The sequence below is a fragment of the Parambassis ranga genome, unplaced genomic scaffold, assembly GCF_900634625.1.
Source record: "Parambassis ranga unplaced genomic scaffold, fParRan2.1 scaffold_24_arrow_ctg1, whole genome shotgun sequence".
Taxonomy (NCBI): Eukaryota; Metazoa; Chordata; class Actinopteri; family Ambassidae; genus Parambassis; species Parambassis ranga.
In genome coordinates, this window is record NW_021144797.1 from 2,020,076 (window position 1) to 2,092,164 (window position 72,089).

Sequence of the window (72,089 nt, forward strand, 5' to 3'; positions counted from 1 at the left end):
AGCTAACAAAGTATTTGCATGGTTAAGATCCAGTTAATCCAGAATCAGTCTGAATGTAACCTGAGCCGTCGAAGACTAATTGCTTCGTTCTCAGTGATCTGCTCTACACTGGCTATAAACAACAATAACCTGCATGTCCTGTTGGAGCTCCTGGATCGTTTGTTATCCTTCAGCTTCACTTCAGCAGCTCTCAGCTGCTCCTCCAGCTTCAACTTCTCCTGATAGTCCGGACCTAAAACGAAAACAAATTACATTGTGGCCAATTAAAGCTGCCACCATCATTTAACAATCAATCAATCAACAAGTATACAGTTGAAGAGGGCTGTGGCTGGTTTACATACTGGATTCTTCAGCTTTGTTGAAAGATTTGCGGTATACAGAGTTAGAGTTGCTGAACAGCTGGTTGGTGTTCTCCAGAGCTCTCTTTTCCTGCTCCAGCTTGTGGATTTTAGCATCCAGCTCATCACCCTTCTGCTTAAGTTCCCCTTTCTCTTGTGCAACCTGGTGAAAAGCACACACAGATGATGCAAAAGTCTGGAACCATGGTGTGTGCTTCAGTAGACTATGTGTGAAGAGCTCCGACCTTAGTGATGTAGTAAGCCTGTGACTGCTCCCCCTCCGCCTCAGGACCTGCCTTGGTCAGGGTCACAACCTCAAAATGTTTCTTAATGGTTTCAGTCTTGGACAGTTTCTCATTGAGTTCAGCACTGAGACACAATGATTGACATTGAGTGATGTGACAAACCTTTGAGAACTGAGTGATTTGTTTTTTTTTTACCTGAGTCTCTGCCTCTCCTGTTCACCGAGCTTCAGCTGCTGGCTGAGCATTTCTTTGTACACCTTGATCTCATCCTCCCTCTCTGTCATAGCTTTCTGCAGGTTCAGCTTCCTCTTCTCCAAAGACAGCACGCCGTCTGCCTTGTTGTACAGCAGATCCCTCATACGCTCCACCTCTAGCTTCATAAACTTGTGCTCCACCATGCTGTCCTGATAGGGAACCCATGAGTTTAAAATCACAGTGCATACAGCCTTTCTGTCAGGTCCATTCTTAGCTTTGAGGAAAATCTACTTCAACCTTCAGTTTCTCCTCCAGCGCAGCATTGTGGATCTTGGCTTCCTTCAGTCTAAAATACACAGAAACATAAAACAGACATTGTGTAGTACATTACCACAGCTCCAGTCAATACACACACAGAGCCCTGCTGTGATACACTGACTTGTCATTGTAGTCCTGGATGTCCTTCTTCATCGTGGATATGTGGGACGTCAGCATCTTCACATCAGAGGTTGTTCTCTCTAGGTTGCCTTTGCAGCTTTTCAGCTGCGGGACACACGAGAGTCAGTTCACTTATAATAATATCAATATGAAGGCAGTTTATTATTAGTCCACATTCAGCACCTCATCCTGCAGCCTGCCACAGTCACTCTCCTGCTCCTTCAGCTCCTGCTGCAGTTTTACTGCCTGTTTGTTGGCCACCGCTGACTTCCTCTCGGTTTCTTTCCTGTTGTTCCTCTGGATCTCCATCAGGTGCTTCTTCTCTGCAATGGCGGCCCTGTTTTCCCTCAGCTTCTGGTTGGCTTTTGCAAGTTGCTGCAATAATAATTTAAAAGAAAAGACTCCTGTGTGAATTCACTCTAGAATGAATGACCAGTAGATGTTTAATGTCCCATGCTTTACCAGTGCACACTGCTGCATCTCAGCATCTTGTTACTTCATGTTCTTGATAGTGTTTTCCCACAGGTGGGTAAGCTGCTGTGTCTCCAGGTGAGCCTGCTGCAGATTCTCTGTCACCTTATCCAATGCAAGCTGGTACGACAGCAGAGGGATTTTAATGGGAAACCACAACTGCCTACACATACTGTTAGTAATAACACCATGGATGTGCTGTGTTTTTACACATTACCTGGGCTAATTTTGTCTCAGTCTTCTCTTTATCAAGTGCTTTGAGCTTTTCATTGGCCTCCACAGACTTCTTCTCTATCGCCAGAATGAGCGACTGCACCAGGGGAGGTTAGACAGCTGTTAGCTGATGATAACTCAAAGCTGTAAGTGCTGCAGAAGAGAGATGTTTTCATCTCTTTACCTTGATCCTCTGCTCATCTTGCTGAGCGTATTTGTTGATGGCCATCGTGTCCTCATATTTGCCTGCTGACTCCTCCAAAATGCAATCCATTGTCTGCTGGTCCCAGTTCATCTGCTGCCTGAACTCCTCCAGCTTCTGTTTGGCCTTGAAAATGTTGTTCTGGGGATACAGATACATGTTATTGTGGCATCACAATCTATAGCTACTTCTCTTTTCTATTTTTTATTTATGAAAGGCTCGGACCTCCAGCGTGTTTTTCCTCTCTCCTAAGGAGCTTCTTAGCCGTGTCCTGAGTCAGACGGCTAGTTTCTCTCTCCGCGACAGCTGTCAGGTGTTTCTCTAACTCTATCTCTCTCTCCTTTGCCTCACACAGAGCCTAGACAACACAAATAACACACACTGCATAACCCACCACAAAACAAACATATCACAACTCATAGATACTGACCTCAGTGTTTTCCAGCTCTTCTTTAATATTCTTTAGGTAATTGGCCATGTTCTTCTTTTGTTCCTTGTTTTTCTCCAGTTTGTCTTCCAGTTGTGTCCGCTCTATCTCTTTTCTACAAATCTGTTGACATCATCATGACACAGCACACAGTGAATCAAAATTCAGATACCGAAAACCGATGTGCAATAACATTAAGAAAACACAATCTAAATTGTAAAGTGAGGACCTTTTGTCCATACATACATATCTGACACTTAACAAGAAAAAAAGATTCAAATGTTACATTTTATTTGGAAATTTCAGCTGCTCTTAAATATTTAAAATAATGAATTGAAGAGTGACCCTGGTGTCACTGCAGGAGGACCGTGTGCACAACCTGCACTCAGTCAAAACAAACCTCATCAACGGTTTGTGTTACAACATTATTCTTCAGTGAGTAATTTTAAACGACCCACATGATGACACCCAAAAACAAACAGAGAAAAGGAAGCTAAACACGTCTGTGCCATTAAACATGTTAATAATAAGTTTCCTCACCTCCTCCAGTAAGGCTTTGTTTTCAGCGTTGAGCTCGGGGACAGCATAACGGCTACCCCACCCCACTTCAGCCAAAACTGGGTCGAGAACTTCAGACATAGATTCCATTTTAACACCGCGCCTGACAAATGCTATGGAAAGCAACAACACAGTAATTCTCAGCAATATCTCTTGACTCCGGCTTTATACAGCGTCTCTCTGCCGGTTGCTAGGGCTCAGGTCTGTTGTCAGTCGCCCCTAGCAAACCCCTCGTTCGCCACAAGGAGTAGTAGTAATGCTTCCGGTCAGCTTGTAAAATACATTTAAGAAGTAATTTCATAGTGTGTCATATAACTTTGTTTTCTGCACTTCAGGCTGTGGCAGATGAGATCAGTTGTTTTTATGCTCTCTGGAGCTCCGGTTGGTACGAGATGGTTTGAGGCTTTAAAGGACAGCAACACCTCTGATCTGATAAAAGCCAGATTCTAAAGGAATGTGTTTTTCTCCTGAGTGCCCCATGTTATGGTCATCCCTAGATCAGACTCACAACCTATGAGTATTGAATTATTGAATGAGTACTATCAGTACTTTATCAGTATTTAAAATACTTTTTATGTAACTGTTCATTATACAAGGTCCAAACTCATTTTAAGATGATATGTATGTACAAAATGTACTGATGCGTACAAAAATATATGGAAGTGTGATGCGGTGCACCTAAATTTTGTGCCGGTGCACCTAAGAAAAAAAGTTAGGCGCACCAGTGCAACCAGTGCAAAAAGTTAGTCTAGAGCCCTGTCCTCCCCGCCGTCAAAGTCAGGCACCTCCACCTCTGCCGGCACCGCCACACCCCTATTGGATGACGGCTGAGGCTGTAAAAGAAACATTAGATCAGAGCCTGGCATTTTCCTGCCGGTGACAGTGAAATTCTTGCTGGGGAACAATTTGTCTCAGTGGCTGAAGCAGAGGGTTGGTTCTTCAGGAGGCATGGCTCCACCTCCACCGGTGCCTGCACAGCCTATAGATGTGCTAACTCTGCCTCCTGCTGCACCTGATCCCACCACCCCTCCTCTACCATATAATCTTCACCAGAGCTGGATGATGACTGAGGCTGTAAAAGAAACATTAGATCAGAGCCTGGCATTTTCCTGCTGGTGAAATTCTTGCCTCAGTGGCTGGAGCAGAGGGTTTCTTCTTTTCCAGCCCCCTGCAGCTTTCTCTGTAGAGAGAGAAGATGAAGTGCATTGTATGTGAATACAATTTACGTAGAAGTGAAGCCATACTGTTACCCTTCACTCACCTCCAGCTGTGCCAGCTTCTCCCGAAGAGCCCGGTTTTTGGCCGCCAGCTCCCTGCAATTGGTGCAGGCCGTCCCCACTGGCACTGCACACAGCCAAGGGCTATATGGCCTGTGGCCAGACCATTGACCAGGGTGCACTCCTGTGTGTTCTGTATGTGGTGGGCCTTCATTAGGTGCCTGGAGACGTACCAGAAGGTCCCACCACATACAGGACATGTAAGCATCTGCTTAGGCTTTGTCATCTGAAAGAAAAAGGGGTTCAAGATTGATTCAGCATTAATATATCATATATCTCTGCTTCTACTTGATGCCTGTTGACATCAAAGAAAAACTGGGAGAAAGGTTGCAATCTGAAATTAATGCAGCAATGCAGGTGGCCTAGATTGGATCATTTGACTTTTTCTGCTACAGAAAAGTTTTTCAGCTGTAATTTTACAGCTACAGATCCTGCAGAATCAAATCACTGAAGCTGTATAAAAGTACATGCATCAACACTGGTAATATGAGCTGTTTTGACCTGCACAGGGATCTATGTTAAGCTATTAGCATGAAGAAGAAACTAGCTTAACTTACAGTTGCTGGAGCTCTCAGAATGGTCTGCTCTCTCCCTCTGTCTGCAGCAGAATGAGCTGCTGCACTGTCTTTCCCTCCAAAAGCACCCGGCCGCGCCCGGCCCCTCCCTCTCCCCCGGCCAGATGTCCTGCCTGTCCCCTTTGAGAGGGGGGCCTGTCTGCACTGTGGGACTCTCTGTCCTCTGGGTCCTACAGAGACCCTGTAGGGATCCAAACATGACTTCCAGCACTAACTCAGAAATCATGTGACACACCTCAGGCCTCCTTCCAATGAAGAAACATTCTCTTCTTCTAGGAATGTCAGGCTGATATTTGACTAGGTTGTTCAACTCCCACCACTGAGTGACAAAATGTTTGTTCCAGCTCATTAGCCACTTGCTAAAGCTAAGTAGCTAACTGAGGGGCCTAGAGACATGAAACTTTGCAAACATGTCCAGGGCCCAGAGCTAATGTTCTGAGCCAATTTTAGAGGTTTGGCCATTCTGTGTCTGAATGGCACAGGCTTGAATGTGGAAAAGCCAAACCTGATTTACCGTATTTCCAGCAATTTCTCAGCAATACTTTGACACACAGGCACCAAATTCACAGGACTCAATCGCAGGAATATACATGTACATACAGTACAATATACATACAGCCTTATACATGTGTGCCAAGTTTGAAGGATTTTTTTAGGCCTGAATATCTATATATGTTGTGTGCTGGGGCAGCAGACTGAAAGCAGTGGACACAAACAGACTCAATAAACTGATCAGAAGGGCATGATGGTCTGCTGTGGGTCATGTCTTTGTTCTGCACATGTACAGCTAACATCTCCAGTGTTACACAAACACATCATGTGCTGCTTGACTTGTTCCATTCATGGTAGGAAAGCATGTGGAAGTCACACATGTCAAATCTGTGCTAGTCTCCCTTCATTCAGCCCATATGAAGACAAAGAGTCTGCAGGTCCAGGAAGTTATAATTAACTATCATTAAATAACAAGAACTTATGATGCAGCCAGCACATTTATACCATGAAGACCCCTTTAAAATACACTCAACAAAAATATAAACGCAACACTTTTGTTTTTGCTCCCATGTTTCATGAGATGGACTTGAAGATCTAAACTTCATTCCAGATACACAATATTACCATTCCTCTCAAACATTGTTCACAAATCTGTCTAAATGTGTGATAGTGAGCACTTCTGCTTTGCTGAGATAATCCATCCCACCTCACAGGTGTGCCACATCAAGATGCTGATCTGACATCATGATTAGTGCACAGGTGTACCTCAAACTGCCCACAATAAAAGGCCACCCTGAAATGTGCATTTTGTTTCTGCTTTATTGGCGGTCTGGGGACTCAGAACCAGTCAGTATCTGGTGTGACCACCATTTGCCTCATGCAGTGCAACACATCTTCTTCGCATAGAGTTTATCAGATTGTCTATTGTGGCCTGTGGAATGTTGGTCCACTCCTCTTCAATGGCTGTGCGAAGTTGCTGGATATTAGTGGGAACTGGTGCACGCTGTCGTATACGCCGGTCAAGCACATCCCAAACATGTTCAATGGGGGACATGTCCGGTGAGTATGCTGGCCATGCAAGAACTGGGACATTTTCAGCTTCCAAGAATTGTGTACAGATCCTTGCAACATGGGGCCGTGCATTATCTTGCTGAAACATGAGGTGATGTTCATGGATGTATGGCACAACAATGGGCCTCAGGATCTCATCACGGTATCTCTGTGCATTCAAAATGCCATCAATAAAATGCACCTGTGTTCTTCGTCCATAACAGATGCCTGCCCATACCATGACCCCACCACCACCATGGGCCACTCGATCCACAACATTGACATCAGCAAAGCGCTCACCCACACGACGCCACACACGCTGTCTGCCATCTGCCCTGAACAATGTAAACCGAGATTCATCCGTGAAGAGAACACCTCTCCAACGTGCTAGACGCCATCGAATGTGAGCATTTGCCCACTCAAGTCTGTTACGGCGACGATCTGGAGTCAGGTTAAGACCCCGATGAGGACGACGAGCATGCAGTTGAGCTTCCCTGAGACGGTTTCTGACAGTTTGTGCAGAAATTGTTTGGTTATGCAAACCAATTGTTTCAGCAGCTGTCTGAGTGGCTGGTCTCAGACGATCTCGGAGGTGAACCTGCTGGATGTGGAGGTCCTGGGCTGGTGTGGTTACTCGTGGTCTGCGGTTGTGAGGCCGGTTGGATGTACTGCCATATTCTCTGAAACGCCTTTGGAGACGGCTTATGGTGGAGAAATGAACATTCAATGCACGAGCAACAGATCTGGTTGACATTCCTGCTGTCAGCATGCCAATTGCACGCTCCCTCAATGCTTGTGGCATCTGTGGCATTTTGCTGTGAGACAAAACTGCACATTTCAGGGTGGCCTTTTATTGTGGGCAGTTTGAGGTACACCTGTGCACTAATCATGATGTCAGATCAGCATCTTGATGTGGCACACCTGTGAGGTGGGATGGATTATCTCAGCAAAGCAGAAGTGCTCACTATCACACATTTAGACAGATTTGTGAACAATGTTTGAGAGGAATGGTAATATTGTGTATCTGGAATGAAGTTTAGATCTTCAAGTCCATCTCATGAAACATGGGAGCAAAAACAAAAGTGTTGCGTTTATATTTTTGTTGAGTGTAATAAACCTCAAAAACTGGTGTTTTCATCAAAAAGTGACTGTGGCCCCACAGTGAGTCCAGGGGCTTATTTCTGCCTCAAAAGGACTTGATTTCACTCTGGTCTGTGATATTAAACAGATTATTGTTGAATCCAGGAACACTTCAAACAGACCGGTGCTGTAGGTGGACTGACTTGCAGCCACCCTTTGAAATATCTTAGAAATAAAGGTGAGGTTGAAGATCACAGCAGTTTAAAAGCCTGTGGTACTTAATCTGTTGCCAGAGACAGGTTGATCTGGCCACAGTTGTGTGAAATCAGCCTGTCTAGTGTAGGGTGAAAGAATTGATTCTGCAGTGTGTGTTCAGATATATAGGAGTGTGCCCCTAACATGAAGTATTCATGTTTAAATGTGTTTATCACTTAATAATGTGATTTTCATAAGTGTTTATGTGTTAGGAAGTTTTATAGAAAATCAAAGTAATTCGAGGATACTGAATGTATTAAGAAGTAATTTCATAGTGTGTCATAACTTTGTTTTCTGCAGTTCAGGCTGTGGCAGATGAGATCAGTTGTTTTTCTGCTCTCTGGAGCTCCGGTTGGTACAAGATGGTCATAAATTCAGACTCAGGACTTTTCTCCTGAGTACCCCATGTTATGGTCATCCCTAGATCGGACTCACAACCTATGAGATTTGAGGAATTGGAGCTTTACCTTATTAGGGAATAAACACTAATAGTCTATTCGCTGTATGACCCAGGGTCTGCAGGGGGGATAGTAGATGCCCCTGTGGGCCGGCAGGCAGGAACGCCCATGTGGTATATCAATGTGTGAATTCCATGTCCAGTTGTTGTTGCGTTGCTCGTTGTTGCTGTGTGGTTGTTTGTTTTTGTTGGTTGTCCTGTTCTTGTGTTGTTCTTCTTTGGTTCTTTGTGGTCAACAACCCAGAGCTCTGTGACTCAGAATCTGCCTCATTGTTCAATAAATTGTAATCTTGAGACCAGAATTTATCCGCTCCTTCCTCATAAACCAACTCGGGAGGGGATCAGAAGAAACAAGGGGAATTGACCGTTTTTGACCTCCCCATTTTTTCCAGAGTTTCTCACTAATATTGCTTTATTTTTTACAGACCAGACTGGAGCTCTGCCAAGCAATTACTGGGAGATTTCAATTTCCTTAGGCGTCTGACAGACTATGACAAGGATAATAGCAAACCTCAGATCCTGCTGAAGCTGCAAAAATGCATCAACAACTCTGAGTTCCTACCTGAGAAGGTCTGTTTGAATTTCATGTCCAACATTCGGACATGATCTATCGGATCTATCAACAGAACTTCTCTTATCGTTTCTTTTACTTAAAGTAAAAAAAGATTAGAGTTCAGACACTTGGGCAGTTTTGTAGTAAATGTCATAATGTCAGTATTGGAATGGCAATGTAATTTACATCCTTTATCCACTGTACTGTAGGCTATGTAGATTTAATGATATATATTCTGAAAAAATAGATGGAATTTGACACAGTTTGTTTCAGTGTGCTGGGTGTAATACTTTATCATGTGCTGCTTTTAGGTGGAGAAGGCGTCCAAAGCTTACGGGTCGTTGTGCATGTGGGTCATAGCTATGGATCTTTACTCCAAAGAAAGAGAAAACGTGGTTAAAGCACAGGTCAGTCATAAAGAGTGCAGTTTATTATTACTGATACACATGCACATTTGCAATATTTCTTCACAGTCTTTCTGCTGTCTGTTCCTTTGTCACTTTGGCTATTCATCTGCCATGCACCGCTCTGTGTGACTGGTCTGCATACTCTTCTCCCGCTACCCTTACCTACGCAGGCAGAGCTGGATACAACCAAGAAAACACTAAGGGAAAAGCAACAACAACTTAAGGAGGTGGAGGATCAGATGAAGGACCTACAAAATGGCTCTGACACAGGCTCGACTGGACAGAGCAGGGAAACTGACTTCTGCTCTGGGGGACAGCAGATACGCTGGGAAAAAAATGTTGCAAATCTTGAGCAGGACATCAACAGTGTTGTGGGAAATGTATGCATTGCAGCTGCCTGCATTGCCTACTATGGAGCCTTCACTTCCCACCATAGACAGCTGGTAGGTACAGTGTGATGGGATGGTTTAAAACCTTTAGGGCCTCTGTGATAAAGTGTGCAGCTGGTATGGCCAATGTGAGCCTGGTCTAGAGTTTTTTTTTTTAGAAACATATTGTGAAAAAGCAGTAACAGCTAGTACCATATACCCTGTTTACTCTTGTTCCCCAGTGGATTAAGCAGTGTCAGAAGCTAAACATACCCATCAGTTCCCCCTTCAGCCTGATCGACTTTCTGAGTGATCCATATGACATCCTCCAGTGGAACACTGAAGGGTTGCCCTGTGACACTGTATCTACAGAGAATGGAATCCTGGTAACCAAAGACCGTCGCTGGCCTCTTATGATCGACCCACAGGATCAGGTGGCGTAAATTAATTCAGAGGACATATGTATTCTATGAAAATAGAACCTCCTTTCAGACACAGTCAGAGACAAAGTCACAGACTGGCCTCCGCCCCAGCATACCTAACGCAACAATACCAAGCTTCCCTTCATACAGTAGAAAGGACACCAACCAGCTCGTTCAGCATTGCAAATTTGCACTAAATTAAGATATTTTCACTGCTTCTTTATTGTGTTTCCATGTCTGATCATGTTTCCTTGAATGCTGTAGGTAATACACTTGGCATCAGCAAGTGTGCACCAGAGACAGTTAGGTCACTATGGAGTCTTGGAATTCACAAAATCCCAAACGGCTATCAACTATAATAGGTATTTATGTGCTTTCCAAGAAGCGCACGTTTGGAATAAAAACAGTATCGCACACAAGAACCTTTGTGAATCCTTCTGCCATTGAAGCTACATATTGGGCAGTATAATGAACGCCTGGCATCAAACCATGTTTCTGCAGACATTAAATCACCTGCCAGCTACACCTGTGTGCAATGCCCTTTTGTTCAACACCAGCCAGGAGAGCAGAAGGACCCTGTGAATGCAAGGGTTTACTCCAGTGTTTATTCAAACCAGGGGTTGCATGGTGACTGTAACGGCCGAATAAGTCTGAGGAGCGTTTTTGTTAGACAGAAAAAACAAAGGCACTGATGATGCAGAGTGACATGACAGTTAAATCTTCATAAATTAATGAGTGTTTCATTAGAATTGTAGTGTGTGTGATCCTGGCTTCGATTGATGTAAAATGTGTCTTTTGGCATGTACATTTTTTTCTGTTTTCCAGAAATGTATTTAAGTTACAATCATCAATTTCACTGTGACTGAGTCTGGCCTGGAGGACCAACTGCTCAGGTAGACACAAGACAGATATTGAATTCTGACCAAACTTTAAGACTCTCACAACCTTACCCAAGCAGCTTCATCAGAACTGATGAAGCTGCTTGGATGAGCAGCGAAACGTCTTCTAGAAAACTCTACAAGTCCAGACGCCTTGCTTCAACCTTCTCTATCGTTTTCCTAATTGTAATTGAAACTTTTTGTTGTTCTTGTTCTAGTTGTCATGCTCCTCTTTCACTTCTTTTGTCTGTTTTTTCTCCACTATCTCCAGGTGACATCAGAGGCCATAAAGCATCACCTGAAGGAGGCAGAGGGGGACTCCTTCCTTGTGTATCTTGGGGAGTCCATACAGGCGTGGAGTGGCTTCCCCAGGATACAGTCGGAAGTAGAGCTTGCGGTTGATGATTTGGTCTCAGTTCTACAATGATTGCTGCTGGGAGTTTGAGCAGACAGCTGTTTACAGGGTCTAAGTTGGAATAAAGATTAATCCTGTAAATGCAAACATCCAATCTACTGAAGTTCAAAGATGTGGGCTCGTCCGGGATTTGAAAACAGGACCTGTGAGGAACTGGAACCACTTCTTCATCTGAACCATGGGGATGCCAATTTATAACACCTGAAACCACCTCCACTGTCTGCACACACAGGAAGTTCACCCTGAATCAATGCTCTCTGTTTCAGTTAACCTGTCTGCACAGAATTATTCTCTGTAACAACATGTAGAGCCCGGATAGTTCAGGCTAATTTTCATATCTGTCCAATGAGAGACAATTATCAGAGGAGAGGTTCTGCTTCTCAGGAGGGTCACACCCTAATACAAGACCACTTCCTGTTATGCAACAAATAAACTTTATGATTCAATGTTGAGCTAATGCCACAGCCACAAAAAGACATTTCTCCCAGCTGCTAGACAGCAAGCCTTATCTAGACATGGAGGACAGTGATATGCAAAGTGTTCAGTCTTTGTTGACACAAAGAAATCTTTGCACGTATCTTTACCAATGTCAAACTGCTGACAGTCGGCCGGGTAGAGGAGGAGAAGAAGACCCATGAGAAGCAGGTTCCATGGTGTAATGGTTAGCTCTCTGGACTTTGACTCCAGCGATCTGAGTTCAAATCTCAGTGGAACCTTTAGTTTAGTTTGGACAGTAATACTGGTGTCCTTTCTACTTTCTCTAAAAATTCAGGGCTCATTTTGCAGATTTCCAGTCAGCATGTTGTAACTGAATAACAGAGTGTATCAGAAGGAGAAGTTACATAAATATATAATTTAAATCTCTCTCCTAAATGACACCTTAATCTGGGATTAATAATGAGTATAAAAGTAGCTGAAGACATAATTTAGTATTATAACACATACCTCCTTTATAGGGCTGTCTTGATAACTGCCTCTCATTTCCACCTGTTGTCTGTTCCATTTGCACAACAGCAGCTGAAACTGATCCACAATCAGTGTTGATCCTAACTGGACAGGCTGGTTTCACACAAGTGTGACTGACTTTTTGGGGCAATATTATAACAAATACTTATGAGACAAGATATATAAAAAGAAAGGTCAGTGCATCATGACTTCAGCTCCATTCAAAGCTTTAGGAGGCTTCATGGCCTCCATCACTCCATAAGACTGTTCCATCTGTTCTGCATCTCTGATATGTGCTGGGACGTGGTGGCTTGGATGTTTCACTGCAGCTCATCTAGTAATAATGTGTAACACATATACACTCAACAAAAATATAAACGCAACACTTTTGTTTTTGCTCCCATGTTTCATGAGATGGACTTGAAGATCTAAACTTCATTCCAGATACACAATATTACCATTCCTCTCAAACATTGTTCACAAATCTGTCTAAATGTGTGATAGTGAGCACTTCTGCTTTGCTGAGATAATCCATCCCACCTCACAGGTGTGCCACATCAAGATGCTGATTAGTGCACAGGTGTACCTTAAACTGCCCACAATAAAAGGCCACCCTGAAATGTGCATTTTGTTTCTGCTTTATTGGCGGTCTGGGGACTCAGAACCAGTCAGTGGTGTGGTGTGACCACCATTTGCCTCATGCAGTGCAACACATCTTCTTCGCATAGAGTTTATCAGATTGTCTATTGTGGCCTGTGGAATGTTGGTTCACTCCTCTTCAATGGCTGTGCGAAGTTGCTGGATATTAGTGGGAACTGGTGCACACTGTCGTATACGCCGGTCAAGCACATCCCAAACATGTTCAATGGGTGACATGTCCGGTGAGTATGCTGGCCATGCAAGAACTGGGACATTTTCAGCTTCCAAGAATTGTGTACAGATCCTTGCAACATGGGGCCGTGCATTATCTTGCTGAAACATGAGGTGATGTTCATGGATGTATGGCACAACAATGGGCCTCAGGATCTCATCACGGTATCTCTGTGCATTCAAAATGCCATCAATAAAATGCACCTGTGTTCTTCGTCCATAACAGATGCCTGCCCATACCATGACCCCACCACCACCATGGGCCACTCGATCCACAACATTAGCTGTGTCCCAATTCAGGGTCTGCATCCTTCGGAGGACGCAGCCTACGCGGTCTCAGGAGGCCGCGTCCTCCTGAGGATCCTCCGGAGGATCCTCCACCGTTGGTAAATGGGACGGTCTGGCCTTCAAAGCACTTCCTGATTGTGGCGCGACGTCATAAATTTTGCCCCGGGAAAAACAAAAGCAGCGACAGTGACACAACACGGACTAGACAACAAACGGGACAACAGTGTGGATTTAGACATTTGGAATATTTTAATATATTTATTTGTTGTTGGAGGAAGAGGAGAGGCGGCTCCAGCGGCAGCAAAACCGGTGACGGCTCATTTTCTTCAGGCAGGGAGAGCGCAGTGGGGAGGTGACGGTAAGCTGCTGTTTAACCATATTATTGATCATAATTAATATACCAGTTACTGAGCAAACGCTAGATATATAACCAGTAGATAGACAAATATGATTAAATGTAATTTATATTTTATTCAATTGTAAGACTTGATACAGGGTTTATAATTTTAATACTTTAAATAAATAGCTAAATGTGTAAGAACCCTGCAAATAACCCTGAAACCACTGCTTTAATGTGTCATTAAGCATCAGGTCTGTCACTGCACCAGAGAATTACTGCTGGGTGGAGGAGAGTGGGGCTCCCTGCAGGACCAGCTGTCTGTCCTGGAGGAGGTGTACTGACCATCATCACCTTTGGAGGGTGAGGATACATATTTTATAGCTTTTCATATTTTAAGCTGTTTTGGAAGCCGCTCTGTTGAAGTTATTATTTTTATTTTTGCCCTTTTTAAAAACATCTTTAGTAACATGGCAGCCGCCGATCGTCAGCTCTGCAAACCCTGATGGACGATGTGGTGGACAGAGGAGACAGACACCCCCCTCCCCCAGATGATGTCCCACTCACAGCCAGAGGACTCCAAGGTCTTCACCGTGGCATCATCCAGTCCAGAAGCACCAAGGACTCCTGCTCAGCCAAACATTTATATATATGTTCTTTGTGAATAGTATTTTCTGCTGATTTTTATAAATAATAAACTGCACATTTTCATAATGCCCACTGGTAAATAGTTAGAAATGTTCAAACTGTGTCTTATAATAATATCTAATATTGTACATAACACAACACACACACAATAAATGATTTACTGTGGTCACTGAGAAGTTGTTCAAAAGTTTACTTCAATTATAAATAGGTGAAAACACATATGTAACAAGGTGAGAAGAGTTTAAGAACACAGAGACAAGAACGATTTAATACACAATTTAATAAGTGACATTTAAATAACACAGAACATAAAATCACTGCTGTCCACCATCCTCTGTATGAGCTGAGGTCTGTCCGTTCTTTCTCTGCTCTCTCCCCCTCTCTCCCTCTCCCTCTCTCCCTCTCTCTCTCCTCTCTCTCTCTCCCTCCCTCTCTCCAGCCTCATCTCCTCCGTTATCAATTGTCAGATTTCTTCTGTTTCTCTCTGCTCCTCCTTCAACAAAATGACAACAGGCAGAATGACCGTTTGATATAATAACGATAATATTGCTCCTCACGTGAACTATACTTTATACTATACTACAGTAAACAACAAGAAAGAACATCCAATCAAAGCGTTTAGTTTTAGCGCCTCGTATCAACAGGACGTCATGTTTGTAAATATGAAACTCATTTTTTTAATGCCGCTATCACTACTAGCATTTTAAAACTCTCGAACTACTGCTCTGTACTTACATTTAAATGTGAATTCGGCACTCCTGCCGCTGCCGCTCGCTTGGTCCGTCATTGTACTATTGGACAAAAAGTAGGCCCGCAAAGCATTGTGGGATATTTAAGGCCACGAAGGATGGTAGCGATGCGTCCTCCAAATTCAGGCAAAAGGAGGACGCATTTGAAGGACCCTTCGACTTTTGGCGAATTGGGACAGCCTTCGCGCAGCTTTGTGGCGTAAGCGGCCTTAAAATGCGCACTCCGAAGGATGCAGACCCTGAATTGGGACACAGCTATTGACATCAGCAAAGCGCTCACCCACACGACGCCACACACGCTGTCTGCCATCTGCCCTGAACAATGTAAACCAAGATTCATCCGTGAAGAGAACACCTCTCCAACGTGCTAGACGCCATCGAATGTGAGCATTTGCCCACTCAAGTCTGTTACGGCGACGATCTGGAGTCAGGTTAAGACCCCGATGAGGACGACGAGCATGCAGTTGAGCTTCCCTGAGACGGTTTCTGACAGTTGGTGCAGAAATTGTTTGGTTATGCAAACCAATTGTTTCAGCAGCTGTCTGAGTGGCTGGTCTCAGACGATCTCGGAGGTGAACCTGCTGGATGTGGAGGTCCTGGGCTGGTGTGGTTACTCGTGGTCTGCGGTTGTGAGGCCGGTTGGATGTACTGCCATATTCTCTGAAACGCCTTTGGAGACGGCTTATGGTGGAGAAATGAACATTCAATGCACGAGCAACAGATCTGGTTGACATTCCTGCTGTCAGCATGCCAATTGCACGCTCCCTCAATGCTTGTGGCATCTGTGGCATTTTGCTGTGAGACAAAACTGCACATTTCAGGGTGGCCTTTTATTGTGGGCAGTTTGAGGTACACCTGTGCACTAATCATGATGTCAGATCAGCATCTTGATGTGGCACACCTGTGAGGTGGGATGGATTATCTCAGCAAAGCAGAAGTGCTCACTATCACACATTTAGACAGATTTGTGAACAATGTTTGAGAGGAATGGTAATATTGTGTATCTGGAATGAAGTTTAGATCTTCAAGTCCATCTCATGAAACATGGGAGCAAAAACAAAAGTGTTGCGTTTATATTTTTGTTGAGTGTAGTTTTAAAGAGATTAGTTTAACAAGAGGAAGGCAATTCATTACACTGGTCAATTAAAAAAATGAAATGAATGTGTTTTTTATTTTTTTGTAGACACATACACAATTCAACATGACAGTTGTCAGTGACGGGGAATATGTTGTTATGCTTCAAGTAAACTTTGTTCAAAATCCGTGCATACAGCCATCAACTATACGAGCAGACCCCGTTTATGTGCAGCGATCTCCCACCTCATCTTATATTGCAGACACCGCTTTTCACACTCCTCACAAAAAAAGCGTAAAGCATTTCTCTCATCAGCTGTGCTCAGAGTGATATTTGCTCCTCTGCCCAGTTAGGTCTCTGCGTCCTTTCAACCTTTTAAAAAAAATAGTATTTTATATACTATATCAATGACTCAAACAAAACTTCCCAAAGGAACTTTTCCACACAGATGTTTCAGAACATTCTCCTATGGCAAACATGGCTTCTTATCTATGTGGTTCTTCATGTGACAAATGGCATCCAATTTTAAATACTACTGAAACTCTTCCCTCATGTTGGGATAGATAAAGGCTTCTCACCTATATGGGTTCTCATGTGGACAGTTAACTCACCATTTCGACTAAAACATTTCCCACATGTTTGGCAAGAAAATGGCTTCTCGCCTGTGTGGGTTCTCATGTGGACAGTTAACGCACCATTTCGAGTAAAACATTTCCCACATGTTTGGCAAGAAAATGGCTTCTCACCAGTGTGGGTTCTTATGTGGACAGTTAATTCACCAGATTGAATAAAACATTTCCCACATGTTTTGCAAGAATATGGCTTCTCACCTGTGTGGGTTCTCACATGGACAGTTAAATTACTAACATTACTAAAACATTTCCCACATGTTTTGCAAGAATATGGCTTCTCACCTGTGTGGGTTCTCACGTGGACAGTTAAATTACTAACATCACTAAAACATTTCCCACATGTTTTGCAAGAAAATGGCTTCTCACCGGTGTGGGTTCTCATGTGGACAGTTAAACGACCAGCATTCCTAAAACATTTGCCACATGGTTTGCAAAAAAATGGTTTCTCATCTCTGATAATTCTCTGATGTGCCTTACCTTTCCTCTTACATGAAAATGGTTTTACACAAGGTTTACATTTTAGAATTTTTTTTCCTGGAGGACAGTTATGAGAGAGAATCACGTCACAGCTTATTTCTGATTTGATATGATTACTTTCGGAAGCAGAAGTCACTATAGAGGACTGAGTCTGTGCATTGAGTACATGCTGCTCTCCCTCATGATTGCTGCAGTGAACCTGCTGTTCCTCTTTAACCTGTGGGGGTTCTGATTCCTCCCAGTTCAGACTGCAGTTCTTCTTCTGGCAACAGAGCTGCTGATCAGCTAAAATCAGCTCTTCCTCATAATTGTATTGGTGAGAGAGATCTGGAGGATTAAAGCAAACAAGAAAACAGAATGTGATGATCAGAAATACATTACAGTTCAAAACAACTGCAGCCTCCACAGTTCTAAAAGTAACTTGACATTAGCATAGTGAATGCACACAGGCAAACATTTTGTTTGTGTATGTAGTTTGAACAGGGCTCTAGCGTGCGATATAAATACTCAATGGTCCAACCAAAAAATATCTGAGGTCGTACCAGTACGACCAGCTGTTAGAGGGGAATACATTCTATGCAAATTTTAAAAGTCTCTCTGTTCTCCAACAACAGACACACATCAGGCTCATATCATGGTCTACACCTCCGTGTGTGTACTGCAGTCAGACTGAGAGCGCAGGAAACCCAGAAGAAGAACATAGACGTTCTGTGCAGAGCTGATGCTGTGTGCTAAAGTTTGTTCCCTATTCCACGAGAACAGAGAAATCTCTTCTTGTTCCCGAGGTGCACAGCGCACACACACACAGACACAGAGCTTTTAAAGACGTTTCACTGTTTAAAAACCACAGTTTAGGTGAACATGGAGCAGAGGAGGATTTGTTGCTACTATGCAGGTTTTGCTAATTTGCTGTTAGACCTGAATGACGGATGATAACTAGCCAGTAGGGCTGTAATCTCCCAGTCGACCGGTCGATTTATTAGTCGATATGTTCAAAATTCTGATTGGTCGACTTTTTGTAGAATTAATTTCATCAGGAGGAAAGTACTAAGTGCTAATGGGGACGTTTTCGGCGCACCCGTTTCACAGGTAACAGTCTATCTTTGAACACCCCCCTTGTTTTCTCTACTTTGGTTTAGCCTGACCCACTAGAGACAGATTGAAGCGTACCGGCCTGGTGGTTTAATCACTGTGTTAGGCTGCCCCGTCCATTATGAGCATATGAACATTGACGTATTTCAATGTTTTAGTCTAATAAATTGTTTTATAAATGTAGGTGCACCCGCTCGCAACAGCGGCAGCTCATCATTCGTTCGTCATTCAGAGAAGCTGCGCTCCTGTGTTCAGTGTCGCTCTGTGTGCAGTACATGTGCAGAGCGACATGATAGTGTCTGTAAATATGAAGGCTGATTAACTCTGACTGACAGCACTCAGGTAGTTTTAAGTAGTTACAGTACATGGTTAAATGACAAACACCCATTTAAAAAGTATTATTTAAAATGTTCGGCCGAAAATGGCCCAAAAGTGCATTTTCGGTTTTCACTGCTTATTATTACATCCGTTTGGCCTGATTATTTTGCGCTGAAATTAATTACACACTCGAGTCTGTCCGCTTTGACAGCGTTTTGCAATCCATCTGTCTCTAGTGGGTCGGGCTAAACCAAAGTAGTGAAAACAAGGGGGGTGTTCAAAGATCGACTGTTACCTGTGAAACAGGTGCGCCGAAAACACCCCCATTAGCACTTGGTACATTCCTCCTGATAAAATTAACGCTACAAAAAGTCGACCAAGCAGAATTTTGGTCGAGCCAGAACATGTGGACCAATAAACTTGACCAGTCGACTGGGAGATTACAGCCCTAGTTCAGTCAGATCCTGCAGTAGAGTGCCTCAAAAAATCATAGACAGGTTATTTTGTTCTGATTTATAATATATCTATGATTATCAGATTTATTTTTCTGCTGGACATTTTTTTAATTTGACAAAGTGTTTATTTATGCACTGGCCCTATTTAAATAAGATGTACACGTAATGTACACATGAGTGGGGTCAAGCTAAGCTTATTTAATATTGTGCATTGTTTTAATGTACTTCAATTGCTTTACTCTTTGAAACATTAATATTAAGTTGTATTTTAGTGAGGTTAGTACACAGTTCTAGCTATAAATGCAACGCGAGTGCACGTTTGACCAATGTAGGCTAAACACTACTTTTATAGAGTAAGAGTAGCGTTATTTAATTTTATTATATAATGTTATTAAATTTTCACAAATTTACTAGAGTAAAAGTAAAAAGTATCAGACACAAAATTAGTCATATGGGTAAATTTTTCCCAAAAAGTTACTCAAGTAAACGTAAAACTGTAACAGACAGAATGAAATGGTTCTGGTCAGCTGGAGCTCAGCTTTAGAAAGAGAGGAGACAGTGATGCAGAGAGGAAGAGAGGTGAGGAAGATGAGAGAAGAGATACTGTAGCTACATTACAAACGTGTTGAAGAAAACAAAATGATCTGACGTTTCACCTTGAGGAGCGTTGTGAGAGAGAACCATGTCATGGTTTGGTTCTGGTCCATCATAAGCAGCAGTTACTATAGAGGGATCAGTCTCCTCTTTCAGTACATGCTGCTCTCCTTCATGACTGGTGCAGACGTCCTGCTGTTCCTCTTTAACCTGTGGAGGTTCGGGTTCCTCCTGGTCCAGAATGGAGTTCTTCTTCTGGTTACAGAGCTGCTGGTCAGCCAGAACATCCTCCACTTGTAAACTGTGTTGTTGAGGGAGATCTGCAGGTCAGAGGGTCAGAAGGTTCACAGCACACAGAGAGATGTATTTTCTATATATAGAGAATTCTAACATAGAAATACCATCAGCTTTTCAGTAATGTCATGTCAACAGACATTCAGCAAGTCTAACTTAGGGTGCAGTAACAAAACATTAGGCTTCCCTGTGTGGGACATTCACACACTACTAACTTCTGTTGTTACATTATATTCCACACTTACCAGTGTTTCCCTGCCATTATATAGGGAGCAGCTGTTTTCTATACAGCAGCAGATCATAGCAGAAGTCATTTAAGGTCACCTTTCCTATAGAACAGGTCTTTGTTCTTTTTATTAAACACAATAAATAGCTGCCCCATGCACACACACACACACAGGCATGTTTTTTTGTACAAACCAGGAAGTAAACATCAGGAACGTTTCTTCCTTAAAAATACATTTTTCATTATTTCAGCAGTAACGTAGAGAAGGTTGAAGCAAGGCGTCTGGACTTGTAGAGTTTTCTAGAAGACGTTTCGCTGCTCATCCAAGCAGCTTCATCAGTTCTAACTGTTTGGTGGGGAAACATGGTTTATATGTGGTTACAGACCTCAGTGGGTGGGTCTGGGTAAAACTTAAAAAAAACTTAAAAAACAATAGCACTAAATGTTTCCATACTTACCTGTGATGTTCTGGCTGACTGGGCCAGGTGTGTCTAACGACTGGCTAACGACTATGAAACTGCCGGAGGGGGACTGGTTGAGTTTCTCTAGGAGAAACTAAACAACCACTCCACAGAAGAATGGCTCAGCACAGGAGAGCCACCTCCTCAGGACAAGACTCAGCTGTTCACCTCCACCTCAAAGACAAAGGACACTCCTTTGAGGACAACAATGTTCACATTTTAGACAGAGAGGAAAGGTGGTATGAAAGAGGAGTCAAGGAAGCCATCTATGTTAAGCTGGAAAAACCTTCCCTTAACAGAGGTGGTGGCCTCAGACATCATCTTTCTACCACATACAATGCAGTGATTCCATCCATTCCCAGGAAGTTTGCACATAATCACAGTAAGAACAAAGGGCTGTCAACCAGTCCCCCTCCGGCAGTTTCATAGTCGTTAGCCAGTCGTTAGACACACCTGGCCCAGTCAGCCAGAACATCACAGGTAAGTATGGAAACATTTAGTGCTATTGTTTTTTAAGTTTTTTTTAAGTTTTACCCAGACCCACCCACTGAGGTCTGTAACCACATATAAACCATGTTTCCCCACCAAACAGTTAGAACTGATGAAGCTGCTTGGATGAGCAGCGAAACGTCTTCTAGAAAACTCTACAAGTCCAGACGCCTTGCTTCAACCTTCTCTACGTATGATGACCTGGATGACTGAGAATCTTCATCAACATTCAGCAGTAACAGTGAACGTAGTGATGTCGGCCAGCATGTGACAGCATGTTCAACGGCCTCTGTTGTGTGGAAAATAATATACTGTGAAGCCAAACGTGAAAGAAAGAAACATGATCACATCTGGAACCACTGGAGGTTTGATAACGGATCATTAGACAATTAGCACCTGCTAGCTGTGATCAGGTAGTTTATATGTGCTGTAACTGAGCGAGTCTTGATTCCTGACCCCCAGGAACCAAACCATGGACTTTGTTTAAATACTACTGCTGTCTGTGTCTGTCATTGGCAGACAGGAGGGTGTTAAGCTGTCACATCTGAACCTGGCTGTGGTCTGTGGAGGTGTGCACCACAGCGCTGGTGGAATTCAGCTACCAGCCAACATGTAATGATCATATCAGTGCTGCACTGTTTACTTTTTAAACATGCAGGTTAAACCACAACTCAGCAGTGAACTACACAAACCATGACGATGATGACAACAACATATAATGATGTCCGCGCATTCTAAGCAGCTGTTGTCTGTATGGATTGTTTAGTGCTGCAGTATTTTGATCAGGCAGATGCGCGGACACCAAAAACCTCTGTTGACGCCGCTAAACTTTTGGTTGTGAACAAAAACTCATATTGTTGTTGTTCAGGTCACGTTTGAACGGATGAACCGCAATAAATGAAAACGTTTATCAACTCGGGCTACATCGATGATGCTCAGCTCAACGACTGATGACGTACACAGTGGTAATGAGCGAGCGTCTTCACCAGCTCAGCTCCAAGTCATGAAGTCAGTGTCCTCCTGTCAGAAACACTATGTGCTGAATGTCACTCTTTTCACACAGAGCCGTTGTTGTTCCGTGACATTGTCATGTTTACATACCTGTTCTGTGTAGCTTGATCTCAGGCTTCAGGAGCAGATCCAGCAGTTTGCGCTGACGGTCCAGCTCTCCCTCGTACTGGACGATAGTTTGTTCAAACACTCCCAATATTTCAGCAGCAGCAGCAGTTAGCCGCTCGCTGATAAAAGCTCTCAGAGACTCCGCAGCAGCCATGCAGATGATGAAACACTCACAGTAGTTACACTTCTGTTCAGCTAGCAACAAACTACTTCTTCACATGTGCTGTCGCTGTGCTCGTCTTTTTCTCTTCCCCCTCCTTCCTTCTTTTCTTCTTCTTCAGTTTATTGGCGGTGGGAGCCACCTTGTAAGGCGCATTACCGCCGCCTACCGGACAGGAGTGTTCCAGCAGCAAAACAAATAAGACAATGCAGTGTGCTACTAGAGAAGCATAAACACTGGAAACAGATAAGTAACAAATAACCTAGATTTAACAATGATAAGAATGATTTTATCTTTAATTAAAATAGAATTAAAAATAAAAGAATAAAAGTGGAAAATTAAGAATAACCATGTTGGGCAATTAGAAGGCATTTGTTTGTATTTTGACTATATTTTGTTCTTTACTCAAATAAAGTGAGAACGAATATTATTTTTTCCTATTTGTTTAAGGTTCATGGAGAAACCCTGGATGTCCTCATGAAGGGAATGACTGTTGGACTTCTGAGTGGGTATGAAGGCATCCTGCATGATGCTTTCCCTGTTGAAATCTTCAATGTAGCTGTGGTGCTAGAGGAGACGACCGTGACATCAGAGATGTACCGTCTGGCTTTGCAATGCTGATGGGTCTCATCTACTGCCTCCATCTGGAGTACCCTTGTGCCATGAAGTACACGTTTGAATTCCTGCAGAGGGTCAGCCTGAAGGTCAAAGCTGACCAGTGTTCAGCTAGGATACATGGACTCAGGAACAACTTTCAGATACTGATACTGATACTGATGTATCCTGTATAGACTGCTCTGTACGTTCTCTAATCTGCTAGTTAACTGGTTGGGGTGCTGAAAATGTTATAACAGATGGTAACTGATACTGTTGTTTGAAACATGATCAGGGAATGTGCATAGAAGTTTTGTTGTACTAATCCCACTTTGCATCATTTGTTGTTAAAGAAAGGCTTTGTTTTGTCTAGTCGTTTGTTTTACCCGATGTTGCTGCTCTTCTCACTGCAGGAATGGGCATATATGTAAGAATATATATGCCTGGCAGTTTTTATATTGTACCTCCTTCCTTGTTGGAGTGAATGTTGTTAAAAAACAGATTTTTTGTTTGAATAAATCATTTAAACATATGAGTTGTAAAATCATTGTTCTAAGTAGAAACTACTGAAAAATATGAGTCCACATAATTTATAGTGACATTTTTTATTATCTATAAGTGAAAATTATGAGTTGAAATAGTGTGGAGATCTTCATTAGTTTGACACATTAAAGTAAGTTCAATTACAGAAAAATACACCAAGTAAGTTGTTGTAACTCACAGCATCAAGTTTTAAAAATGAACAAATATTAGTTTACCAGAATGTTCAATTTACACTTTTGAGTTAAAACCAAGCTTATCTGAAAGTTGTATTTACTCACATTTTTAACTTTTGAACTGTTGAACAGGCTTGAAATTTATTACAGTGAAGAGCTTCTGTTATTCACACATACACTCTGACTGTGCTTGTGTTGCAGCTACGAACTGAACATGGCAGAAGAAGCTCCAGCTCCAGCCGCCGCTCCGGCCGAAGCGCAGAAGAAGAAGGTCTCCAAGCCGAACAAGTCCGGCCCCAGCGTCAGCGAGCTCATCGTGAAAGCTGTGGCCGCTTCCAAGGAGCGGAGCGGCGTGTCTGCAGCCGCCCTCCAGAAGGCTCTGGCTGCCGGAGGATACGATGTGGAGGCCATCGAGAGCCTGGTGGCTAAAGGGACCCTGGTCCAGACCATGTTCACTGTTGTTGGCAGAAAAGTCAGAGAGCAACAAACTGCTGTCTTACATCCATCCTTCAGCTCTGTGTTCTAAGAGTCTGAGAATATGTGGTTTCCTTTATTTACAGTGGTGCATGTCATGTGACTTTACTTATGCAACATGTATGATAATGTTCTGTCTCCTCTCATTTCCAGACGTGCAGCCAAAAACATGTGCAGTGATGATATGTGACGGTATCATCATGGTCTCAGAGAGAAGAGCTGAGTGTCTGTTCTGATCTGTGGATGCTTGTGTCTCTTCTCCCCTGTAGTTTCCTGCTTGTTGCTCCGTCACACGCCCTCTGCTGGTGAGCCGCGTCATTACACACAACCGCTCATGTAATGAGGCGAATTTATAACTTTTGACTTTATGTGGAGGAGGGATTGATTTTGGAATGAGGAGGCTGCAACCTGCGATGGCACCACTAGATGTCAGCTTTTCACAGCATTGGTGGTTCAGTGGTAGAATTCTCGCCTGCCACGCGGGAGGCCCCGGTTCGATTCCATTCCTCACATTCCATGTGAGGGGACATATATTCACCTTCACATCTATGCTGTTGTTCAGTAAGTTGTTTTTATATGTGTTAACAGACATATCTGACTTCTGTTAACATCACTGTGACACACACACAGAGGCACTACACTTCACAGACGAGCTTCAGTGGTACAGTGCACATCACATTTGAAACAAGAGCACTTACCACTTTCTAGTTTTCTTTCAGTTTTTGTCTGATGTCAACAGGCATAGTTGACAATAACATCCTCACCTACAGTGTAATACTCAGAGTTTTTCATGATATCATAACAGGACATAATACATCTCTGTACATTTCTCATCTGTATATCTGCATGTCTTATGGTTGCTCTGTACATAGTCTTTATTTCTACTTTATCTATTGTTGCTGCTCAGGACCTTGTTTTCATGCTGCTGTAATGGAATGGAAGGAACGCTGACAACCAACATGGGTCATAGCAGCAGTCACCTGGTGCGGTCATGTATCAGCTGGGGTGTGACGCAGTGGCTCCGTCAGTAACTATGGGCAGTGTGTACGCACCCAGACACACATCATTGGAAACCAGCTTTAATGAGAGGTGAGGGTTGCAAAAGTCCGAACAAGAGCCTGTTGACAGAAAACTCTAAAGGAGAAGGTTGCCATGTTAGAAAACGAACGAGACTTTCTGCAGAAAACCATGACCATGACATCCACTGGTAGGTCATCTGTTCTTTGAACTCAAACGGGACACAAGGACATAAACCTTTGCATTTCAATATACCAAATTAAGTTGGATGAAACTCCCACATCGCTGGGCTCCTGTCTTCAGAACATGTAAGCTGCCCTCCTATAGGGTTAAAAAACACAAACACATAACACTCATGTTGATCCTGAGCATCACATAAACATGTGAATCTTTCATTAATATTGAAGTTCCTCCTTTGTTCTGGGAAACTTACAGAAGCTTCTTTGAGAAGTGGTTCAGCTGGGCCATGAACTTCAATGCAGCGGCTTTATATTCCTAACCAGAAATCTTTGTTCATAACTTTACCAATGTCAAACTAAGAAGAACATTGTGTTGTTCTTCCACTGACTGAAACATGAAAAAAGAGATGTCACACATGGCTCGTTGGTCTAGGGCAGGGGTGGGCAATTATTTTTTTGCGAGGGCCACATAGACTTCCATTAGAAAAGCAAAGGGCCACAAAAACATACAAAAACATCTGAAGCTGAAGGTTTTTATTTCACTATATGAAGTCAACACTGACCTCATATATCAGCCTGTTCTTGTTTTGTAAAATGACATTTTCTGGTAAAATAAAGGTTAAAATAAATAATGTGATATAACCACATAAATACATTAATAGCATAAATACTATAATCAGATATATGGAACTACTAAAGGCAACTAACTGATTAATAAAACAGCTTTTGATGTTATTATTCATATGTGACTATTGTCATATGACGTAGTTTATCTCAACCGCAACCGCGTTTCACCTTAAATCACCTATAATGTTTGCTGCGTTACTAGCTCTGTCTGTGCTGAGTTAGGGTGCGCGATGTTCCATTATCAAGAACGTTGGTCGTCTTCTCTGTGAACATATCCGCGCTTATGTGTGTACGTGTGTGTGAACGCGGACGGGAGGAGAGAGAGAGTTGCGCGGAGTTGAATGAATGGAAAGATAGCGATATTATAAAGTCGCATTGGCGGAAAAAAGGCTCAGAATCAATGTGTGGCGGAGGGAGTTGATGATGTGAACTGGTCTGTGTGTTTACTGCTCTCTCCTCTGTCCTCTGTGTGTGTCCAGGTCCACTGAGTGTGTGCTGGTTGTATGTTGAAAAACACTCCCGCACAGTGCAGAGCAGCACAGATGATGTAAAGATATTTTTACAGAAGAAAACCATTAGAGTTAAAACTAATTTTAAAAACAATCCCAAAGCTCTGAAAGTTGGACAAGGTCTGAGCTTTTTAAGAGCAGATGACGATGTCGGCTGCAGCACCGCGGTAACATCTGAATGCGCCGTGGCGTTTCTTCTCGCTTTACCGTACATTTCAGCATAGTCGCGCAGCATTTTTAAAGTGTACACAGCGCGACCGTGTCTCTACAAAAAGTAGATGGGATGAAGCAGTACACCAGCGTGGAAGAGACAAGGAGGGTGGGAAAGACGTTACTGGTAATGCCGTGCTGACAGCTGACTTTTGATGCCTTCTTTTTTTTTTATTGTGTGTACGAGTCCGCGGGCCGCATTGAAGACGCAAGCGGGCCGGATGTGGCCCGCGGGCCGTACTTTGCCCAGGTCTGGTCTAGAGTCTGATCTCACCGTTTATAGGAACTACACTGCAGTTTTGGGCGGATTGTCTTCAGTCGATTATTTGATGATTTGGCAGGTCTGGTTTTAGATCTGCAGATTGCACCCCCTCCTACATTAGCACAGGCCACTGGTGCAGCTTTGACACCTACAGCTAGGAGGGTTTTTTTAATGCACTAAAATTGGAAAGCAGTTTTTGTGACTGGGGGACAGGACACAGAAAAGCAGGGCTCTCTGATAAGGTGGACCAATGTGACCACTAGTGTGACATGTGGCGCCCTCAGTGACACCATGAGCTTCTTTTGGGTGTCGCCTCTTTAACCGGGGTCAGATTTATTGTGGCAACGGCGCCCTTAGCAACGCGGCGGGTCCATGGAGACAAACAACAGTCCGAGTAGTGAGGGAATGCTGGGCTGCACGGTTAACAGACACGGGGAAAGAAATCTGATTAAACTGCATGTTTGAGGACTTTTTATGGGCTCACTTCATACCGCTGCTGTGAGGTGAAGATGGGATGCCTAAGCTCGACGCACACGGCGGTTGAGCCGCTGGTAGGCGCGGAGGTGCAGGAGGTAGGCTCGGTGTGTGGAGATGTGTTACAGAGATTTACGTACTGTATCCTACCAATGATTTAGCTGCTGATTCTCATTCATTATTAACCAAAACTAGCAACTCTAAGTGAGAAACTTCTGCTAACTCATACAACACTATCAATAAAATCAGTCAATCAAATTACAGGATGGAACATAAATGTGAATAAATGGCCCTTAAAATGATCACATCATAGTGCTAATATTTATGTTTTAAAACATGTCACTAACAAAAGGATAAGTTGAATGAAACAATTTAATACTTAATAATCTTGGCCTTTGCCTGAGTATTGGCAGCTCTTGGGGATTTTATGCTTCATGATTGTATCTTTGTTTTATTGTATTTTACTGCAGTTTGTCTCTTTTATGTATTTTATTAGTTTGAGTTTATTTCATGTATTTTAATGTTAAGCACTTTGGTGGGCAATGCCCTTATAAATGTGATATATAAATAAAACGGGCATTGACATAATAATAAACCTTAAAATGTTTGTAGACTAACCTGAATTAAAAAAAACTACAAATGAATTTAGTGTTAGATTTAGTTAAATATAAATTATACCTGTCCTCTGAAATGAAAGCGTGACAGATTTTCTCTGGTTCTACATTTACACCAGCAAAAATTGGCAAAATTTACTTCAATCTCTTTGTAGTGTATCATTGTTGTTGCTGAGTTACTGTATTCATGACAATATGTCAACACAATGATGATGTCACCATGACAACGTCATGTCTGGGATTCAGGATGCTGTCAAATTGTGATAATGTGTGTGTGTGTGTGTGTGCTGCCAGGAGGAAACTAAAAGTAAACTCAGCGGTCGTAGGGACTCTGCTGTGTCGAAGGGCACTGCGGACAGCGGGGTGGTGATGGAGAACACAGAGATCCCCAACTTACCCGACACAGTGCCCAGTAACCTTCCTCCTCTAACATCAGTGAGCGTCACAGAAAGTGAGGGAAACAAAGAAACACAGCACAGTGAGGATGTGCTCCACACAGGCTGGAGAGAGAAAACATGTGTCTTAAAATGTGTTTATGTTCTGTCTGCTGCTCCAGGTCAGCTGCTGCAAAATGGCACAGAACAGAACCGTCCAAAGGCCAGAGAGATCCTGGAGGAACTGATGCAGCAGGGAATCATCATAGAAGGGCAAAGAGAGGCCGGCAGTGGCGCAGGAGAGGCCTACAGCATCATGGTGGGCACCTGGTTAGCATGCTTCATTCACAATATCAATGCTATGATAAAATATGTAACATTGTGTGTGTGTGTGTCAGCTGGATGACAGTGAAGGGTTCCGGCGAAGGTACCCTGCCAGACTTAAGTCTCTGAGGAGCAAAAAAGCTCCCCGCACCAGAGAACAGATTGATGAGAAGATGAGGCTCGCTGATGAGAGACGCAAGGTAGTGTGTGTGTGTGTGTGTGTGTGTGTGTACTAACCACCTTCTTCTAATGTCTTCTCTCTCACATGCTTGATATTTCAGTCAAAGGAAGATACACTCAAAACACGTTTAAGAGCCAAGTCTGCGCGTATTCGTGGCCCCGCTCCTGTCTGCACCACTGAGGGGGATGAAGATGCAACCATTACCCCTGTGGGGCTGCTGCAGTTACCTGTCAGTCCTGACAGACAGATTGGTCAAAAAGCTGGTGAGGAAGGAGGGTGGGTGAGAGACGCTGGAGGTGACGACAGTGGCCTTCCTCCTGTCTGCATCACATAAACCCAATAGTGGATTGGATTCATTCTCTGGAATGTTGAATTAAAATAAACGTTGTTCTCGGACCTGCAGGACTTTGTAGTCACTTCAGCTGGACACGCATCAGAAAGTCTCACCTACGCTTACTACGTGGCCGGTTGTGGTGAAACGGCCACTTCATAGGACGTGAGCCAAACTCAAACATTTTGCACTGTGAAGACTCCTCTTTAAGATATATATTGTTTGCAGGTAAATAGACAGGATGTCATTAAGCATCAGCACTTTAATGGAGGTAACATTATTATATATATTTGCATTTAGGAGGGATCAGTCTGGCACTGAAAGTACTCCTGCACCACGTGCTGCTGAGGAACAGGAGTACTTTCAGTAGCCAGACTGATCCCTCCTAAATGCACCACTGAGTGCCACTGGAGGTCATTCCTTTCTGTGGCCATCAAACTGTACAACTCCTCCCTCTGAGATCAGACAATCTAACGCACTGTCTTGTAATTATACCCATATTGGATTTATAGTAGACAAGATTTTACTGCACACAGTTTTAGTTGTGTTATATATGACTATCAGTCTTCACTTGCCTGGATTTTACTTGAATGTTTATTAACGTTTGGAATTTCTAACCTGTTTTATTTTTATTTTACTCTTACTACTCCTGTTGGACTTGAGATGGCGCTGTTTCATTTCCCTGTAGATGAGCTACTAGGAAAAGTCTGAGTAACATGAGGAAGTGCCTTATGTGAAAAGACATTAAAAACTTATTTATGAATAAAGTTCCAGCTTTTCTTTAACTGTAAGTGTGTACAGTGGCAGTGTGTGAAGATATATGTGCTACAAAAGGATGCTGAATATGAATGAAATGTGATAAATTAAGAGGGAAAGATTACTATTTTAGGGGATATAACAACTCATATTACACACTGCTCAGAGACTGACCCACTAGTGTAACCTGATCTTTTAATATTTGTTTTAACTTACGCTTAAAAGTAACTTTAAAGTTATACAAATATTGGGTAGAGTAACAGTATTTCCCTCTGAAATGTACGTGAACATAACAGAAAAATGGAGAAGTTCCTCTCCCTATATTGAACACACAGTGCATATTTGACCATTTATCTATGTCATGGTATGTCTTCAGGTTGGTTGTAGCCACACACACACACAAGTGGAAGCTGTCAGGAAGCTGCAACTGTCTGTGGAGCATCTGTCCTCTGAGCTGCTGCCTGTCTGTTGAACAGAATGGATCTCAGTAACAGTTCAATCATGAGAGACTCAGCGAACTGAATGAGAAATATTTATTAGTACAAAGTTTGAATGTGCATCGGCGTCCTAGACCCCGTCGTGAAGACCACATCCGAAAAGGGGGGAAAACGCAAGAAGAGAGGCCGCTGGATCAGAAGATGAAACGCACTAAAAAAAACTGGGTGGGGTTAGAGGCAGCGCTTTTAGGAATGGGTCCCAAACGTACTTAGTTAGACAGCAGAGTTACCAAGAAGAGCTGGAAACACCTGATGCTATCCGTGGGACAATCCGCTCTATGTCACAGCCCTCTTAACTGACATCTACCTCCAGGCTGCTTCAGTATTATCACTTTTGTCGTTTTGTAGTTTTTTTGTTTGTTTTCTCCCGAGAAAGTCACAGAGCCAGCTGATCTTTTGCTTTCCTCTCCACACACGTATCGATAAGGAGACTTGGCACTATAATTAGGGCCCGAGCACCGAATGGTGCAAGAGCCCTATTGAAACCTTAGAGATTATTATTTTTCATTTTGTTTTTTTTCCGACTCGATGATCACATTTTTGGGGGGCTTAACATGCTAACTAACTAACACACTGACTGATCATGTAAATAATTTAAAATATATATACTTTTCTAAATGTACCTGATTAAGATTTGGTTCTTACAGCAGATAAAATCATATATTTAACTGTACTATAACTGCCATGAATACTTCCTGCTCTTGGAGCTGAATGTTTTGCAAACACAACAGAGCTTGAACCTGAACAATGAGCTGCAGCCTGTCTCCTCGGATTTTGCTGATCATTGAGGCAAAAAAAATGAAAGTTTTTTTTTTATCTGTGAGTGCAGGTATTTATTTTATTTTTTTACACCAATGATAATTAAGAGTAGATCCTGGTCAATGCTGCAGGTGGAGTATGAGCTGTGTGTATCCTCTGCCTGTCAAAGACTCCATCCACCACCAAAATAAGAAAGTTAACTGTTAATGTATTTTCAAGACATGGAAGGCATTTACACAGTATGATGTGCTGATGTGTTGGGACATATTTAGCTTATAAAAGTAATGGAGGAAGGACTTGGTGCACCCTGAAGGTGGAGCAGAAGTGCCATGCATCAGTTGTCTACCTCCCCAGGACACCGCAGCCCTCATTACAGGGGACTGCCACTGTCAGCTGTGCTGCTTCTCATGTGTAACCCTTATTCAAGAGTCTAGAGCAGGGGTGGGCAATTATTTTTTTGCGAGGGCCACATAGACTTCCATTAGAAAAGCAAAGGGCCACAAAAACATACAAAAACATCTGAAGCTGAAGGTTTTTATTTCACTATATGAAGTCAACACTGACCTCATATATCAGCCTGTTCTTGTTTTGTAAAATGACATTTTCTGGTAAAATAAAGGTTAAAATAAATAATATGATATAACCACATAAATACATTAATAGCATAAATACTATAATCAGATATATGGAACTACTAAAGGCAACTAACTGATTAATAAAACAGCTTTTGATGTTATTATTCATATGTGACTATTGTCATATGACGTAGTTTATCTCAACCGCAACCGCGTTTCACCTTAAATCACCTATAATGTTTGCTGCGTTACCAGCTCTGTCTGTGCTGAGTTAGGGTGCGCGATGTTCCATTATCAAGAACGTTGGTCGTCTTCTCTGTGAACACATCCGCGCTTATGTGTGTACGTGTGTGTGAACGCGGACGGGAGGAGTTGAATGAATGGAAAGATAGCGATATTATAAAGTCGCATTGGCGGGAAAAAGGCTCAGAATCAATGTGTGGCGGAGGGTGTTGATGATGTGAACTGGTCTGTGTGTTTACTGCTCTCTCCTCTGTCCTCTGTGTGTGTCCAGGTCCACTGAGTGTGTGCTGGTTGTATGTTGAAAAACACTCCCGCACAGTGCAGAGCAGCACAGATGATGTAAAGATATTTTTACAGAAGAAAACCATTAGAGTTAAAACTAATTTTAAAAACAATCCCAAAGCTCTGAAAGTTGGACAAGGTCTGAGCTTTTTAAGAGCAGATGACGATGTCGGCTGCAGCACCGCGGTAACATCTGAATGCGCCGTGGCGTTTCTTCTCGCTTTACCGTACATTTCAGCATAGTCGCGCAGCATTTTTAAAGTGTACACAGCGCAACCGTGTCTCTACAAAAAGTAGATGGGATGAAGCAGTGCACCAGCGTGGAAGAGACAAGGAGGGTTGGAAAGACGTTACCGGTAATGCCGTGCTGACAGCTGACTTTTGATGCCTTCTTTTTTTTTTATTGTGTGTACGAGTCCGCGGGCCGCATTGAAGACGCAAGCGGGCCGGATGTGGCCCGCGGGCCGTACTTTGCCCAGGTCTGCCCTAGACCAATGAGCCACATGTGACTTCTTGCTTTTCATGTTTCAGTTGGTGGAAGAACAACACAAAGCACATGTTTTTCTTAGTTTGACATTGGTAAAGATATGTACAAAGATTTCTGGTTGGGAATATATAGTGTTGCTCCTGAACAGGGACTTGAACCCTGGGCCCTCAGATTAAAAGTCTGATTTCCTGCAAGATCCACCCACAGAGATCCTGAACACATAAAACTCAGATTCCCAACCAGAATAGTAGCAGAACTGAAGACACCACTTGGAGGAGTGTCTTCAAAAACCAATCCTTGAGTCCAATGTACCAACCAGCACACAGTAAGTGAAACAGGCATGTCCACGCTTCAACAATGAAAACACAGATTGGCCGTATGGGGATCGAGCTAATCGGTCGAGCCCTATTGATTAAATGATGTTATGATGTTATTCAGGAATTCTGCCTATCATTCCGGAATACTGATGTCTATACTGGAATGCTACTGTTTATTCTGGATTTCTGCATTTCATTCCAAACTTTTGTCTTTCATTATGGACTGCTTTTCATTCTGGAATGGTGTCTTTCATTCCGCAAATCTTTTCATTCTGTTATGCTGACTTTTGTCCTGGAATGTTGCCTTCCATTTTGGAACGCACGCTTCCATGACATCACAGGCTTCTGTCAGGTTAGGGGTTTAATCCAAGACTTTTGTCTACCATTCCAGAATCCTGCCTATCATTCTGGAGTGGGTGGATGGATGTCTAGTCCAGGATGCTCTCATTCTAGATTTCTGCCTTTCATTTGGGAATGCTTTCTTCCATTCTGGGATGCTTTTCATTCCAGAATGATGTCTTGCTGACTTCTGTTCCACTATACAGAGTGTTAATCGGGAATTCTGCCTGTCATTCCGGAATACTGATGTCTATTCTGGAATGCTGCCACTTATTCTAGATTTCTGAAATTTGAATTTCATTCTGGAATGCTTTTCATTCCGAAATGCTGCCTTTCATTCTGCAAGTCTGCTTTTCGTCCAAGGCGCTGTGTTAAGGTTGCAGTCTCCACTGGAGGACAATCCTGAGACTGAAACTGGTACACCCAAAGGATAAAACTCCCAGGGAGAAACACAGCAATATCATATATGCAGTCCAGTGCAGTGAGGAATGCTCTGATCTGTACACTGGAGAAACTAAACAACCACTCCACAGGAGAATGGCTCAGCACAGGAGAGCCACCTCCTCAGGACAAGACTCAGCTGTTCACCTCCACCTCAAAGACAAAGGACACTCCTTTGAGGACAACAATGTTCACATTTTAGACAGAGAGGAAGTCAAGGAAGCCATCTATGTTAAGCTGGTAAAACCTTCTTGAGGTGGTGGCCTCATCTTTTTACCACATACAAAGCAGTTATTTCATCCATTCCCAGGAAGTTTCACTCCAAGTCACATGCTAACAGCAAGAACAATGGGCTGTCTACCAGCAGTCTCATAGTCGTTAGCCAGTCATTAGACACACCTGGCACAGGCAGCCAGATCATCACAGGTAACTATGGAAACATTTAGTGCTATTGTTTGTGAGTTTTATCCAGACCACCCACTGAGGTCTGCAACCACATATAAACCATGTTTCCCCACCAACAGATCAACAACTGATGAAGCTGCTTGGATGAGCAGCGAAACCTCTTCAGGAAAACTCTACAAGTCCAGACACCTTGCTTCAATCTTCTCTACAAACATGCCAAAGCAAACAGTTTTTACCAACAATGTTACACACTGAGTTTTGAAGGTCTTAACCACTAGTCTTAAATTGGAATGTTTACGACGTGTGAAAAATTGTAATTCACGTGTGTTATTACCCATAGACTCCCATGTTAAAATGTCCAACTTCACAGCAGAAATGAACATGTTTACAGCCTGGTACAAAAAAACTTTTGTAGAGGGAAGGGGGAGAGAGTGGGGCACAGCAGGGAGAGAGTTCAGCTTCCTGACAGCCTGGTGGATGAAGCTGTCCCTCAGTCTGCTGGTCCTGGCCCCGCCTGCGCAGTCTCTTTCCTGATGGCAGCAGACTAAAGAAGCGGTGTGAAGGGTGGGTGGGGTCTCCTGTGATGCGGAGGGCCTTTCGGGTGAGACAGCTGTCGTAGAGGTCTTGGAGGGAGGGGAGAGGGACGCTGATGATCCTCTCAGCTATGAGAGGATCATCACTATGCGATGAAGCGTCTTCCTGCAGGTGGTGGTGCAGGCTCTGTACCACAGTGATGCAGCTGGACAGGATGCTCTCAACAGCCCCTCTGTAGAAGGTGCACAGGATGGAGGGAGGGGCTCTGGCTCTTTTGAGCTTGCGGAGGAAGTAGAGGCGCTGCTGTGCCTTCTTGGTCAGGAATGCAGTGTTGTTAGTCCAGGAGAGGTCCTCAGTGATGTGCACACCCAGGAACCCCGTCGATGGTCAGAGGGGTGTGCTGACTGTGTGCTCTCCTGTAGTCCACAACCATCTCCTTTGTCTTCTCCACATTCAGGGAGAGGTTGTGGTCTCTGCACCACTCGGCCAGAAGGTGCACCTCATTCCTGTAGTTTGTTTCATCTCCACCGGAGATGAGACCCACCACAGTTGTGTCGTCCACAAACTTCACAAAGATGTTGGAGTTGTGTATCTTTGAAGAAGAACTTGTTTCTGTCACAGCTTTTGCCTTAAACATAAGCATCTTGTTTGAAGACAAACTTTGACAAACATTGAAGGCCAGTGTTTGGAGTAGTTGTTTGGTTTCTCCATTGTACAGAACAGAGCATGCCGCACTGCACTGGACTGCATATATCCAGGGGTGGCAGTAAAAAAAAGCAGCTTCCCTGAGGGGAAACTCAGTGATGCTGTAACCTCTGTTATGCTGACTTTTTAAAAAAATACTTTAATAATCCCAGAAGGGAAATTGCTTAAAGCTGCTGCCAAGCAGTGTCATACAATGACCAGCACTGGAGGCAATGTGGGTAAAGGACACACAACCCTGCTCTACCACTGAGCCACTGCTGATGTTAGCTTCCCTTCTGGACTGCTGACTTGCCAGAATACTGACTGTTACTCCTGAATTCTACGTATAATTCCGGAATACTGATGACTATTCTGGAATGCTGCTGCTTATTCCGGATTTCTGCCTTTCATTCTAGGACAAAAAATGGACTTCTTTGTGGCTCTGTGGCACAATGGATAGTGCATTGGACTTCTAGTTAAACACAGGAGAAGTGATTCAAAGGTTGTGGGTTCAAGTCCCACCAGAGTCAAAATGCCTTTTAACTTCCTGTGGCGCCTTCCTTCAGGGTGGATACAGCTCCCGTCCTGAGAGCTAGAAAAAAAGGACTGCACTCAGACATCCTGGAAAACAGCGTCGCTGCCCCCGGCTTTGTGACTGTACAGGTGGACAGAGATCTGACTGGTGTGAGATTTTGCTTGGCACAGAGGCAGCTAATAAACTGAAAAGGAGAACAGAAGATCTCTCAGCTGACATTCAGGCACAGCTGCTGGATAGACTGCGATCATGTAAGAAATGTTCCTTTCAGTTGGATGAATCGACAGAGCAGAGCATCTCCAGTGCTGCTCAGTTGATAGTTTTGGTGTGCTATCCCTGGAAAGGAGATATTTTGGAAGACTTTCTGTTCTGCAAGTTATTGCATAGATAAAGTCTGTCAATCCAGAGATTAAAGCTGCTCACTGTATGCTGCTGAACATGAGGCACTGCTGGATCACTCTGAGGTGCGATGGCTGTCGCAATGGCTGCAGCACAGAGCTCAAACTGTACCGACCAGCTCAGAGGAGAAGAAGAAGGAGCAACATCACATCAGGAAGGCCCTGCAAACCTGTGGCTATCCCAGCTGGGCTGTCATCAAAGCCACAAAAACAAGATCCACAGACAACAAGACAAAGACAACAACTGGCTGAGGAAGAACATTGTCACTGCAGAACTGAAGAAGCTACTCGGGGGAGTGTTGGTCCCACTTAAGATTAAAATTTAGGGTGTTTTCACACTTGCTCCCTTTCGGCCCTCTAAACGAATGCAGATCGATGACTCAGGATTTTTTGCTCTATTTAACCCTAACTCTATTTTCCCTGAATGTGCAGTAATTTAACCAGAAAACACAGGAGAAAGCCGACATTCTGCTTCAAGTGAAGACTACCCAGAATTCAGTGCAGTGGAGGAGTCTGAGAGCTCTAGTGGACCTGGTGTGAACAGAAAGAGGACTAAATTACATAAAACCAGTGACCCTGACATGATTTGAACATGCAACCTTCTGATCTGGACTCAGACGTGCTACCATTGCTCCATGAGGTCTGTTCACAGCTTCTGCTCTTCCAAGGACTCAGTTTAGCATGACATGATCAGCTTGATGTTCATATATGTGTTACACATTATTACTAGATGAGCTGCAGTGAAACATCCAAGCCACCACCTCCCAGCACATATCAGAGATGCAGAACAGATGGAACAGTCTTATGGAGTGATGGAGGCCATGAAGCCTCCTAAAGCTTTGAATGGAGCTGAAGTCATGATGCACTGACCTTTCTTTTTATATATCTTGTCTCATAAGTATTTGTTATAATATTGCCCCAAAAAGTCAGTCACACTTGTGTGAAACCAGCCTGTCCAGTTAGGATCAACACTGATTGTGGATCAGTTTCAGCTGCTGTTGTGCAAATGGAGCAGATAACAGGTGGAAATGAGAGGCAGTTATCAAGACAGCCCTATAAAGGAGGTATGTGTTATAATACTAAATTATGTCTTCAGCTACTTTTATACTCATTATTAATCCCAGATTAAGGTGTCATTTAGGAGAGAGATTTAAATTATATCTTTATGTAACTTCTCCTTCTGATACACTCTGTTATTCAGTTACAACATGCTGACTGGAAATCTGCAAAATGAGCCCTGAATTTTTAGAGAAAGTAGAAAGGACACCAGTATTACTGTCCAAACTAAACTAAAGGTTCCACTGAGATTTGAACTCAGATCGCTGGAGTCAAAGTCCAGAGAGCTAACCATTACACCATGGAACCTGCTTCTCATGGGTCTTCTTCTCCTCCTCTACCCAGCCGACTGTCAGCAGTTTGACATTGGTAAAGATACGTGCAAAGATTTCTTTGTGTCAACAAAGACTGAACACTTTGCATATCACTGTCCTCCATGAGGAGGCTGTCCTCCATGTCTAGATAAGGCTTGCTGTCTAGCAGCTGGGAGAAATGTCTTTTTGTGGCTGTGGCATTAGCTCAACATTGAATCATAAAGTTTATTTGTTGCATAACAGGAAGTGGTCTTGTATTAGGGTGTGACCCTCCTGAGAAGCAGAACCTCTCCTCTGATAATTGTCTCTCACTGGACAGATATGAAAATTAGCCTGAACTATCCGGGCTCTACATGTTGTTACAGAGAATAATTCTGTGCAGACAGGTTAACTGAAACAGAGAGCATTGATTCAGGGTGAACTTCCTGTGTGTGCAGACAGTGGAGGTGGTTTCAGGTGTTATAAATTGGCATCCCCATGGTTCAGATGAAGAAGTGGTTCCAGTTCCTCACAGGTCCTGTTTTCAAATCCCGGACGAGCCCACATCTTTGAACTTCAGTAGATTGGATGTTTGCATTTACAGGATTAATCTTTATTCCAACTTAGACCCTGTAAACAGCTGTCTGCTCAAACTCCCAGCAGCAATCATTCTAGAACTGAGACCAAATCATCAACCGCAAGCTCTACTTCCGACTGTATCCTGGGGAAGCCACTCCACGCCTGTATGGACTCCCCAAGATACACAAGGAAGGAGTCCCCCTCTGCCTCCTTCAGGTGATGCTTTATGGCCTCTGATGTCACCTGGAGATAGTGGAGAAAAAACAGACAAAAGAAGTGAAAGAGGAGCATGACAACTAGAACAAGAACAACAAAAAGTTTCAATTACAATTAGGAAAACGATAGAGAAGGTTGAAGCAAGGCGTCTGGACTTGTAGAGTTTTCTAGAAGACGTTTCGCTGCTCATCCAAGCAACTCTACAAAACTCTACAAGTCCAGACGCCTTGCTTCAACCTTCTCTACGTATGATGACCTGGATGACTGAGAATCTTCATCAACATAGGAAAACGATCAGAAAGTTGAAAATGATGACAGGTATGATCTCTGCCAGATCCCCACCTTTGACTCCTGGAGAGTCTGAACGAGCTCCTCATTGTCAAGTATATTCCCCTTAGAGTTAGAGAGAAGCTCAACAATGCGGTCCTCGATATCTTTCAGCTGATTGCGGTCAGCGTTGATGCGAACAATCAGCTTATTGCTCTGTTCCTCAAGATGTGGACTCTCAAGACGCACCACATCACTTTAAAGAGAGAAACAAGTTGCAGGGTTGTAATTTAAGGGTTTTGGAGGTAGAGAAAGGAGAAGAAAGGGGGAAAAGAGAAGGAAAAGGGTAAGGTTGTGAATGTGAGTCTTAAAGTTTGGTCAGAATTCAATATCTGTCTTGTGTCTACCTGAGCAGTTGGTCCTCCAGGCCAGACTCAGTCACAGTGAAATTGATGATTTTAACTTTAATACATTTCTGGAAAACAGAAAAAAATGTACATGCCAAAAGACACATTTTACATCAATCGAAGCCAGGATCACACACACTACAATTCTAATGAAACACTCATTAATTTATGAAGATTTAACTGTCATGTCACTCTGCATCATCAGTAACCTTTGTTTTTTCTGTCTAACAAAAACGCTCCTCAGACTTATTCGGCCGTTACAGTCACCATGCAACCCCTGATTTGAATAAACACTGGAGTAAACCCTTGCATTCACAGGGTCCTTCTGCTTTCCTGGCTGGTGTTGAACAAAAGGGCATTGCACACAGGTGTAGCTGGCAGGTGATTTAATGTCTGCAGAAACACGGTTTGATGCCAGGCGTTCATTATACTGCCCAATATGTAGCTTCAATGGCAGAAGGATTCACAAAGGTTCTTGTGTGCGATACTGTTTTTATTCCAAACGTGTGCTTCTTGGAAAGCACATAAATACCTATTATAGTTGATAGCCGTTTGGGATTTTGTGAGCAAAGGTTTGTTGAATGTGAATTCCAAGACTCCATAGTGACCTAACTGTCTCTGGTGCACACTTGCTGATGCCAAGTGTATTACCTACAGCATTCAAGGAAACATGATCAGACATGGAAACACAATAAGGAAGCAGTGAAAATATCTTAATTTAGTGCAAATTTGCAATGCTGAACGAGCTGGTTGGTGTCCTTTCTACTGTATGAAGGGAAGCTTGGTATTGTTGCGTTAGGTATGCTGGGGCGGAGGCCAGTCTGTGACTTTGTCTCTGACTGTGTCTGAAAGGAGGTTCTATTTTCATAGAATACATATGTCCTCTGAATTAATTTACGCCACCTGATCCTGTGGGTCGATCATAAGAGGCCAGCGATGGTCTTTGGTTACCAGGATTCCATTCTCTGTAGATACAGTGTCACAGGGCAACCCTTCAGTGTTCCACTGGAGGATGTCATATGGATCACTTAGAAAGTCGATCAGGCTCAAGGGGGAACTAATGGGTATGTTTAGCTTCCGACACTGCTTAATCCACTGGGGAACAAGAGTAAACAGGGTATATGGTATTAGCTGTTACTGCTTTTTCACAATATGTTTCTAAAAAAAAAAACTCTAGACCAGGCTCACATTGGCCATACCAGCTGCACACTTTATCACAGAGGCCCTAAAGGTTTTAAACCATCCCATCACACTGTACCTACCAGCTGTCTATGGTGGGAAGTGAAGGCTCCATAGTAGGCAATGCAGGCAGCTGCAATGCATACATTTCCCACAACACTGTTGATGTCCTGCTCAAGATTTGCAACATTTTTTTCCCAGCGTATCTGCTGTCCCCCAGAGCAGAAGTCAGTTTCCCTGCTCTGTCCAGTCGAGCCTGTGTCAGAGCCATTTTGTAGGTCCTTCATCTGACCCTCCACCTCCTTAAGTTGTTGTTGCTTTTCCCTTAGTGTCTGCGTAGGTAAGGGTAGCGGGAGAAGAGTATGCAGACCAGTCACACAGAGCGGTGCATGGCAGATGAATAGCCAAAGTGACAAAGGAACAGACAGCAGAAAGACTGTGAAGAAATATTGCAAATGTGCATGTGTATCAGTAATAATAAACTGCACTCTTTATGACTGACCTGTGCTTTAACCACGTTTTCTCTTTCTTTGGAGTAAAGATCCATAGCTATGACCCACATGCACAACGACCCGCAAGCTTTGGACGCCTTCTCCACCTAAAAGCAGCACATGATAAAGTATTACACCCAGCACACTGAAACAAACTGTGTCAAATTCCATCTATTTTTTCAGAATATATATCATTAAATCTACATAGCCTACAGTACAGTGGATAAAGGATATAAATTACATTGCCATTCCAATACTGACATTATGACATTTACTACAAAACTGCCCAAGTGTCTGAACTCTAATCTTTTTTTACTTTAAGTAAAAGAAAAGATAAGAGAAGTTCTGTTGATAGATCCGATAGATCATGTCCAAATGTTGGACATGAAATTCAAACAGACCTTCTCAGGTAGGAACTCAGAGTTGTTGATGTATTTTTGCAGCTTCAGCAGGATCTGAGGTTTGCTATTATCCTTGTCATAGTCTGTCAGACGCCTAAGGAAATTGAAATCTCCCAGTAATTGCTTGGCAGAGCTCCAGTCTGGTCTGTAAAGAATAAAGCAATATTAGTGAGAAACTCTGGAAAAAATGGGGAGGTCAAAAACGGTCAATTCCCCTTGTTTCTTCTGATCCCCTCCCGAGTTGGTTTATGAGAAAGAAACGGATAAATTCTGGTCTCAAGATTACAATTTATTGAACAATGAGGCAGATTCTGAGTCACAGAGCTCTGGGTTGTTGACCACAAAGAACCAAAGAAGAACAACACAAGAACAGGACAACCAACAAAAACAAACAACCACACAGCAACAACGAGCAACGCAACAACAACTGGACATGGAATTCACACATTGATATACCCCATGGGCGTTCCTGCCTGCCGGCCCACAGGGGCATCTACTATCCCCCTGCAGACCCTGGGTCATACAGCGAATAGACTATTAGTGTTTATTCCCTAATAAGGTAAAGCTCCAATTCCTCAAATCTCATAGGTTGTGAGTCCGATCTAGGGATGACCATAACATGGGGTACTCAGGAGAAAAACACATTCCTTTAGAATCTGGCTTTTATCAGGTCAGAGGTGCTGCTGTCCTTAGTCTGAATTTATGACCATCTCGTACCAACCGGAGCTCCAGAGAGCAGAAAAACAACTGATCTCATCTGCCACAGCCTGAACTGCAGAAAACAAAGTTATATGACAAACTATGAAATTACTTCTTAATACATTCAGTATCCTCGAATTACTTTGATTTTCTATAAAACTTCCTAACACATAAACACTTATGAAAATCACATTATTAAGTGATAAACACATTTAAACATGAATACTTCATGTTAGGGGCACACTCCTATATATCTGAACACACACTGCAGAATCAATTCTTTCACCCTACACTAGACAGGCTGATTTCACACAAGTGTGGCCAGATCAACCTGTCTCTGGCAACAGATTAAGTACCACAGGCTTCTGAACTGCTGTGATCTCCAACCTCACCTTTATTTCTAAGATATTTCAAAGGGTGGCTGCAAGTCAGTCCACCTACAGCACCGGTCTGTTTGAAGTGTTCCTGGATTCAACAATAATCTGTTAAATATCACAGACCAGAGTGAAATCAAGTCCTTTTGAGGCAGAAATAAGCCCCTGGACTCACTGTGGGGCCACAGTCCCTTTTTGATGAAAACACCAGTTTTTGAGGTTTATTATTTTAAAGGGGTCTTCATGGTATAAATGTGCTGGCTGCATCATAAGTTCTTGTTATTTAATGATAGTTAATTATAACTTCCTGGACCTGCAGACTCTTTGTCTTCATATGGGCTGAATGAAGGGAGACTAGCACAGATTTGACATGTGTGACTTCCACATGCTTTCCTACCATGAATGGAACAAGTCAAGCAGCACATGATGTGTTTGTGTAACACTGGAGATGTTAGCTGTACGTGTGCAGAACAAAGACATGACCCACAGCAGACCATCATGTCCTTCTGATCAGTCTGATCAGATCATCTGTTTGTGTCCACTGCTTTCAGTCTGCTGCCCCAGCACACAACAGCAAACAAAATGGCACTGGCAACCACAGACTCATCAGCAGCAAGTTAGGTGATATTCAGGCCTAAAAAATCCTTCAAACTTGGCACACATGTATAAGGCTGTATGTATATTGTACTGTATGTACATGTATATTCCTGCGATTGAGTCCTGTGAATTTGGTGCCTGTGTGTCAAAGTATTGCTGAGAAATTGCTGGAAATACGGTAAATCAGGTTTGGCTTTTCCACATTCAAGCCTGTGCCATTCAGACACAGAATGGCCAAACCTCCAAAATTGGCTCAGAACTGTTCTGAGCCAATGTTCTGAGCCCTGGACATGTTTGCAAAGTTTCATGTCTCTAGGCCACTCAGTTAGCTACTTAGCTTTAGCAAGTGGCTAATGAGCTGGAACAAACATTTTGTCACTCAGTGGTGGGAGTTGAGCAACATAGTCAAATATCAGCCTGACATTCCTAGAAGAAGAGAATGTTTCTTCATTGGAAGGAGGCCTGAGGTGTGTCACAGAATTGCTGAGTTAGTGCTGGAAATCATGTTTGGATCCCTACAGGGTCTCTGTAGGACCCAGAGGACAGAGAGTCCCACAGTGCAGACAGGCCCCCCTCTCAAAGGGGACAGGCAGGACATCTGGCCGGGGGAGAGGGAGGGGCCAGGTGGAGGGAAAGACAGTGCAGCAGCTCATTCTGCTGCAGACAGAGGGAGAGAGCAGACCATTCTGAGAGAGCTCCAGCAACTGTAAGTTAAGCTAGGTTCTTCTTCATGCTAATAGCTTAGCATAGATCCCTGTGCAGGTCAAAACAGCTCATATTACCAGTGTTGATGCATGTACTTTTATACAGCTTCAGTGATTTGATTCTGCAGGATCTGTAGCTGTAAAATTAGAGTTGAAAAACTTTTCTGTAGCAGAAAAAGTCAAAGGATTCAATCTAGGCCACCTGCATTGCTGCATTAATTTCAGATTGCAACCTTTCTCCCAGTTTTTCTTTGACGTCAACAGGCATCAAGTAGAAGCAGAGATATATGATATATTAATGCTGAATCAATCTTGAACCCCTTTTTCTTTCAGATGACAAAGCCTAAGCAGATGCTTACATGTCCTGTATGTGGTGGGACCTTCTGGTACGTCTCCAGGCACCTAATGAAGGCCCACCACATACAGAACACACAGGAGTGCACCCTGGTCAATGGTCTGGCCACAGGCCATATAGCCCTTGGCTGTGTGCAGTGCCAGTGGGGACGGCCTGCACCAATTGCAGGGAGCTGGCGGCCAAAAACCGGGCTCTTCGGGAGAAGCTGGCACAGCTGGAGGTGAGTGAAGGGTAACAGTATGGCTTCACTTCTATGTAAATTGTATTCACATACAATGCACTTCATCTTCTCTCTCTACAGAGAAAGCTGCAGGGGGCTGGAAAAGAAGAAACCCTCTGCTCCAGCCACTGAGGCAAGTTGTTCCCCAGCAAGAATTTCACCAGCAGGAAAATGCCAGGCTCTGATCTAATGTTTCTTTTACAGCCTCAGTCATCATCCAGCTCTGGTGAAAATTATATGGTAGAGGAGGGGTGGTGGGATCAGGTGCAGCAGGAGGCAGAGTTAGCACATCTATAGGCTGTGCAGGCACCGGTGGAGGTGGAGCCATGCCTCCTGAAGAACCAACCCTCTGCTTCAGCCACTGAGACAAATTGTTCCCCAGCAAGAATTTCACTGTCACACACTGTTTCTTTTACAGCCTCAGCCGTCATCCAATGGGGGTGTGGCGGTGCCGGCAGAGGTGGAGGTGCCTGACTTTGACGGCGGGGAGGACAGGGCTCTAGACTAATTTTTTGCACTGGTTGCACTGGTGCGCCTAACTTTTTTTCTTAGGTGCACCGGCACAAAATTTAGGTGCACCGCATCACACTTCCATATATTTTTGTACGCATCAGTACATTTTGTACATACATATCATCTTAAAATGAGTTTGGACCTTGTATAATGAACACAGTTACATAAAAAGTATTTTAAATACTGATAAAGTACTGATAGTACTCATTCAATAATTCAATACTCATAGGTTGTGAGTCCGATCTAGGGATGACCATAACATGGGGCACTCAGGAGTAAAACACATTCCTTTAGAATCTGGCTTTTATCAGGTCAGAGGTTTTGCTGTCCTTAGTCTGAATTTATGACCATCTCGTACCAACCGGAGCTCCAGAGAGCAGAAAAACAACTGATCTCATCTGCCACAGCCTGAACTGCAGAAAACAAAGTTATGTGACACACTATGAAATTACTTCTTAAATGTATTTTACAAGCTGACCGGAAGCATTACTTCTGGTCTCGCGCTGCCTCCTTGTGGCGACATGCCGAACGGGGGGTTTGCTAGGGGCGACTGACAACAGACCTGAGCCCTAGCAACCGGCAGAGAGACGCTGTATAAAGCCGGAGTCAAGAGATATTGCTGAGAATTACTGCGTTGTTGCTTTCCATAGCATTTGTTAGGCGCGGTGTTAAAATGGAATCTATGTCTGATGTTCTCGACCCAGTTTTGGCTGAAGTGGGGTGGGGTAGCCGTTATGCTGTCCCCGAGCTCAACGCTGAAAACAAAGCCTTACTGGAGGAGGTGAGGAAACTTATTATTAACATGTTTAATGGCACAGACGTGTTTAGCTTCCTTTTCTCTGTTTGTTTTTGGGTGTCATCATGTGGGTCGTTTAAAATTACTCACTGAAGAATAATGTTGTAACACAAACCGTTGATGAGGTTTGTTTTGACTGAGTGCAGGTTGTGCACACGGTCCTCCTGCAGTGACACCAGGGTTACTGTTCAATTCATTATTTTAAATATTTAAGAGCAGCTGAAATTTCCAAATAAAATGTAACATTTGAATCTTTTTTTCTTGTTAAGTGTCAGATATGTATGTATGGACAAAAGGTCCTCACTTTACACTTTAGATTGTGTTTTCTTAATGTTATTGCACATCGGTTTTCGGTATCTGAATTTTGATTCACTGTGTGCTGTGTCATGATGATGTCAACAGATTTGTAGAAAAGAGATAGAGCGGACACAACTGGAAGACAAACTGGAGAAAAACAAGGAACAAAAGAAGAACATGGCCAATTACCTAAAGAATATTAAAGAAGAGCTGGAAAACACTGAGGTCAGTATCTATGAGTTGTGATATGTTTGTTTTGTGGTGGGTTATGCAGTGTGTGTTATTTGTGTTGTCTAGGCTCTGTGTGAGGCAAAGGAGAGAGAGATAGAGTTAGAGAAACACCTGACAGCTGTCGTGACCTTCCCTGGTCACCCCGGATTGTCAGATTCCGTCTCCTGTATTCAGAACATTGAGTGAAAGAAAATACCCTGGGTTTTGTAGTTTCACCTTTTGCAAAAGGGAGAACACCTAGTGAACACAGGCCTTTCAGTCTGCTTCACTCCCGTCCATAAGTGTTCTGCCCTTCCCTGTACACAGGCATGTTTTATTGAAAGTTGAGGTACATTTGCATAATAGATAAACAGTTCTTCAAGACCCTCGTTGGTATTCCCATATTGGGACATGTTACCCGTTATCCACACCTACTTATTATAATAATGTTATTTATGACTGTGAAACACTCTGTTTCCCTCCTATGTTGGATGATTTATCTTACGTCCACCTTCACCACAAAAAGGGCTCCAGTAATGTAAACATCCTCCCTAACTCTCTGTAAGGGTGTATGTGTATGTGTGTGTGTGTGTGTGTGTGTGGAGAGTCCCCCTTTTTCTCTGAGTGAAAGCATACATACGAGTAAATATGTGCTCTGTATCATATCAGCGCGTAGGTAACCTTTATATACTTCCACAATTCCCCCTTTTGGACTCTACTAGAGTCCAACACCTAAAGAAAACCGTGACAAAGGTTATACGTATCAAAATATAAGTAAATGATCATGAACAATCAAACGGTAAACATGTGTTCAAAGCTAATAAAAAGTTAGTGAAAAGTTAGTGATCATTCACCATGTCTCGTTTATCTGTCCTAAGCTTGCACCTGTAACAGTAAGGTTTTACACAAGAAAAATCTCCAGAGGCCACATTTGTGGAAAACACAGGATGTTTCTCAGATAGCTTGGTGATGGGGAATATAACATCCCATGCCATGCATTCTTTAGGGGGAACCGAGCAAGTCGTAACTGGTATAAAACAATCAGTGGTCAGATAAGCTGACACCACCTATAACAAAGGTCTGGGTCCCAAGCAGACCACACAATCAACTTGGAATGCATTAGCTGACTATTCAGCTAATAAAAGCCAATTATTCCTGTAGCCAGTGACTCCTGTAGCAACCTGAAACCATTGATCAGTAGGCAATCCTTCTGTTCCTGATACAATGACAACCCCTCCTGAATTAGCATTATTCTTACCTGTCACTAAGCTTCCCTGCACTGCTGAACTCTCTGGGATTGTGGAGGTGGTTGTATTAGGCAGACTATGTGTCTGCCAAAATCCCACCTTCCAACAGGGGTCATGACCTACAAAAACAGCACAGACAAGGAACCATGTGCCATTCTGTGTTTCGGGAAGTATTAGTGGAGTTAGTGCATGGATCAAATATTACAGTGTGTTGACCTATCTGTAACAACACATAGACCGTCAGGAGGAATAGAACCACAACCATGATTATAACCAATAGGATAATATAAAAGTAATATAAGTGACGAGTAGAACAGTATAAAGATTAATATAAAAATTAATATGTAGTTTATACCTCTGTCCAGGGAACTCGCAGTGTAACTAGAAGATCAAAAAAATTATGAACAACCCTAATATGGTTATCCCAACAAGAAAACAAATACATGTTATACATCATAGTATGTGGGGGTATTTTAATCGGTCGGTCTTTCACCGTTCCCGCCCCAGATACTCCTAACAGCTCAAATGTAATGAAAATTATCCTACAGTAAGAATGTTCAAAATTGTGTTTTATCAGTTCATGTATGTGTTCCTGTCTGCCTCATCGTCCAGCGCCCCGCCTGGTTCTCTGGTCCTCTCGTCCTCAGGATGTGTTTTCTTTCTTCGGATCCCTGGGGTTAGACTACCCGGGATCCTGGATTCCTGTCAGGGGATTATTCTGCCCCTTTTGTGACAGGATCCGTATCTGAATCAGCCGATTCAGACTTCTGCGCCCTCAGATCAGCGTGGACGTCCTGTAGAGATCGTTGAGGCTCCTCTGCAGCTGTGCACTGGCTCCAGTGGAACCAGGTGTCCCCCTTTCCTCTCAGCCGAACCGCGTGTGAGGTGCGTTCCGTCACCTGATAGGGACCTGTCCACCTTGGCTCCGACCACTTCCTTTTGATGACCCTCAGGAGTACCCACTCGGCTACATACTAACACCAAAGCTTTAAATTCATTATGGTTTATGTTAATATCATAATACATACTCTTTCAGTGTCAGCCGGCCAGCTGGTCCAGGAAACTATCGACCTGTAAGAAGCTCATAAGGTGTAGATTATATGGCGTTATTACCAGAACATCAATACAATAGATAACACTTGAACCCATATAAATTTGGTCTGTGCACAGATTTTAGCCAATTTTTGTTTTAGGTTTGATTCATCCTTTCCACCTTTCCTTGAGGCTGTGAATGATAAACAGTACCAAAAGCATGCTTCAGTCCCAACATAGCCTCCACCTGCTGGAGGTCTTTATTTTTGAAATGTGTTCCATTGTCAGATCTGATTTTTTTCAGGAAAACCATGTCTAGGGATGTAGGTGTTAATCAGAAATTTAATGACAGTTTGTCACTACACCCCACATGGCCTACCCCATGTGCTTCTTCCATGGCAGTTTGTCTCAATCCAGGTGGCAGTATGGGTCGTCCATCCTCCATACTCCTCCTGTGTCAGTTGCCCCCCTCGCTTTCCACAAAGTCTTTTCCTGTGGAGAGGCTTTGTTTTGTAGTTGTGTTAAGTCATTCCAGTCAACAGGGGGAGGTAAGTCCGTTTCTGAACACATCAAAATCATCTGTTCAACATAGCCTGCTGCCTGCTTTGCTGCCTGATCTGCTGCATTATTTCCTCTGGTGATCCTGTCAGCGCCTGTTCCATGACCTTTGCATTTTATTACAGCTACCTTGCTAGGCAACAACAGGACTTCTGCAAGTTCTCTCATTTCTGCCTCATGTTTTATGGGTTTGTTATCTGCAGTCAAAAATCCTACTCTCAGCCACTGGCCCAACTCCACATACGCTGCTCCTGCCGCATATGCTGAATCAGTGAACAACATTGATGTGTGAAAAACAGGATGGATTTATGTTGAGTAATACATATGTTTTCACTATAGCGCCCCCCAGTGGCCAAACCGCATGACACTTGGTACACTAAATCTTGTCCTTCCCCTATTTTGAGTGCTTCAATCACTGCTCTCACCTCTGCTCTCTGTACTGACTGCTGTCCTTCCAGTCTTTCTGCTTTTAGTGTTCTCATCTCTTCCCGTGTGTCTTCAACAACTGCGTATGCCGCTCTGAGTCCTTCTGTGTCATGTCTGAAACAGCACCCGTCTGTGAACAGATTTCTAGCCTCTGTTAGTGGTGTGGCCTGTAAATCCATTCTGACTTTTTCGTCTCTGGTTACCCTCTCTGCACATGTGTGTGGCTCTCCAGCTCCTATCTGCTCTGCCATGTTTATACCATCATGTGTGAAGGTAATGTTTGGTGCTTCCAAAATCTTGCTCATTCTCCTCTGTCTCAGTGGGGTGAGTGTGAATGTCTCTGAGTTTACATATGTGACTACACTATGTGTTGTGAGTACGTACAGCTGTGTCCCATGACCATGTGTTCAGTTTTCTGAATTAGCTTAGCTATTCCTGCTGCATGTTGTGTGCACTGAGGATGTTTTTTTTCCGTGTACATCAGTATTACTCTCTCTCCCCCTTTTCTCTGGAACAGGATGCCGTTTGCACAGGTATCCGTTCCAGAGACATCTAAATAGAATGGTAAAGTGTAGTCTGGCGTGGCTAGTTCTGCTGCTGTAGCCAAAGATGGTTTCAGTTCAATAATAGAGCGTTCAGCTTCCTGTGTCCAATTTAGGTGGGCTGTTAAATTATACATGCCATGTTCTCTAACTAGGTCTCTAAGTGGCTGTGTGAGACCAGTGTAGTTTGCAACGTAGTTTAAAAAATATCTCTACATTCATGAGCCAGAGGAAGTCAAAAGAAAGCATTAGCCAAATCTAATTCACAAAGGTTCAGATGTGTAAACCCGGAATGTCACAGGTTCACAGTTCACTAAGCCTACATCAGTGGGGCCCTCTGCCCATAGATGTGTCGGTAAGTCATTAATCAAAGCCTGAGCAAGAAGGTGGTCTGTTTTTTTCTCGTCCATGATGTCTGGCAAGCTGTTCGTGTGCTAATGTAACAGTGTTAGTAGCTGAAACATGTAGGTGTAGGTTGCCAATCTGTTTGAGCTATGGTACGTTTAACCATGCCACCTAATTCTTTTGCCTGATGTTTTGGATGTACAGCTAATGAGACGTGGGAATGCCCTTCGTCACTGATCATATACCAAGCCTGTTGTTCTAGTGTAAAATCCACACCAGCTGCTACACCCTCAGATGCCACAAAAATATCTCGGACTAAAATCAACCAGTTTTTCTCCTCTATGGAGCATGTGATGTTATCATGATACCAATCAGTTTGCCGCCTGTCATAAAACAAAGTCACATGAGGGGGGTCAGGGGGAGTGACATATGGCTCGAGCTGGGCTATCCAGGGCTTCCACTGCAGGTAGGCAGAGAGGATTCCTGGGTCGTGTGGTGTTTCTGCATGTAACAGACCCCAGTAGATATCCGCACAAGGGTCAGCTACAGGTTTCACAAGATACTGTCCACCTGTGTCAGAGGCATTACAGTGGAACATGGTGCCGTCCGGCAGTGTCACTGTCAACCCGTCAGGGCTGCATAAAATAGATGCCCCAAGCTTAATCAGCAAGTCTCTCTCCAGTATATCCAGAGGCACTGTGGGTGAATATACAAAACAGTGTAACACAGTCTGATGTCCCAGCTGAGCAGTCATTGGAGTGGTTATAGGCAGAGTCTGTTTCTCCCCAGAGAAGCCCATCACTGTGATAGAGTCATTTGACAGTTTCTTAGAAGATGTATGAATCAGAGTAGAACAGGTGGCCCCTGTGTCTACCAAAAAAGGCAGTGTCTCATCTTCTACTCGCATAGACAACATCGGATCTGCCGTAACGATGTCATCAGAGCTGCTCTGTGGGGAGTGTCATTGTCGGGAGATGTTATCCCCTCCCTGTTCCCAGCCGGAAACAGAAAACTGCCCCTTCCATGGAGCTCCAGCAGGGCGGAAAGAAGCCCCTTATGGACCAGATGCTGCATGCCCTCGACTGCTGTCCCTCTCAGCTGTACTGCCTCATAATGTATGGACAGTCCTTTGTCCAGTGTCCGAGCTCCTCACAGTAGTAGCAGCGGTCACGACTGAAGTCTCCCCTCAGCTGTCCCCTAGGCGGTCTACCCCTTCTGCGCCGGCCTCCCCAGCTGCCCCTCCCTGGTCCCTTGCCCCTGTATGACCCTGTGGGCGGCTGATCATAATTAGGATAAAATAGCTGTGGCACCCAAGGTGTGTCAGGCGGTGTAGTGGAGCCCTCAGTGGCCACCATGACTTTATTAGTTTTGTCTTTCTTTTTGTCATTAGCTTTTTGTCTGGCCTCAGCCAGTTGCATTTTTAATAATTGAGTCTATAATTCCTGTACATCCTTACTTTGTGTGTGTGCTGCATCCTGGGAACGAGTCAAATGATGCACTAAAAAAATCCAAGTATCATATATTGTCCCCATACTGCGTACTATACTCTGATTTGGATTATAGTGACACTTATACACTCATACTCTGTACTTAACTGCATTTAATGTAACTTGATTCCTCTGGCACAAGAATTCCCTTCCAGAATAATAAAGTTTTATCTTATCTTAAATGTCTCTCCCACACATTGGAATCACAATCTGCCATGTCTAGTTTACTTTCCATGGCATTTTTCACATTCTCTGGGACCCTGTTTAGGACGGCGGTCCTGTACCACACCCTCTGAATGCCTGATTTACCTGGATGACAACCTGTGTGTCTAATCCATGCGTCTTTGCTTTGATTAATATATTCTCTTGGACTCTGTTTCAGATCCCATTTTAAGGTGGGGCAGGCTGCTCCACTAGGCAAAGGATATAAAGGGCAGTATATTAGATTGTGTGTAGGGGGGAGGGTCGCTACTCTTTTCTGTTTTCCCTTTCTTTGCTTTGGGCTTTCCTGTCATGAGGTGATTTACACCCTGACATACCAAAGCCCATCTCGCCCACTGAGTTCTTCGCTCCTCCGCCTTCTCCTGCTCCTTTCTAAATTTTCCTCTCTTAGTCCAACCACACTGCTCTGCACTTTCCTTGGCCCTCTCTCTGTCTTACCTCGCTTCTCCCTCTTTTCTCCAAAACTCCTTCTGCAAACTTCCTCTATCTTTCACCATCAACTTTCACAACATCTTTCTGCCAACAACTTATCTACAGCATCCTTCATAAGAATCACTTCTGCCGCTGCAGTCTTAGAGTCATAAGTCTGGTTCAGTATGTCGCCTAAGACCGTCAGCTGTTCTTCTACCGTCTTTAGTGGGCTGTGCGGACCCCACCCATCGTCAGTCATGTCTCTGTGCACACTTAAGTCCATGTCGTCAGTCATTAAAGTCTTAATCTCGTGGTCACGTAGGAATTACAAAACTATAGTTTAAATTCAAATTTACAAAACTGCAGTTACAAGGTTTCTATGTCGTCTACCAAACTATGTACACATCAGAAAAAAAAACTAATCCAGTTCGTGAGTGAACCTACTTCAACAGACCACTGCTTTACGTTAAGCTCACACGTCCCTGGCACTCATCCACATTTCTCATTCATGCATTACCCATAATATGAGCGCTCAATATGTGTGTGTGTTACAGCTTCACTCTCAGCTGTGTGTCTCAGTAAGGGGTGCTTTTGAACTCACAGGACTTCCCTCTGTTCTTGTAGCCGGTCCGTCTACTCACAGTTCATCTGTTCTTGCCGTCTCTCTTTTAGACGGCTCACAGTCATAAATCAGTGCCCTGCACTGTCTGGATTCCGGCCGACTGAGAAATATGGCACGCTATGTCCCTAGTACTCAGTCCAGTGGATTTGAGACTAGCCTCTCTTCCATGACACCAGAATCTTATACATCTGTAATTTGGAAGCCTGTTGACTTACTACAACTTCCGCCTAACTAGTGCGGTCGTTGTTTCAGTTTCCAGTCGTTCCAACATCCATACCATGTGTTTGCCTGTTGTTCCTTTTCCTCTCTCTTTATGTAGTGATTTAGGGTTCCTCAAGCCCCGGGACTCAAACCCAGCTTTTCCGGCCTCTCGTCAGAGCACCGGTGGAGTCGCCACACTCAGGATTTTGCAACCCCTTTTTCCTTTTTCCTTTCTCTTATTCTTTATCTTTACTCTTACAAGAATTCTTTAACCTCTTTTTCATTTCTCTTACTCTTTATCTTTACTCTTACAAGAATTCTTTAACCTCTTTTTTCCATTTCTCTTATTCTTTTGTTTCAGTCAATGTTCGTATAATTTACAGGCAGATTACTACTAAGGCTCGGGACACGTTACACTTTAGAGTAGTCAATGCAGATATAAAAGGTCTGCTCACCTTATTGTTGGCGCGCCACATGTCCTCTGTCTGTTCGTAATCAACCCCTGTGTTCAATTGACGGATCTGAGAAAAATATAATTACCTTTTATCCCCGTACGGGCCACCAAATTGTCGTGACCTTCCCTGGTCACCCCGGATTGTCAGATTCCGTCTCCTGTATTCAGAACATTGAGTGAAAGAAAATACCCTGGGTTTTGTAGTTTCACCTTTTGCAAAAGGGAGAACACCTAGTGAACACAGGCCTTTCAGTCTGCTTCACTCCCGTCCATAAGTGTTCTGCCCCTCCCCTGGACACAGGCTTGTTTTATTGAAAGTTGAGGTACATTTGCATAATAGATAAACAGTTCTTCAAGACCCTCGTTGGTATTCCCATATTGGGACATGTTACCCGTTATCCACACCTACTTATTATAATAATGTTATTTATGACTGTGAAACACTCTGTTTCCCTCCTATGTTGGATGATTTATCTTACGTCCACCTTCACCACAAAAAGGGCTCCAGTAATGTAAACATCCTCCCTAACTCTCTGTAAGGGTGTATGTGTATGTGTGTGTGTGTGTGGAGAGTCCCCCTTTTTCTCTGAGTGAAAGCATACATACGAGTAAATATGTGCTCTGTATCATATCAGCGCGTAGGTAACCTTTATATACTTCCACACAGCCCTCGCGGAGAGAGAAACTAGCCGTCTGACTCAGGACACGGCTAAGAAGCTCCTTAGGAGAGAGGAAAAACACGCTGGAGGTCCGAGCCTTTCATAAATAAAAAATAGAAAAGAGAAGTAGCTATAGATTGTGATGCCACAATAACATGTATCTGTATCCCCAGAACAACATTTTCAAGGCCAAACAGAAGCTGGAGGAGTTCAGGCAGCAGATGAACTGGGACCAGCAGACAATGGATTGCATTTTGGAGGAGTCAGCAGGCAAATATGAGGACACGATGGCCATCAACAAATACGCTCAGCAAGATGAGCAGAGGATCAAGGTAAAGAGATGAAAACATCTCTCTTCTGCAGCACTTACAGCTTTGAGTTATCATCAGCTAACAGCTGTCTAACCTCCCCTGGTGCAGTCGCTCATTCTGGCGATAGAGAAGAAGTCTGTGGAGGCCAATGAAAAGCTCAAAGCACTCGATAAAGAGAAGACTGAGACAAAATTAGCCCAGGTAATGTGTAAAAACACAGCACATCCATGGTGTTATTACTAACAGTATGTGTAGGCAGTTGTGGTTTCCCATTAAAATCCCTCTGCTGTCGTACCAGCTTGCATTGGATAAGGTGACAGAGAATCTGCAGCAGGCTCACCTGGAGACACAGCAGCTTACCCACCTGTGGGAAAACACTATCAAGAACATGAAGTAACAAGATGCTGAGATGCAGCAGTGTGCACTGGTAAAGCATGGGACATTAAACATCTACTGGTCATTCATTCTAGAGTGAATTCACACAGGAGTCTTTTCTTTCTTTTCTTTTCCTCTACTTCCGGCGCTGGTGGAGACCGGCTGCTGTTTGCAACGGCTCCTGCTTACTGTCTCTTTTTTTCCTACTTTTTGCTATTCTTCACTTTTTATTTTTGTACAAAACTTCTTCTCTACACACTTGTAGGGTATAGTACTGTGTCCCTGCAGTTTTTTATCAGGATTCTCGCTGTTTTTCTGCTTTTACAACCACATCCAGCGCGACAATGCATGAAGCGGCTCGCGTTGTTTACAGTCGGGAACAGCTGTTTGCGCTGCGTAGCGCTGTGGTGTTCCCCAGGGACAGACACCAAATACCCCCGGAACTGGTTCGGAAGACCCGCCGGGGTTGCAGTGCCGGGAAGAAACGTCGGGATAAGAAGAGATGCTTCAGACCGGCTCTCCCCACCATCACTATGGGAAATGTGAGATCTCTTCCCAATAAGATGGATGAGCTAGCGGCACTAACTCGCCATCAGCGTGAGTACATGGAGAGCAGCGTCCTTCTGTTCTCCGAGACCTGGCTCACACAGAACATCCCGGATTCTACTCTTCTGCTGGAAAACTTTCACCTGCTGCGGGCGGACAGAACGGCGGACAGCGGTAAGGGGAAAGGAGGGGGGCTGTCTGTGTATGTGAACGTGCAGTGGTGCAAACCGGGACACTGCACTATTAAAGAACAACTGTGCAACAGGGACATCGAACTGTTAGCAGTTAGCATGAGGCCTTTCTATCTGCCACGGGAGTTCTCACATGTGATTGTAACGGTGGTGTACGTCCCTCCCTCTGCTAACGCGGACACAGCTTGTGACACCCTGCTCTCAGTCACCAGCAGGCTGCAGACACAGCACCCACAGGCCCTCTTCCTCATCTCTGGAGACTTTAACCACGCGTCTCCCTCATCTGTTCTGCCCACATTCACCCAGTATGTCACCTGCCCCACTAGAGACAATAGAACACTGGACTTGTTTTATGCCAACACCAAGGAGGCATATTCTGCATCCCCCCTCCCTCCCCTGGGAACAGCTGCCCATAACATAGTCCATCTGCAGACTGTGTACACTCCTGTTGTGCACAGGCAACCGGCGGTCTCACGCAGAGTGAAGAGATGGACCGAGGAGAGTGAGGCTGCTCTCATGGACTGCTTCAACACCACTGTGTGGACAGAGCTTTATGACCCACATGGGGAGGACATTAACACAATAACGGACTGCATAACGGACTATATTAACTTCTGTGTTGAGAACACTGTTCCTTCCAAGACGGTACGGTGTTTCTCCAACAACAAGCCGTGGATTAACCCTGAAATCAAAGCTCTCCTGAAGGAGAAGAAGAGAGCTTTCAGGTCAGGGAGCAAGGATGAGCTGAGGGCTGCACAGAGGGAGCTGAGGAGGAAGATCAGAGAGGGAAAAGCCAGCTACAGGAAGAAGATGGAGGAGCAGCTGCAGCAACAGAACGTCAGCGGGGTGTGGAGAAGCCTGAAAACCATCTCTGGCTACAACACACCCCACTCACAGGCTGAGGGGGATCAGAAGTGGGTAAATGACCTAAACCTACACTTCAATAGGTTTGATGTAGCACCCACTCCTCCCCCCTTGCAGTCGCACCTCCACTCTCTGACTCCTGGCCTTTGTTCCTCTCCCACAGCCCCCCACACTCTTAGCTTATCACAACATCAAACCACTTCACACCCACACAGTGACACTCATCCCCCACCCCCACCCCTGTCCTTCACAGCAGCCCAGGTGAGAACAGAACTCAGGAAAACCAAGACAAGGAAGGCAGCTGGACCTGATGCCATTAGCTCCAGGCTCCTTAAGTCCTGCGCAGACCAGCTGTGTGGAGTTATGGAGCATGTCTTCAATCTGAGCCTCAAGCTGGGGGTGGTACCACAGCTCTGGAAGACCTCCTGTGTGGTACCAGTGCCTAAAACACCGCACCCCAAAGACCTCAGCAGCTACAGACCAGTGGCTCTGACATCCCACCTCATGAAGACACTGGAGAGACTGGTCCTGAGACACCTCCGCTCCACAGTGGGCTCCTCCATGGATCCGCTGCAGTTCGCCTACAGGCCTAATGTTGGAGTGGAGGACGCTGTCACCTTCTTGCTACACCGAGCTCTTTCTCACCTGGAGAAGCCCGGCAGCACTGTGAGAATCACCTTCTTTGATTTTTCCAGTGCTTTCAACACCATCCAGCCGGCGATCCTGAAGGACAAACTGGAGCAGACAGGGGTGGACCACCTGCTGTCTGAGTGGATCAGGGACTACCTCACAAACCGACCACAGTTTGTGAGAGCCCAGAACTGTGTGTCTGACCTGCTCACCTGTAACACGGGTGCCCCTCAGGGGACCGTCCTGGCCCCCTTTCTCTTCACCCTCTACACGTCGGACTTCAGACACAACACTGACGGCTGTGTGCTGCAGAAGTTCTCTGATGACACTGCGATTGTTGGTCTCATCAGAGATGACGATGACGCGGAGTACAGAGGACTGACGCAGAACTTTGTGGACTGGTGTCAGCGAAACCACCTCCTGATCAATGCAGGGAAAACCAAGGAGATGGTGGTGGACTTTCGCAGACGACACTCAGCCCCCCCCTTACCGGTGAACATCCAGGGAATGGACATTGAGCAGGTGGACTCTTACAAATACCTGGGTGTTCACCTCAACAACAAACTAGACTGGACTCACAACACAGACGCACTGTACAGGAAGGGCCAGAGCAGGCTCTACCTGCTGAGGAGACTGCGGTCTTTTGGAGTGAAAGGGGCACTCCTGAAGACTTTTTATGACTCTGTGGTGGCATCGGTCATCATGTACGGTGTGGTCTGCTGGAACAGCAGCATCACTGAGAGGGAGAGGAAGAAGCTGGACAGAGTCATCAGGAAGTCCAGCTCTGTCCTGGGCTGCTCTCTGGACTCAGTGCAGGAGGTGGGTGACAGGAGGGTCCTGGCAAAACTAACATCCATGCTGGACAATGAGTCCCACCCCCTGCAGGACACCCTGTCAGCCCTGCAGAGCAGCTTCAGTGGCAGACTGCTCCACCCTCGGTGTGTGAAGGAGAGATACAGAAGGTCTTTCCTTCCTGCTGCTGTCAGACTCTATAATAAACACTTCTGATAGGAGCAATACTTACACACCACAGTGTGCTTTTATTTTACTGTTATTTATTTAGTTGCACTATGTACAGTTTATAAACCATTTCTACCTCCACTCACCTGTGCAATAACTGTTAAATATGTAAACTGTTTATAATGTATATATCTTTTATTGGTAACCTATTTTATATTGTATATATCTTTTTCCTAACTTATCCCTTGCTGTCTGTATGCCGTTGCAAAAATGCAATTTCCCCATTGTGGGACTAATAAAGGTTTCTTAATCTTAATCTTAATCTTAATCTGCAATTATTATTGCAGCAACTTGCAAAAGCCAACCAGAAGCTGAGGGAAAACAGGGCCGCCATTGCAGAGAAGAAGCACCTGATGGAGATCCAGAGGAACAACAGGAAAGAAACCGAGAGGAAGTCAGCGGTGGCCAACAAACAGGCAGTAAAACTGCAGCAGGAGCTGAAGGAGCAGGAGAGTGACTGTGGCAGGCTGCAGGATGAGGTGCTGAATGTGGACTAATAATAAACTGCCTTCATATTGATATTATTATAAGTGAACTGACTCTCGTGTGTCCCGCAGCTGAAAAGCTGCAAAGGCAACCTAGAGAGAACAACCTCTGATGTGAAGATGCTGACGTCCCACATATCCACGATGAAGAAGGACATCCAGGACTACAATGACAAGTCAGTGTATCACAGCAGGGCTCTGTGTGTGTATTGACTGGAGCTGTGGTAATGTACTACACAATGTCTGTTTTATGTTTCTGTGTATTTTAGACTGAAGGAAGCCAAGATCCACAATGCTGCGCTGGAGGAGAAACTGAAGGTTGAAGTAGATTTTCCTCAAAGCTAAGAATGGACCTGACAGAAAGGCTGTATGCACTGTGATTTTAAACTCATGGGTTCCCTATCAGGACAGCATGGTGGAGCACAAGTTTATGAAGCTAGAGGTGGAGCGTATGAGGGATCTGCTGTACAACAAGGCAGACGGCGTGCTGTCTTTGGAGAAGAGGAAGCTGAACCTGCAGAAAGCTATGACAGAGAGGGAGGATGAGATCAAGGTGTACAAAGAAATGCTCAGCCAGCAGCTGAAGCTCGGTGAACAGGAGAGGCAGAGACTCAGGTAAAAAAAAAACAAATCACTCAGTTCTCAAAGGTTTGTCACATCACTCAATGTCAATCATTGTGTCTCAGTGCTGAACTCAATGAGAAACTGTCCAAGACTGAAACCATTAAGAAACATTTTGAGGTTGTGACCCTGACCAAGGCAGGTCCTGAGGCGGAGGGGGAGCAGTCACAGGCTTACTACATCACTAAGGTCGGAGCTCTTCACACATAGTCTACTGAAGCACACACCATGGTTCCAGACTTTTGCATCATCTGTGTGTGCTTTTCACCAGGTTGCACAAGAGAAAGGGGAACTTAAGCAGAAGGGTGATGAGCTGGATGCTAAAATCCACAAGCTGGAGCAGGAAAAGAGAGCTCTGGAGAACACCAACCAGCTGTTCAGCAACTCTAACTCTGTATACCGCAAATCTTTCAACAAAGCTGAAGAATCCAGTATGTAAACCAGCCACAGCCCTCTTCAACTGTATACTTGTTGATTGATTGATTGTTAAATGATGGTGGCAGCTTTAATTGGCCACAATGTAATTTGTTTTCGTTTTAGGTCCGGACTATCAGGAGAAGTTGAAGCTGGAGGAGCAGCTGAGAGCTGCTGAAGTGAAGCTGAAGGATAACAAACGATCCAGGAGCTCCAACAGGACATGCAGGTTATTGTTGTTTATAGCCAGTGTAGAGCAGATCACTGAGAACGAAGCAATTAGTCTTCGACGGCTCAGGTTACATTCAGACTGATTCTGGATTAACTGGATCTTAACCATGCAAATACTTTGTTAGCTCATATATCATTAGCATAATGGTCAACATTCAGCAGGCAGTAATAGTTAAATTACTGTTTTTTTGTTGTAAGTCAGTGTATTATCACTGCAACACAGTGATGGATATGCTTTGGGCCAAGTTAGAGAATCAATCATTTACACACTTAGTCCAGCACCCATGGAGCACACAGATCCCTCCTTTGTAGAAGTCGCCCACAGACCATGTGGCCTAAAGCTGCATCTCTTTTGTGCAGCCATCACTGCACAATACTACAGGGAATACAGAGGGTGTATTATGTAGCGCCCCTGTGAAAGCTTTAGACCAAAAATAAACTTGTTTAAACTATCTGCCTGACATTGATCTCGTATGAATCTCTGTGTATGTGCATGTTCAGCTTTAGTGTATTCATGGGTGTGTGTCTGTTTCCAGGAAAGGAACAAGACTAGAGGAGGGAGAAAAGATGAGAATAAATCAGACACTCCTGGAGAAACTGAACAAAGACATCACATTTCAGAAGGAGAAACTCGACAGAGCCACAAAACAGGTTTAAAATCAACCGCTCATTTCATGACGCGGCAGTAAACACAGGGGGTGTTGTGTGTGTATACAGAACACCACCTGTTTAATTCTGTAATGTCCTGCTGTTTTCCAGTGCTCCAAGTGCTCTTCTCCTTTTGAAGAGAAGGACATTAAAGTGACAGAGATGAAGGAATTTAACAAGGTTATTGACAAGATGCTGAATGAGGCCATGGAGAAAAACCCAGACGTCAGACCGGCGCTGGAGAAATACTTCCTGCAGGTGCAGAACAGCTCAAACAGCTCAAACAGCAGGACTAATGCAGCCACAGCAGCGTACCCTTTAATGCTCCTCTCTATTACCCCTCACAGGCCAATGTGTCTCTTCCACCTCCTCCTTCAACTCCTTCCACCCAGCGGAGCTTCAGGACAAACTCTGCCCGCAGCTCGACCACTTCCAGGTCAGACTTACCCTGAAATGGGTCACACTAGAATACTACACTGATAACCGTTCACCTTTAACAGTCAGTCAGCTCCACAGCTGCAAGGTGTTGGTGATAAAAATGCACAAGATGAATACGACTATAAACAGAGTATAACGAATCAGACTTTGCAGTGCGCAGTGCGGACCAGTGCAGCCTTTGCAGTGTGCAGTGCGGCCTTTTCAGTGCGCAGTGCGGACTTTGCAGTGCGGACCAATTCAATTCAATTCAGTTTTATTTATATAGCGCATATTACAATCAGACATTGTCTCAAAGCGCTTCACAGGAACCCCCCTAAGAGCACTGTGGTAAGGAAAAACTCCCTTTAAGAGGAAGAAACCTTGAGCAGGACCCGTCAACTTAAGGGGGAACCAGTCCTGCTGCTAGTCAGAGAGGATGAGGGAGAGAGAGAGAGAGAGAGAGAGAGAGAGAGAGGATGAAGGAGAGAGAGAGAGGAGAGAGAGGATGAAGGAGAGAGAGAGAGAGAGAGAGAGAGAGAGGAGCAAACATGATACAAACATGATACAGTACAGAGCAAACATGATAGCAAGATGAAACAGTGATTATATTGTAATAGATATCTATATATATCGTCAGTCCATAAGTAGGAATAGTAATTTGATAGCAAGGATGAGCAGCAGGGGCTAGTGAAGTCGATGAGCACAGGAGAGATCAGGGACCAGACTGCAGGTCATCATGCAGGTCTTGAGACCTGCAAAGAGAGAGAGCGAGAGCGAGGCACAGAACTACAAGGAAGACAGTTAACACAGATTATGAGACGATATTACCCAGTATGATCCAGACTAAGGAGAGTGGAGGAGAGGTCAGAGGGTGCTCAGAGGATCGTGTTTGTGCCACCCGACAACGTAGAGCAAGAGAGACTTCACGGGCCGGACTGCAGGTCATCATCCAGGTCTTGAGACCAGTGTGAGCCAGACTAAGGAGAGAAAAGGAGAGGTTAGAGGGTGAGAGGGAAACTGCTCAGTGGATCATGTTTGTGCCCCCTGACAACGTAGGCCTAGAGCAGCATAGCTGTGCTACACACTAGGTCTAAGGCTAACTGTACGCCTTACTAAACAGAAAAGTTTTAAGTCTAGTCTTAAAGGTGGAGGCAGTGTCTGCCTCTCGGACCCAGATTGGTAACTGGTTCCATAATAGCGGTGCCTGATAGCTGAAAGCTCGTCCTCCCATTCTGCTTCTATGAATCCTAGGAACTACTAGTAAACCTGCACTCAGAGATCTGAGTGTCCTATTAGGAACATATGGTACAATCAGGTCCTGCAGATACAATGGAGCAAGTCCATGAAGAGCCTTGTAGGTTAGAAGAAGGATCTTGAAGTGTATTCTTGAGTCCACTGGGAGCCAGTGAAGAGACGCTAGAACAGGAGAGATGTGATCCCTTTGGCTGCTTCCTGTCAGAACTCTAGCTGCTGCGTTCTGGATCAGCTGCAGACTGTTGATGGAGTAATGTGGACATCCTGACAATAAAGAGTTGCAGTAGTCCAGTCTTGAAGTGACAAAAGCATGGATGAGCTTTTCAGCATCACGCTGAGAGAGGATGCTCCTGATCTTAGTGATATTACGCAGGTGAAAGAAAGCGGTCTTGGAGACCTGCTTAATATGAGAGACAAACGACATGTCTTGATCAAAGATAACTCCAAGGTTCCTCACAGTCGTACTGGAGGCCAGAGTAATGCCATCCAGAGAGAAAGTATTATCTGATAAACTAGTTCTGAGATGTTTCGGTCCAAAAACAATGACCTCAGTCTTGTCCGAGTTTAATAGTAAAAGTAGTAAAAATAGGACCAGTGCAGCCTTTGCAGTGCGGACTTTGCAGTGCACAGTGCGGACCAGTGCAGCCTTTGCAGTGTGCAGTGCGGACTTTGCAGTGCGCAGTGCGGACTCAGTAAATAAGTGCGTGTGAGAAAAATGTGCGGGCCGCACTAACTCTAAACTTTGATGTCAAGTGGGGGGCCACAAAATATCGGCTCGTGCAGTGCGGACCAGTGCAGCCTTTGCAGTGTGCAGTGCGGCCTTTGCATGTGCAGTGCGACCTTTGCAGTGCGCAGTGCGTGTTATGTGACGTGTGGGGTAGGACCCAGGCGCAGACAAAAATAATGTTCAACAAAAGGAGCTTTATTCAAAGCTAAATAACAAAAGCAGTCCAGAGGAGCAGGTAAACGAAAGGAGGGCTACTGGAAACAGTGCCAGACAAAAGGTAAAAAGTACAAAATAAACACAAAAGAATAAACCAAACCAAACCTGAGGATGATCGGGGAAACATGAGGAAACACGGAGGAAGAAGAAGGACGAAGAGGTGGATCACGAGGTGGATCACAAGGGAGTACACAGGGGTGCACACGGGGAGTCACAAGGGAAGAACTGACAAAGACCAAGGGAAGGCACAGGGCTTAAAAAGAGGAGAGACGACACAGGTGAACACAATTAGGGAGGAGCTGATAATCAGGGAGGAGGCTAGAGGAGGAGAGAGGGAAGGACTGAGGAGCAGAGAACAGGAGGGAGGAGGAACAGAAAGAGAGAGGGAAGGACTGAGGAGGAGCAGAGAAAGAGGAGGGAGGAAGAGAAGGAGAGAGGGAAGGACTGAGGAGGAGCAGAGAAAGAGGACAAACACTGAAAACTAAATAACAAAATAAACAATATAATAAAAGACAATGAGCCAAGACCCTGGCTCATGACAGTACCCCCCCCCCCCCTCAAGGGACGGCTCCCAGACGTCCCTGAAGGAAAAATACAACAAGAGTCCAAAACTGAGCCGGGAGGGTGGGGGGAGGTCCGGAGGAGGGACCAAAACAAAATTACAAGGCCAGAGTTCAACACAAGGTGACCCAATGGGCAAAAGTTCGGGAAGAAGACAAAGTTCATAAATGGCCAGGGGGCCAAAACAGAGTAAAAAATGGCCAGGGGGAAAAAACAGAGTCAAAAATGGCCAGGGGGCCAAAACAGTCAGGGGTTTGGGACCTTCTGGGTCCTGGCAGCTGCCCAACAGAGGCAAGGAAAAGGGCAAAAGGGCCAGTGGGGCAGAGTCGCGGGCCCTCCAGGGTCCGGTCGGAAGCCCAGCATGGACAGGGGTGAGGACCCTCCGGGGTCCGGGTGGCAGCACAGCAGGGACATGGCTGAGGGCTCTCCGGGGTCCGGGCGGAAGACCACCAGCGATGGAGACGCGGACCCTCCAGGGTCCGGGCGGAAGACCACCAGCGATGAAGGCGAGACGGACCCACCTGGGTCCAGGCTGAAGACCAGCGAGGACGAGACGACAAACCCTCCTGGGTCCGGGATGAAGACCAGCGAGGATGACATGACGGACCCTCCTGGGTCCGGGCTGAAGACCAGCGAGGAAGGCGAGACGGACCCTCCTGGGTCCGGGCAGAAGACCAGCGAGGACGAGACGACAAACCCTCCTGGGTCCGGGCTGAAGACCAGCGAGGATGAGATGACAAACCCTCCTGGGTCCGGGCTGAAGACCAGCGAGGACGAGACGACAAACCCTCCTGGGTCCAGGCTGAAGACCAGCGAGGAAGGCGAGACGGACCCTCCTGGGTCCGGGCAGAAGACCAGCGAGGACGAGACGACAAACCCTCCTGGGTCCGGGCTGAAGACCAGCGGAGACGATGAGGCTTACCCACCAGGGTCAGGGCAGAAGGTCGGCGGAGACGATGAGGCTGACCCACCAGGGTCAGGGCGGAAGGTCGGCGGAGACGAGGCTGCGGACCCTCCAGGGTCCGGGCAGAACGCCAGCGAGGACGAGACACAAGACCCTCCAGGGTCCAGGCAGAACGCCGGCGAGGACGAGACAGAAGACCCGCCAGGGTCCAGACTGGAAACCGGCGCTAGCGCAGAAGACCCTCCAGGGTCCAGACTGGAAACCAGAGCCGGGGACCCTCCGGGGTCCGGACAGGAAACCAGAGCCGGGGACCCTCCGGGGTCCGGACAGGAAACCAGAGCCGGGGACCCTCCGGGGTCCGGACAGGAAACCAGAGCCGAGGACCCTCCGGGGTCCGGACAAGAAACCAGAGCCGGGGACCCTCCGGGGTCCGGACAGGAAGCCAGAGACGAAGACGAGGCTGCGGACCCTCCGGGGTCCGGACAGGAAGCCAGAGCAGGAGACCCTCCAGGGTCCCGACAGGAAACCAGAGCAGGGGACCCTCCCGGGTCAGGGCTGGAAGCCAGAGTTGGGGGTTCCCCAGTGACTGGACCAGTCGCTGGGGCTGAGAGTCTTTCTGGGTCAGGGCGTGGATCCAGATCTGATGACCCTCCAGGGTCAAGGCTGGATGCATCCCCAGCATCCTGACAGGTGACCTCCAGTGTCTCTGCCACCCCTGTCTTGGCAGGAAGTCCTCTGCGGGGGGCACTGGAGGTCTCTGTGGCAGGTGGCGTCGTCTGGAGCCCGCCCTCTGGCCGAGACGGGGGAAGCGACGCCGTCTGGAGCCCGCCCTCTGGCCGAGACGGGGGAAGCGACGCCGTCTGGAGTCCGCCCTCTGACGGAGCGGGGAGGAGCGGCGCCGTCTGGAATCCGCCCTCTGACGGAGCGGGGAGGAGCGACGCCGTCTGGAATCCGCCCTCTGACGGAGCGGGGAGGAGCGACGCCGTCTGGAGTCCGCCCTCTGGCCGAGACGGGAGGAGCGACGACGTCTGGAATCCGCCCTCTGACGGAGTGGGAAGGAGCGACGACGTCTGGAGTCCGCCCTCTGACGGAGCGGGGAGGAGCGACGTCGTCTGGAGTCCGCCCTCTGGCCGAGACGGGAGGAGCGACGACGTCTGAAGTCCGCCCTCTGACGGAGTGGGAAGGAGCGACGACGTCTGGAGTCCGCCCTCTGACGGAGCGGGGAGGAGCGACGTCCTCAGAAGCCCACCTCCGGGCGGAACCGGAAGTGGTGGCGTCGACGGGAGCCCGTCTCCGGGCGGAACCGGAAGTGGTGACGTCGTCGGGAGCCCGCCTCCGGGCGGAACCTGAGGTGATGACATCAACTGAACCCCACCCCAGGAAACTTGAAGGCCAGCCGAGTCCCTTCGAACAATGGCTCGAATTTAGAAAGAAGGGCATAGTCCCATATGAACTCCCAATAATCCAGAAAAAACTGTCTACGCTCCTCTGCCCCCTTCAGGGCAGCAATGAAATCAAATAAAACGTCTGCTGGGTCCATTTTGGTCAGTTCTTCTGTTATGTGACGTGTGGGGTAGGACCCAGGCGCAGACAAAAATAATGTTCAACAAAAGGAGCTTTATTCAAAGCTAAATAACAAAAGCAGTCCAGAGGAGCAGGTAAACGAAAGGAGGGCTACTGGAAACAGTGCCAGACAAAAGGTAAAAAGTACAAAATAAACACAAAAGAATAAACCAAACCAAACCTGAGGATGATCGGGGAAACATGAGGAAACACGGAGGAAGAAGAAGGACGAAGAGGTGGATCACGAGGTGGATCACAAGGGAGTACACACAGGGGTGCACACGGGGAATCACAAGGGAAGAACTGACAAAGACCAAGGGAAGGCACAGGGCTGAAAACTAAATAACAAAATAAACAATATAATAAAAGACAATGAGCCAAGACCCTGGCTCATGACAGTGCGGACTTTGCATGTGCAGTGCACCCTTTGCAGTCTGCACTGCAAAGGGTGCACTGCAAAGTCCGCACTGCGCACTGCAAAGGGTACACTGCAAAGTCCGCACTGCGCACTGCAAAGGCTGCACTGCACACTGCAGAGTCCGCACTGCAAAGGCCGCACTGCACACTGCAAAGGCTGCACTGGTCCGCACTGCGCACTGCAAAGTCCGCACTGCGCACTGCAAAGGCTGCACTGCACACTGCAAAGGCTGCACTGGTCCGCACTGCGCACTGCAAAGTCCGCACTGCGCACTGCAAAGTCCGCACTGCAAAGTCCGCACTGCAAAGTCCGCACTGCGCACTGCAAAGTCCGCACTGCGCACTGCAAAGTCCGCACTGTAAAGTCCGCACTGCGCACTGCAAAGGCTGCGCTGCAAAGTCCGCACTGCGCACTGCAAAGTCCGCACTGCAAAGTCCGCACTGCAAAGGGTGCACTGCAAAGTCCGCACTGCGCACTGCAAAGGCTGCGCTGCAAAGTCTGCACTGCGCACTGCAAAGTCCGCACTGCAAAGGGTGCACTGCAAAGTCCGCACTGCGCACTGCAAAGGGTACACTGCAAAGTCCGCACTGCGCACTGCAAAGTCCGCACTGCGCACTGCAAAGGCCGCACTGCACACTGCAGAGTCCGCACTGCAAAGGCCGCACTGCACACTGCAAAGGCTGCACTGGTCCGCACTGTGCACTGCAAAGTCCGCACTGCAAAGTCTGCACTGCGCACTGCAAAGGGTTTGATTGTTGTCACCTGTGTCTTGTTAACTCTTGAACAGAGCCATTGCTTGACACTATAGGGGCCCTAGGCGAGAAGGTAACACTGGGGCCCTACGGGCTACTAGATTCTATAGAAATGCCGCCCCAAACACAAAGACATGTACAGTGGTGATTATATAAGCAACCTTTTATTTAAATAATGTGGAACACACATATGAAAATATTATCTTAAGGAAATATAAAAAACCTGTACAACACAATCAAAATTCATCATAGAAATATGTACTCTCTAAAGACTGTCCACAGTGGTGGAAAGTAACTAAGTATTTGTACTTTGTTACTGTACTTAGGTAATTTTTCATGTATATGTAAAAAACAATCCTTGAGTCCAATTGTCTCGATTTAAACTCTTGGAAATTGAAAGTAAGTACTTGAGACTTTGGTTAAGTAGGCTCATTGATGTAGCACATCTACAGTACATGCACTAAATTGTGACGATTAAACTAAAGAAATGATGCTGTTATTCTATATGACCAGCAGGTGGCAGAAGAGACTCAGAAACAAGCAGCCTATAGGCCGACTAGCTTGGCTGTTGACAGTTGGCATGGAGGGAGCCTCTCCATAAGATCCTTTACTTACCTTTGAATCTTGTGCCTGACTTTGTATCAACGTGACATCATTATCTTATTAGTTTGATTGCTGCAAAGCAATACATGGTAACACTGGACTCATTTTATATCTAATAGTCTGAATTATTGGTGTGAGTGTGTCAGACTATTAATAATTTCACCATCATCCTTCCACGATTAATTCGTGGTGGACAACATCCATCTATCCATCATCTGAACCTGCTTCGTCAGGGTCACTGGGGGCTGGAGCCTATCCCTGTATCCATAGGTGAGGTGCTCATGTACACTGGACCGGTTAGAAAAAAAGATGTTTAAATACAAACGTAAGTTTGTCCAAATCTGACATAATATGCCTACTGGGTGTATTGTGTATATGCAGCTTATGTATATAATGTACAACATTTATACAACAAATAGAAACAAATACATAAATACACAAATATCACAAAAATGTCTTTATTTAGTGTGACATATTGCACAAGTCACAGCTCCAAGGGGACAGAGGAAAAACAGCTACACCCAAATTCTCTGTTGCTGCTCTCTGCTCTGCTTGCTCTTCTCCTGTCCTGTGTTTTATGCTATGATATATAAGCATAGCATAATTGAGCATAGTTTCAATGAGCAGGTTTTCAGAGTTATGATACATGATATGCTCTCTGTATCTTCCCTGTAAGGACCCATACATTATTCTAACAAATGCTGCTGGCCTCAGGCATCTCTGCTTTTTCAAAATACAATGTTTAACTATTCCAAACCATCTCTCCACGTGGCAGTTTGTCTCTCTGGTTTTGGTTGTGATTTGTTGTTTGGTCACATGCATCCCTTTTCACACGTCTCAACATGAGACCACTCCAAAGGGGAAATATGCCAAGGCAGTTGTCAAAGAGAACATCAAGGACGGCAGGACAGAAGTAGGGAATGTCTTCAGGAAGTGAGGTCTCTGAATCCTCTTCCATTTCTGTCTGTACTTCCTCCAAGATGCTCTTAAACACATGTGTAAAGGGAGATCCTCCAACAATGGTGTTGACATTTCTTCTTTGTTTGTCATCTTCCAGAGCTAGGGGTGTGTCAGCATTTCCTGTTTGTTCCATGTCTGGAATGATGTTTGTTTTAATCAAGTCATGCAATGTCTCAAGATGTTTCTGGACACAACTGCTCTTGTGTTTGGCTTTTAACACACGGCAGAGAGAACGGAAGATGGTGAGTACTGCAGCCATTGAAGTACTGTTTTGCAACCTAGCAAATGCAAATGTGGCAAAACTTTTCAAGTTCTTATCTGCAGTTTTTTTTTTCCCAATTGCCTTACTGACAGCTTTAATCACATGTGCAGAGCATATGCACAAGACTGTGAATGTTTGTATGTCCTTCTCTGTCTTCCATTTAGAACACATTGCAAAAGCTCTGTCTAAATAGCTGTCAATGCTCTCCCTCTCTGTTTCAACCTGTTTTACTTTCAGGGTTGTGTATTGTGATACTTTTCTGAGTGTATTGTGATACTTTTCACTCCATCCTACTGTAGCCAGAAAGTAGGATGGAGTGTTCATTGGTCATCATTTCACAGACTGGGAGGGGGGTGCATTTTGACCACAACCTGGAAGGGTTAGGGCATAGTATAGCAGTCGTTTACTTTGATTAGGGACCTTGGATACCACATTCCCTGTAGCATCTAGATATACAGCCACATTTTTTCCCGCATGAGGATGCTTACTCCAGTCTCTGTGTACATATGTACTCCAAATGGATCAACCTGGTAATGCTGTATATATCCAGGCACCTTGTGAAACTTAAAATCACATTCCTTCATGAGAGACTGGGTGAGATACATCTCCATTAAAACATCCTCATGAAGTCTTTCTCTTTTTCCAGCCTCATAATGTATAATGTGTATTTTATTTTTTATTTAAGCACATTTTGTTCAGGCTGTGGGTCATGTTTCCTGTTGATGAAGATTCTCAGTCATCCAGGTCATCATACGTAGAGAAGATTGAAGCAAGGCGTCTGGACTTGTAGAGTTTTCGTGAAGACGTTTCGCTGCTCATCCAAGCAGCTTCATCAGTTCTAACTGTTTGGTGGGAAACATGGTTTATATGTGGTGGAGGACCTCAGTGGGTGGGTCTGGGTAAAACTTAAAAAAAACAATAGCACTAAATGTTTCCATAGTTACCTGTGATGTTCTGGCTGCCTGGGCCAGGTGTGTCTAATGACTGGCTAACCACTGTGAGACTGCCGGAGGGGGACTGGTTGACAGTCCTTCTTCTGGTTGACACAGTTCTTGCTGTGAGTATGTGCAAACTTCCTGGAATGGATGGAACCACTGCATTGTATGTGGTAGAAAGATGATGTCTGAGGCCACCACCTCCGTTTTTCCAGCAGGTCTGTAACCACATATAAACCATGTTTCCCCACCAAACAGTATAACAGTATTTCTCACTAAATAAACATACAAGTTTACACAGACTTGGACATTGCACCAAAATAAACCCAATAATATTTGCATTCTTTCATCAAACATTACATTTAACACTGAACAAATAATGCAGCTCTATCTTATAATCACACATCAACACATCAGGAGACATACATTCAATTGGAGCGACGTAAGTGTGCTATATACATATACTTGATACAAATTACAGCGGAGCATTTCAGCGCGATAATTACTCGAAGTAGCGCGAGATTACCCACAGCTCGGCTATACCGCTACTATCTTCCAATTAGCTGCATCGTTAGCTTCTACAAACTACTTTTAAAGTTACTCAAAGTTACCCAAATCATTATGAAATCACTGTCAGCGAATACAGAAACAATACGAAGCTTAAGGCTTTCATTCGTGACCATTTTTAACCAAATACTGACCTGAGAATAATAGAATGTTAGCAAAAGAAACACAGTAGCACTCGCTTCGTTCTCCGGGTTGCTTCTAACAGGAAACAGGAAGTTGGTCCGCAGTACACAACTGAGGAGTGACAATCACAATGCCAAAGGTTCCACTTACCATTATAACACTTAATTCACTCATATTCGCACAGGCATACCTTTTATACATGCAAAATAATGATCTTATTACTTATTAAAGTATTACAGCACTGTTAAAGTATCAACAAAATAAAATTTTTACCTGCTTTTTGATTCTCAAAATACCAAATGTGGTTGCACATATTTGGGTGCACCACACAAGGACTGTAGCAGCATGGCTGACAATGTATGACCCAGATTTGGCTCCATATTGCAGCAGGACAAGGCGCAATGTTTGGCATTGGCACGTGCCAGCAAGGGGGATTAGCTCAAATGGTAGAGCACTCACTTAGCATCAAAGAGCTGCTGGAACACTGACAGCTAATTTAGTTGATGACAACATGTGAGTGTCTGTGACCATGGCTGATCCACAGCTGATTGAGGACACTGCTGAACACAGCTTCTAAACAGACGTTACACAACTAGCTTAACATATTACCCTCATCTCATACACCACAATACTCAATACTGATCATGAATGTCACCTCGGTCTAAAGACTTGTTGAGACAGCACGTGTTGACACAGATTTCAAGATGAGGCACAGAGGGATTTACAGCTGTACAAGCTGTACATGCAAAGGCCGCACTGCACACTGCAAAGGCTGCACTGCAGAGGCCGCACTGCACACTGCAAAGGCCGCACTGCACACTGCAAAGGCTGAACTGCAGAGGCCGCACTGCACACTGCAAAGTCCGCACTGCACAATGCAAAGGCTGCACTGCAAAGGCAGCACTGCGCACTGCAGAGGCCGCACCAGGGCACACAGTGCAGAGCAGC

At 44.8% G+C, this 72,089-nt stretch overlaps 2 protein-coding genes, 1 long non-coding RNA gene and 2 other non-coding genes across 5 annotated transcripts; 3 read left to right on the top strand and 2 right to left on the bottom strand.

The window, feature by feature from the left end:
* Window positions 1-1,048: 1,048 nt before the first annotated feature.
* LOC114430567 (coiled-coil domain-containing protein 39-like) lies at window positions 1,049-1,806 on the bottom strand. Its single transcript, XM_028398643.1, has 4 exons — window positions 1,679-1,806; window positions 1,400-1,591; window positions 1,218-1,321; window positions 1,049-1,124 (listed from the first exon to the last, which is right to left on the bottom strand). Exons 1-4 carry the CDS (start codon window positions 1,694-1,696, stop codon window positions 1,049-1,051), a joined length of 390 nt encoding a protein of 129 aa, XP_028254444.1. The 5' UTR covers window positions 1,697-1,806.
* Window positions 1,807-28,615: 26,809 nt separating this feature from the next.
* On the top strand, window positions 28,616-29,052 carry LOC114430588 (uncharacterized). Its single transcript, XR_003670005.1, has 3 exons — window positions 28,616-28,672; window positions 28,778-28,914; window positions 28,994-29,052. It is a non-coding gene; the product is annotated as an uncharacterized LOC114430588 (long non-coding RNA).
* Window positions 29,053-36,188: 7,136 nt separating this feature from the next.
* On the top strand, window positions 36,189-36,280 carry trnar-ucu (transfer RNA arginine (anticodon UCU)). The gene is given in 2 exon segments: window positions 36,189-36,225; window positions 36,245-36,280. It is a non-coding gene; the product is annotated as a tRNA-Arg (tRNA).
* Window positions 36,281-37,976: 1,696 nt separating this feature from the next.
* On the bottom strand, window positions 37,977-38,048 carry trnaq-uug (transfer RNA glutamine (anticodon UUG)). The gene has a single exon. It is a non-coding gene; the product is annotated as a tRNA-Gln (tRNA).
* A 17,105-nt stretch (window positions 38,049-55,153) lies between these two features.
* On the top strand, window positions 55,154-59,310 carry LOC114430568 (coiled-coil domain-containing protein 39-like). The gene is made up of 4 exons (XM_028398644.1): window positions 55,154-55,281; window positions 58,768-58,959; window positions 59,038-59,141; window positions 59,235-59,310. Exons 1-4 carry the CDS (start codon window positions 55,264-55,266, stop codon window positions 59,308-59,310), a joined length of 390 nt encoding a protein of 129 aa, XP_028254445.1. The 5' UTR covers window positions 55,154-55,263.
* The last annotated feature ends 12,779 nt before the right edge of the window (window positions 59,311-72,089 follow it).

Excerpts from the sequence above, each read along its gene's own strand:
- LOC114430568 (XM_028398644.1), top strand. Across the intron at positions 58,960-59,037 it reads GTGGCAGGCTGCAGGATGAG|CTGAAAAGCTGCAAAGGCAA; the intron begins GTGCTGAATGTG and ends TGTGTCCCGCAG. Across the intron at positions 59,142-59,234 it reads ATCCAGGACTACAATGACAA|ACTGAAGGAAGCCAAGATCC; the intron begins GTCAGTGTATCA and ends TGTGTATTTTAG.
- LOC114430567 (XM_028398643.1), bottom strand. Across the intron at positions 1,322-1,399 it reads GTGGCAGGCTGCAGGATGAG|CTGAAAAGCTGCAAAGGCAA; the intron begins GTGCTGAATGTG and ends TGTGTCCCGCAG. Across the intron at positions 1,125-1,217 it reads ATCCAGGACTACAATGACAA|ACTGAAGGAAGCCAAGATCC; the intron begins GTCAGTGTATCA and ends TGTGTATTTTAG.